General features: G+C 37.9%; 2 protein-coding genes across 2 annotated transcripts; both read right to left on the reverse strand.

Annotated features, from left to right (window-relative positions):
• Window positions 1–18,266: 18,266 nt before the first annotated feature.
• Window positions 18,267–23,610, reverse strand: LOC131147624 (protein PLASTID TRANSCRIPTIONALLY ACTIVE 16, chloroplastic). The gene is made up of 5 exons (XM_058097127.1): window positions 22,164–23,610; window positions 20,763–21,221; window positions 19,324–19,392; window positions 19,135–19,193; window positions 18,267–19,055 (listed from the first exon to the last, which is right to left on the reverse strand). Exons 1-5 carry the CDS (start codon window positions 22,581–22,583, stop codon window positions 18,506–18,508), a joined length of 1,557 nt encoding a protein of 518 aa, XP_057953110.1. The 5' UTR covers window positions 22,584–23,610; the 3' UTR covers window positions 18,267–18,505.
• A 3,133-nt stretch (window positions 23,611–26,743) lies between these two features.
• Window positions 26,744–32,714, reverse strand: LOC131147623 (uncharacterized). Its single transcript, XM_058097126.1, has 13 exons — window positions 32,428–32,714; window positions 32,186–32,275; window positions 31,851–31,973; window positions 31,411–31,578; window positions 31,213–31,299; window positions 30,936–31,075; window positions 29,868–29,906; window positions 29,712–29,765; window positions 28,776–29,531; window positions 28,267–28,500; window positions 28,027–28,176; window positions 27,727–27,918; window positions 26,744–27,623 (listed from the first exon to the last, which is right to left on the reverse strand). Exons 1-13 carry the CDS (start codon window positions 32,446–32,448, stop codon window positions 26,930–26,932), a joined length of 2,748 nt encoding a protein of 915 aa, XP_057953109.1. The 5' UTR covers window positions 32,449–32,714; the 3' UTR covers window positions 26,744–26,929.
• Between the last annotated feature and the right edge of the window lie 39,375 nt (window positions 32,715–72,089).

Here is a 72,089-nt window from a genome sequence, read left to right on the forward strand (position 1 = left end):
TTGTAAGATTATACATATATTTTCGTAAAAACAACTAGCTTAGTTTATCCCCTTACCTGATTCCTGAAAAAGCTCCTAAAACAATCAATCCAACACTCGCTGGGTTCCCCGTTCAACACCCTGAAAATAACATCTCCCAGAACTAAACTTCAGTGTTTCTTCATATATAACATTTCCTATAACTATGGTAAAGCCAAATTCCAAATAAAAAGCTTTATCTTAAATCTGGGATGAATTTCAAGCTCGTCCCACCAACGATCCACTCCAGCAGATATGTAAAGAACTTTCCTAAGAGTATCGTGGAGGCCTCGGATCGTCGATCTGGCGAAGAACAGACCCAGAAATTAAGAGAGGAGGATGGGAAATCGAAGAGGAGAGAGAGAGAAGGGTTTCTGCGCATGAAATTCTGCTGAAAAATTGAGTTTAGTTCTATTTATACACTGGCCTTCGTCGACGAGTCACGTCACCTTATTGACGAGTTCAAGAAGGCAATTCGTCGGTGAACTCTCCCCTCATCGACGAAATTCAAGGAGTGACCGAGTGTGGGGTATCACTTGGAGAGGTGTTGCTCTAGCCTATTAAAGGAGTGACCAAGTGTGGGGTATCACTTAAAGAGGCGTTGCTCTAGCCTATTGAAGCAGTTTGTAAAGTTTACTCTACCCATAAAGGAGTAATATATTGGAATCTTTTCCAAAAACGAGGACATAGGCTGGGGATAAGCCGAACCTCGTAAAAAATGTGGTGTCACTCTCTTTCCCTATTCTCCTTACTTTTCCAGCAAATATTAATTGCGTGGTTGTGTTTTAATTTCTAATCATATACACTACGTGGATTAGATATTTAATAAACTAAAGCTTAATTTTTGTTGGAATTTGTGGAAACCAAAAGGAAGTACGTTGGTTGATCAATTTAATTGTGGAAACCGTATGGGAGTCCGTTGATTGATTCAACACCCAAGACTTATTAACTAAATGTTTATTTAAAGTCTAAATTCTTGGAAAGAGTGTTGAATTTCATATTGAGTATCATATTGAGAAATCAAATCAATTAACCACAGGGCTTACATATATTCACAGGGCTATAAACAAACAAATATTTCAAATTCCTACAAAGGTAAAATTGCTAACGTGCTATAGATTATATTGAGTGATTGATTACTTTAAGTTGATGATTGGTTGAATGATTGTTTAAATTTTGGTTTACTTGGGTTGTTTGTGTTGTGTTGAAGTATTGGTTTGTGGTTTGAATAATTAATTAAGTACTTGTTGTGTATTTGATAAATAAAAAAATTTTGAGAATTCATAAAAGGAATTTAAAAGAAATTTTAATAATCCAATTTAGCCCCCCCCCCCCCCCTTCTTGGGACAACTCCTTAACTTCCAGAAGAAAGATAGGACGATAAGGAAGTGTATCGACTACAGAGAAATAAATAAAGTGACAATTAAGAATAAGTATCCTCTTCCCCGTATTGATGATTTGTTCGATCAACTCCAGGGAACACGGGTTTACTCTAAGATTGATCTTCGATCCGGGTACCATCAAGTGAAGGTCAAGGCAGAGGATGTTCTAAAGATAGTGTTCCGAACTTGGTATGGCCATTATGATTTTTTGGTTATACCATTCGGACTAACGAATAATCATGCTGCATTCATGGACCAAATGAATAGGGTCTTCCATCAGTACCTGGACCTATTTGTAGTGGTTTTCATTGATGATATTCTGGTCTATTCAAAGAGTCCCAAGGAGCACGAGGATCATTTGAGGATAGTTCTTCAGGTGCTAAAAGAAAGGAGGTTGTATTTCGAATTCAAGAAGTGTGAGTTCTAGTTGGAACAAGTTACTTTCCTCGGACACCTGATATCCAGGGGTGGTATTTCTGTGGATCCAAGCAAGATGGAGGTGGTAGTGGTCTAGGTAAAACCGAAGAAAGTTCAAGAGGTCAAGAGTTTATTAGGTCTAGCAGAGTACTATCGGTAGTTTGTGGAAGGATTTTCGAAACTAACGGGTCCTCTGACATGGTTGATGAGGAAGAATGTAAAGTTTGAGTGGAATGATGATTGTGAGAAGGGTTTTCAAGAACTGAAACAATGACTCATCACTGCTCCAGTTTTGACTATTCCATTAGGAAATGATGGTTTCGTGATTTATAGTGATGCGTCACAGAAAGGGTTGGGGTGCGTTCTGATGCAACAGGGAAAAGTTGTGGCATAAGCTTCTCAACAACTTAAGGAGTATGAGAAGAACTACCCACCCATGATTTGGAGTTAGCTGCAGTGGTGTATGCATTAAAAATTTGGAGGTACAATTTGTACAGCAGGAAATGTGAGATCTTTACGAAATATAAGAATTTAAAGTATTTCTTCACACAGAAGGAGTTGAATATGAGACAAAGGAGGTTGTTGGAATTGATTAAAGATAACAATTATACCATTAGTTACCACCCAGGAAAGGCTAATGTGATAGCTGAAGCCTTGAGTCAAAAGTCAGGAAGTGCCTCAGTATCAGCAGTGGTGGCACAATATCATATCAAAATAGACTTGGAAAGACTTGGTGTGGAGCTAGTAGAATGTAATCGTCAAGCATTTATTGCTAATCTGGTACTTCAGCTCACTTTACTGGAGAGGATTAAGATTGCATAGATGTATGATACAAAATTGGTAAAGATTAGGGATAAAATGCAGAGTGGACAAGGAGAAGATTTTAATATTTCAGATGACGGAGCTTTAAGGTTTCGTAGTAGGTTATGTGTACCTGATGATGCTGAAATTAAAAGGACTATTTTGGAAGGGGCGCACCGTTCCCTATATACGGTACATCCAGGAAGTACAAAAATGTATAAAGATTTGTCGGAATCCTTTTGGTGGAGTAATATGAAAAGAGAAATTGCCCAATATGTAGAGCAGTGTTTGACCTATCAGCAGGTGAAGGCTAAGCATCAAAGACCTGTGGGACCATTGCAACCACTTCACATCCCCAAATGGAAGTAGGAGCACATTTATATGGATTTCGTCATAGGGCTACCACTAGCACTTCATGGGCAAGATGTCATCTGGGTAGTTGTTGACCAATTGACAAAGACTACCCATTTTATTCTTGTTAGAGTTAACCACTCCATGAGTAGATTGGCAGAGCTATATATATAGGAGATAGTCCGACTCTATGGAGTTCCAGTGTCCATCGTTTCTGATCGGGACCCATGGTTCATATCTCAATTATGGAAGAGTTTACAGGGAACCTTGGGATCTCAGTTGAAATTTAGTACAACTTTTTATCCTATTGAAAGATATGTTGCGGGTCTGTGTATTGGATTTTAGGGGTAGATGGATTCATTATCTGCCACTGGTGGAGTTTGCTTATAATAATAGCTATCAGACAAGTATTGAAATGGCACCGTATGAAGCATTATATGGATGGAGGTGCCGAACTCCACTATATTGGGATGAAGTGGGTGAAAGACAAATTTTAGGACTGGAGATTGTACAGCGAACTTCTAAGAAAATTAAGCTTATCTAGGAAAGAATCAAAACAGCTCAAAATCGACAAAAAACCTATGCAGATACCCGCTGACAAGTACTGGAATTTGGTGTTGGAGATAACGTATTTTTCAAAATTGCACCAATGAAAGGGAGATGATATTTGGGAAGAAGAGTGAGCTAAACTGTAAGAACTCAGCCCGTAAGATATGGAATAAATAAATAAGAAAAGGGTAAAACAGAAATTTGAGTAGGCTTCTTCGACGAAGCCAGTGTTTTCGTCGACGAAGGCCCTTCTATTGTTCGGTGACGAAATGCAGAGGTTCGTCAATGAGGAGAAGCCAAGAGATTTTGGGAAATCCTGAAATCTCAAGCTCGTCGACGAGGCCACTGCGACGTTGACGAATTTCCTTCGCTGGCTCGTCAACGAAGATGCCGCCTCGTCGACGAGGTTGGCCGGGTCAAAGGCTCTATAAATATCCATTTCCTTTGCTTCTTGGCTAAGTTATAAAAATTCTCTCTCTCTCTCTCTCTCTCTCTCTCTCTCTCTCTCTCTCTCTCTCTAGAACTCAAAGCTCCACTCTCTCTCTCTAGATTTCTTCAACGTTCGTCGTTAGAATCGATGATCCAACGTTACTGCGAGGATCAGGAAAGGAATCTCTACGTGTGCTGTAGAACGGATCTTCATTTTGAGGTCTTCGGGTTTTGACCCAAAAATCGAGGTAAGGCTCAATTTTCATTTCTGTTTCGATAGATATGTAGAGAGTAAAATTGTAAATAATAATCGTACTGTGATTTATAGGTTTTGGGAACTCGGTTCGTTGTTTAGGAGTCGTAGAGTTCGTGTTTAGATTTTCGGGGAAAGGTAAGGGGATTCTTTTTATATTAGTTATTTTTTAAATCAGATTCAGCAGAACTATGGTTCACGATCCTGTGTATGTTTTTGGCTAGTTATTTAGGAAAATCTAACTGGTAAAAATTAAGGCGTTTTCACGTTACAATTTTGGGGAAAAAGGGAGCGTTGGGTTGTATCTCTGGTTTCGTTGGAAAACCATGCATATATTGTTGAGTATATTGTGTTATGGAGATGGTCGTGCCTTGACTTGTTTTAAACTATATTCTAAAAATCATGATTTTGTGATTACCAAATAAGTGTGGAATGAACTATTATATGAATATGCATTGAGTTGTGATATGCTGAAACGAGATATAGGAATGTCTGTTCTAAATTGTTCCAGGTTGTGAAAGAGTGTCCAACTCTATATCCGAGAGCTCTATATCCGAGGGTGTGAAATACCACCTGCTAGTGGCAAGAGTGTCCGGCTCTATATCCGAGGGCATAAAATATCACCTCTTACCAGCTGATCACCAAAGGGTGTGGATCCACCAGATGTATCGGTACGATGCCATGGGAGCCTGGGGCTATGCCATGTGTCGGGGACGCTATGTAATGTTGGTCGGCTTTGTGCTGAAGAGTGTGACTAAACTAGGTTAATTGACCATGTGTGTATTGTGGAAATATTGTAACTGAACTATGTATGTTTTATATCATGATAACACTAATATGCCACACACTGAAATAACCTAAATCTGTCTTACTGAGATGTGTCTCACCCCTATCATACGTATATGTTTTCAAGTCCTTCGAGTAACTGGAACTAGTGTCCTAGTGTTGGGAGCGTGGTGGTCGGTTTATTGCATAGAGTACTTGTGCAAGTACTTGGACTATAACAGGGTTGTCGTTTTGGGTATTGCTAGCACCTTGGGTTATGTTTTGTAATATAGAGTGTAGACTTTGTTTGTAAAGACTCTGTTATGGTACGATGTATATATGGAATGAACTTTTTCGCTGTGTATATGTTGTGTATGTGAATGTGTATAGGGTATACGGAAACCCCACGGGGTCGGACCCTCATTCATTATAGTATCATGTGTGTTTTGTATGATACAGGGACAGGTTAGGTTACTACATCACACCCTAGGTCCCATTGCAGGGTTTGAGGCGTGATAGCTTGGTATCAAAGCTAACCTGGTTGTTAGGTTTTGTAGACTTGGTTAGGCGTCAATGTGTGTACATACTAGAGTATAGGATGTCGTGAATGGGTAGAATAGGTCGAGGGTTGTTTTGTTGCTAAACAGGAACTCGTTGGCGGTGTTTTGTGTTTCTCCTGAGATGATGATTTTAGTAAAAGCACAGCAAACCATTGATTGTTTCGTGTTGGTGTGATAGGACAAACCTAGACCTGTGAGAGTAATAGTTGACATGATTAGTTCTAATGATTGTGCTAACTGTGTACGATATAGGAATTCTAACTGATTCCTATTCTATTTTCATAATGAAGCCCAAGGATAACAACTTGGAAAGCAGTTCCGAGGGAAATGCAAGCGATGAGTCTCCTTCTGCGCCTCGAGGGTTGACGAGGCAGGTTATGCGAGAGATCGGGCGGAGTATTAGGAGACGTGAACGTTCCCCTACTGCTGCGGGGTGTACGATCGAGAGGTTCACACATATGCATCCTTTGACGTTTTCAAGAGGACCCAATTCGATGATAGCGAAGGATTGGGTCAAGAAGACCGAAAGGATTCTGGAGGTCCTACACTGCACAGATAAGTAGAGAGTCCTCTACGCTACCTTCCAGCTATCTGGGGAGGTTGGGCGATGGTGGACTGCGGTGAGTCTGCTAGAGAAGCAGAGAGTCGATCCAATAATGATGACGTGGAGCCACTTCAAGGAAGTGTTCTTTGAGAGATACTTCCCAACCTCCACACGCAATGCTAAGGCGGATGAGTTCTCTATTCTGACACAGGGAGATATGACGGTGCAGGGGTATGCTGCTTGGTATATAAAGCTATCCCGTTTCGTGCCATGCTTGATCTTGAACAAGTATGAGAAGACTCGAAGGTTCTAGAAGGGCCTAAGGAAAGGCATCCGTAGATTAGTAGGTATGCTACAGATCCGTGAGTTTTCGATTTTAGTGGATAAGGCCACTGTGATCGAGACTGACATCCGAGAGGATGAGGTGGATTCGGAACCAAAGAAGAGGCTAGTGCTATCTGGCTCTTGTCAAGGATCATGGAAGAAGAGGAACAATGGCTCGGGCTACCGCCAGAATACCAAGCGTTAGGGTTCTCAGGTGGACCAGTCGCGCGATCGTTGTATCAAGTGTCATAAATGGCATGACGATGAGTGCCAGACATTTGGGGGTAACTGTTACAATTGTGGCAAATCAGGCCACATGGCTCGCAACTGTCGCGCACAAAATAGAGACGCCTGCATCCAGTGTCAGTCGGGGTAGTAATCAGATACCTAGGGGAACCATCTAGGTGAACACAATTCTGGCGAGGGTATATTCTCTTACTCCAACAGATGTTGACCGCGCGGGGAGTGTAGTGATGGGTACCTTGTTATTGCTTTCAAATAGAGTTATTGTTTTATTTGATTTGAGTGCAACCCATTCTTTTGTATCTGTAAGCTTTGTAAAGCTGTGTGGGGTTGAGACTCAAGTTATGAATAAGGGACACCGTATGGGAGTGTAAAGTCCTATAGGAGGATGTTAGGAGGCTCCACTGTGGAAATTCAAGGAAGGCTGCTACCAACGAATCTTGTGGTGTACAATGTGTCTAGTTTTGAAGTCATACTAGGGATGGATTGGTTATCCTCCAGTTATGTTGTGATCGACTGTCGAGGAAAGGTAGTAGTGTTGAGACCTCTTGGGGAGAAGGAGTATGAGTTTGTAGGATCGTGTGTGCATTCAACACCACAAATTCTATCGGCATTACAGGCGAGGAGGTTACTATTGAACAGATTTCAGGGGTACCTAGCCTGCGTGAAAGAACCACCTCGAGATGGGTTGAAGCTCGAGGATATTCGAGTGGTTAACGAGTTCCCAGATGTTTTTCCAAAAGACTTACCCAGTTTACCTCCGGATCGTGAGGTGGAGTTTGCGATAGAGTTGCTACCTAGCAAGGCACTGATCTCTAAAGCTTCATACCTGATGGCTCCAGCAGAACTTCAGGAGTTGAAGGAGTAGTTGCATGAATCACTAGACAAGGGCTTTATCCGACCTAGTGTTTCACCCTAGGAAGCTCCAGTTTTGTTCGTGAAGAAAAAGGATGGGTCGATGCGCATGTGCATTGATTACCATGAGATCAACAAGGTAACTGTGAAGAACCATTACCCGTTGCCTCATATTGATGATCTTTGACCAGTTATAGGGGACGCAGGTCTTTTCAAAGATCGACCTACGGTCAGGGTATCATCACGTGAGGGTTAGATCTGAGGATGTTGCGAAGACTACTTTTCGAACCAAATATGGCCACTACGAGTTCTTAGTCATGCCTTTTGGGTTGACTAATGCTCCGGTAGTGTTCATGGATCTGATGAATAGAGTTTTCCATGAGTATCTGGACTAGTTTGTAGTGATATTTATCGACGACATTCTGGTATACTCAAAGAGTCTGTAAGAGCATGAAAACCATCTGAGGTTGGTGCTACAGATTCTGCGAGAGAAGAAGTTGTATGTCAAGCTAAATAAATGTGGGATCTAGTTGAATCAGGTTGCTTTTTTAGGCCATATGGTGTCTAAGGGCGGTATCTCAATCGATCCTAGCAAAATTGAAGCTGTGGTTGATTGGGTGAAACCGAAAAATGTGCAAGAGGTTCGGAGTTCCTTAGGACTGGCGGGTTATTATCGTCGGTTCGTGGAGGGATTCTCTAAGTTGTCTAAGCCTCTAACATGATTGACTAGAAAGGGTGTGAAGTTTGATTGGACCAATGATTGCGAGCAGCATTTCTAGGAGTTAAAACACTGACTGGTTACTGCTCCGGTCTTAACCATTCCTTCTGGGGATGGTGGTTTTGTGATCTATAACGACGCATCTCTGAAGGGTTTGGGATGTGTGCTTATGCAAAGGGGTAAGGTAATAGCTTATGCTTCTCGACAACTCAAGGAATACGAGAAGAATTACCGTACGCATGATCTAGAATTGGTTGTTGTAGTTTATGCATTGAAGATTTGGTGACACTACCTGTATGGTGTTCAGTGCTAGATTTTCACTTACCACAAAAGCCTCAAGTACTTTTTCACGCAGAAGGAGTTGAACATGAGGCAAAGAAGGTAGCTTGAGCTGATCAAAGACTACGATTGCACCATCAGTTATCACCCAGGGAAAGCTAACATGGCAGCTAATGCGTTGAGTCGAAAATCAAAGCATACGGCAGTATCTACAGTTGTAGCTCAGCATCATATTAGACGGGATCTATAAAGCCTTGGCATAGAGTTAGTGGCCATTAATTATCAGTCTTTCGTTGCTAGCTTGGTGATCCAATCGACTTTGTTTGAGCGTATTAAAGTCGCACAGACTAGTGATGTGAAGTTAGTTGAGACTGTGGAGAAAGTGTAGTAAGGGTTGGCTGCAGATTTTAACACCTCTGAGGGAGGTGTATTGAGGTTTGGAACCAGGTTGTATGTTCCAAACGACGACGAGATCAGAAGGATGATTCTGGAAGAAGCGCATCGTTCTTTGTATATGGTACATCCTAGTAGCACGAAGATATATCAGGATTTGCGCGAGTCCTTCTGGTGGTGTGGTATGAAAAAGGAGATTGCTCGGTTCGTGGAGCAGTTTTTGACATGTCAGCTGGTGAAAACTGAACATCAGAGGCCAACAGGGCCATTACAACCCTTAGCTATTCCGGAGTGGAAAGGGAAGCACATTTCCATGGACTTTGTTACCGGATTGCCGCCAGTGCTTCACGGGCAGAATGTCATTTCGGTAATCATAGACGAGTTGACAAAATCTGCTCACTTTGTACCGATGAAGGTTAGCTACCCTTTGAGTAGACTGGCAAACATGTACATGCATGAGATAGTCAGAATGCACGGGGTACCAGTGTCCATTGTGTCAAATTGAGACCCGAGGTTTACCTTTCGATTCTGGAAGAGCTTGCAGGAAGCACTAGGGATGATGCTTACTTTCAGCACAGCGTGTGATGCCCCGAACCCGATACCATAATTATCATGCACGCAGTGGAATATAAATAAATAACCTCAAATAAATACCAGAGTTCTATATAACAACCCAAAAACGAACACTACAACATCCAGATATCCGTATCCACAACCAGTATTTAAAACATAACCCAGTACAAATATATCTGTATATATATACCAGTATCTCACAATATCCCAAAAAGAAACTACCAAAAACAATCTCAGCCTAGGCCTTCAAACCCGGTCTTCAGAAGAACCTGAAAAGTTGTTAATCCACTAGGGTGAGACACTTCTCGGTAAGAGTGGAATAAATTATAACAGTGTGTGACAAATGAGTTTTAATATTTACATGTCAAAATAAACTGTTTCTCACATAATATCAATAACAACTGAGAAAATGTATCATTAATAACATCCCCGATATCTAATATCATACACACATCCAATATACACAAGTACATAATTTTTATGCAGGCGAAAGTCCTCGAGGATAGGGAAGATTACCCGCCCATACAAGTAGCTTCCCTCTGCTCTAGTACTAAAAACTACCTATCAGAGCACTCACCTTACTCAGTAAGCCCTCAGGTGAAGTATTACCTCGCCGCCAGTACACACATCTTTATTATTTTAAAGGTGAAGGTTTCCGAGAATCGGGATGTCTACCTGCCCATACAAGTAGCATCCCTTTGCACCAATGCCAAGAAACTACCTAGCAAAGCACTCACCTTTCTCAGCAAGCCCCCGGTGGTATAATTACCTCCCCGCATACACACACATGCATTCACAATATGCTATACCATTATTTTTATGCTATAATTAAATTCACATGCGCACAACACATCCACACAGGAATCATGCATCTCATACTTCATCTTCCAATGTCCTCAGTACATGGCCCACACAGAGCAACTGCGTACATGTCAGTACGTGGCCCACACAGGCACCTATGTACTTCTTATCTATAGTGGCTCACATAGGCCCCACTACCCACACAGGGTACATAACATGGGCCACATAGGTGCCACCATCCACACAGGATGCAAAACATGGCCCACACAGGCGCCATTATTCACACAGGATATAATGTGGCCCATACAGGCACCACTCCATCTTCCGCAACATGTGGCCCACACAGGCACCACTATTCACCAATATCCAATCCCCATGACCTACCCATAGTACATCAGTAGAACAAACTCCTCGACCTGCCAATGTCCTACCCCATATAAACGACAATATGACGAGCTCCTCAACCTACCAACGTCATATCATGATTTGTATCTAGGCAATATAACAACCTCCTCATGCCAACGTTATATTGATATGCATACGAATAACCACACCAATTAATTCACACAGACGCATCAATGCATTTCCACATGGGAATCCAACAGATCAATTCATTTCCCACACAGTATCCCAACAGATCAATATATTTCCACACAAGAGTCAAACATAACAATTCATTCATTATGTCATAATCATTCCAAACACCACCACATGCAAACCCAAATACCACAGTAATTCATATTCAATTTATTAGAAAAAATTACTCTCATGTCACACGAATTTAATATCATATGCAATTATTCTAAATATAAACCTTAAACAAAATCATCATTTTCCAGTACTCAAGTTGTTCTATAAAAAATCATATAAATAACTAATAAATTTCATATACTCATAAATAATCAGTTCACCTTAATAAATTACTGATATAATTTTATTCCCCCTTACTTGATTCCCTAAACCACGCCTGTAGGGCTCCCAAAATTACACCTGCGACGCTCACCCGAACCCTGATTCAATCAAATCAACCCCAATAAAATATTATGTTAACCTTTCCTAATTTACATTAATTAAATAACAATTAATTTCTAAATAACTCATTTATCCTAATTTTGGGGCTATTTCTACAACCACCCCATGAGAAATCTGCTCCGCTAGATTTGTAAAGAATCATCCATAGATTCTCGTGGTGGTGTCTGATCGTCAATTTGGCTTAAAATTTAAGAAAAATAGAGGTAAGAATGAGAATTTGCCTTACCCCAAGAGATACGTCCACGTTACTCCTACGAAAAATCCACTTCAGTAGATATGTCGGTGGCAGAGAATGGAGTCTAGTCGTATTTTCGTATTTTCGGATTTTCAATTAGACAAGAATCCGCCGCGAAATCGTAGAGAGAGAAGAAGTGGAGAGCGTGAGCTGAGAGAGTTTTTTTTTTTCTTTTTTCTCTTTTCCTTCCTTTGTTCTGCCGTATGAATAGTTTTTTTTTTCTCTTTCCACTTCCTATGTTCTCCAGGAAGCTTAGCCTTTAAGTTTCCCTTTTTTTTTATTTTCTTTTTTCTTTCTTTCCTTTATCTCTTACTTTACTTTATTATATAATAACTTTATATATATACTTTTATATACATATATATATATAATTTATCCTTATATGGTATACATATATATACCCAAAATCCTAAAATTTCCTAATTTCATAAATTTTATTAATAATAATTAATTAATTATTAATAATACATTTTTTTAATTAATTTTTTTTTTTTTTGTCGTTATACAGCGTTCCACCCCCAGACTGATGGACAGTCGGAGAGAACAACACAAATCTTGGAGGATATGTTACGGGCTTGCGTGTTAGACTTTGATGGTGGATGGATGCAGTTTTCGCCACTAGTAGAGTTTGCCTATAACAATAGCTTTCAGGCTAGTATCGGGATGGCACCGTTCGAGGCTCTGTATGGTTGAAGGTGTTGGTCTCCTCTATATTGGGATGAGGTTGGTGAACGCCAGATTTTAGGACCTAAACTCGAGCAGCAGGCGTCTGAGAAGGTAGGTTTGACCCGGGATAGGATTAAATCGACTTAGAGTTGGCAGAAGAGTTACGCTGATGTTCGCCGCCATGAGTTGGAATTCGAGGTGGGGGATAAGATATTCTTGAGAATCGCTCTGATGAAAGGGGTGATGAGATTCGGGAAGAAGAGCAAGTTGAGCCCAAGGTATATCAGACCATTTGAGGTTCTTGAGTGAGTGGGTCTGGTAGCCTGTAGGATTACACTACCCCCAGCGCTCTCGAGGATCCACGATGTGTTCCACGTATCCATGTTGAGGAGATACGTGTCGAATCGGTTGCATGTTATTAATTATGAGAACTTAGAAATTGGGGATGCTTTAGCATATGAGGATGTACCCGTTCAGATTTTGGACCGTAAAGTTCAGAAGTTGCATACCAAGGAGACCATTAGTGAAGGTATTGTGGTGGAATCACGTGGTTGAGGAAGTTTCTTAGGAGTTAGAGACAAAAATACACCATAAATATCCACAGTTGTTCTGAGTAGTAGTTTGGATAGTAGATTCGGTTGAGTACATGTGAATAATGTTGCTACTGTATTATAATAGGTGTTTAGTCTCAAGGAGTGTGTGTTATTGTGAACTCCCGAGACGGTATATGTATGTAACCACAGTATTCCTCTACCATAAGCGAGGGTATGTATGTATTGTGACGGGGCTGCGTTGTATGTGGTCGCCGACTCTTCCTAGAGTTGGGTATGTGTATTCGGTTGTGTGGATGAGTTCGTAAATGAGAGATTACAAATTTCGAGGATGAAATTTTTGTGACGGGAGGTTGTAAGAACCCGACCCGTGAGATATGGAATAAATAAATAAGAAAAGGGTAAAACAGTAATTTGAGCAGGCTTCGTCGACAAAGCCAGTGTTTTTGTCGACAAAGGCCCTTCTGTTGTTCGGGGACGAAATGCAGAGGTTCATCGATGAGGAGAAGTCGAGAGATTTTGGGAAATCCTGAAATCTCAGACTCGTCGATAAGGCCACTGCGACATCAATGAATTTCCTTCGCTGGCTCGTCGACGAAGACGCCGCCTCGTCGACGAGGTTGGCCGGGTCAAAGGCTCTATAAATATCCATTTCCTTTGCTTCTTGGCTAAGTTATCAAAATTCTCTCTCTCTCTCTCTCTCTCTCTCTCTCTCTCTCTCTCTCTCTCTAAAACTCGAAGCTCCACTCTCTCTCTCTAGATTTCTTCGTCGTTCGTCATTAGAATCGACGATCCGACGTTACTGCAAGGATCAGGGAAGGAATTTCTATGTGTTCTATGGAATAGATATTCATTTTGAGGTCTTTGGGTTTTGACCCAAAAATCGAGATAAAGTTCGATTCTCATTTTCATTTCGGTAGATCTGCAGAGAGTAGGATTGTAAGTAATTATCATACTATGATTTATAGGTTTTGGAAACTCGGTTCGCTGTTTAGGAGCCGTAGAGTTCGTGCTTGGATTTTTGGGGAAAGGTAAGGGGATTCTGTTTATATCGACTATTTTTTAAATCAGATTTGGTAGAACTGTGGTTCACGATCCTATGTATGTTTTTGGCTAGTTATTTGGGGAAATCTAATGGGTAAAAATTACGGGGTTTTCACGTTACAATTTTAGGGAAAAAGGGCGCATCAGGTTACATCTATAGTTTCATTGGAAAATCGTGGACATATTGTTGAGTATATTATGTTATGGAGATGGTCATGCCTTGACTTGTTTTAAACTGTATTTTGAAAATCATGATTTTATGATTACCAAATAAGTGTGGAATGAATTGTTATATGAATATGCATTGAGTTGTGATATGCTGAAATGAGATATAGGAACGTGTGTTCCAAATTGTTTCAAGTTGTGAAAGAGTGTCCGGTTCTATATCCGAGGGTGTGAAATACCACCTGCCAGTGGCAAGAATGTCTAGCTCTATATCCGAGGGCACGAAATATCGCCTCTTACCGACTGATCACCAAAGGGTGTGGATCCACCACATGTACCGGTACAATTTCATGGGAGCCTGGGGCTATGTCATGTGTCAGGGACGCTGTGTAATGCAGACCAGCTTCGTGCCAAAGAGTGTGACGACACTGGGTTGATTGATCATGTGGGTATTGTGGAAATACTAGAACTGAACTGTGTATGTTTTATGTCATGATAACACTCATATGCCATACACCGAAATAACCTGAATCTGTCTTACAGAGACGTGCCTCACCCCTATCATACGTATATGTTTTCAGGTCCTTCGAGTAACCGGAATTAGCGTCCTAGTGTTGGGAGCGTGGTGGTCAGTTTACTGCATAGAGTACTTGTGCAAGTACTTGGACTGTAACAGGATTGTCGTTTTAGGTATTGCTGGCACCCTGGGTTATGTTTTGTAATATGGAGTTTAGACTTTGTTTGTATAGACTCTGGTATGGTACGATGTATGTATGGAATGAACTTTTTCGCTGCGTATATGTCATGTATGTGAATGTATATAGGGTGTACGGAAACCCCACGGGATCGGACCCTCATTCATTATAGTATCATGTGTGTTTTGTATGATACAGGGACAGGTTATGTTATTACATCACACCCTGGGTCTCATTGCCGAGTTCGGGGCGTGACATAAACCCTAGGTATATTGGACCATTTTAGATATTGGAAAGAATCGGTCCAATTGCCTACAGGTTAGCGTTACCCCCAGCATTTTCCAAAATCCATGACATATTTTATGTGTCTATGTTGAAGAAAAATGTCCCAGATCTGTCACATGTAATCAGTTATGAAGCACTGGAGCTTGGTGATACCTTATCCTATGATGAAGTGTCAATTCAGATGTTAGATCATAAAGAATAAGAATTACACACTAAGAAAATCCCACTAGTGAAAGTACTCTGGCGTAATCACGCAGTCAAGGAAGCATCATGGGAACTAGAAGAGGTGATGCGCCAGAGGTACCCACATTTGTTCAGTGAGGCTCAAAGTTAGATAGATAATATAATAGTTCAAGTAAGTATTCATTTATATGTAAGTAGGTTTTGTGCAAGTTAAATAGTTAAATGTAATTAATTGTAAATCTAAATGTGATGGTTTTTAGGTTAAGTGATTTTGGGAGAGTTTTGCTTTAGTTATTGTAATCTCCTAGAGCCGTTTATGTAATCACGGTATTCCTCCGCCATAAGTGAGGGTAATTAATAAAATTTCAATGATTTTCCTCAAATGTTGATACAAGTGATGGAAATCAAATTTCGAGGATGGAATTTTCTATAAGGAGGGGAGGATGTAGAGACCTAAAAAATAGTAATTAATGAAATAATAAAGAAAAGAGGAAATTTGGTTTGGTACAAAGCCAAAACTTCGATGGTTTTGTAAGTTTAGAGAAAACCATCGATGGTTTTGAATTACCGCGGCTAGGTAAGGGTAAAATGGTCGAAACTGGTTTGGTTAAAGACCAAATCGTCAACGGTTTTGTCTAGGGATAGCCATTTATAAATAATCACAAGTTCATTTCATTTAGAAAAATTAAAACCCTCCTCTCTCTCTCTCTCTCTCTCTCTCTCTCTCTCTCTCTCTCTCTCTCTCTCTCTCTCTCTCTCTCTCTCTCTCTCTCTCTCTCTCTTTGATTTCTCTCCCATTTTAAGCCCATTTCGAAGGATAAACGCATTTCGGGATCCTGCATTGATTTTTCGCAGTTTAACCGAAGGACTTTTGTGATTTAGGCTTTCTAAGCACCACTCCAAAACTAGGGTAAGGAAGATGTTTTTAAAATATAATCAGATATTGAGAATGTGTGGGCCTATGAAATGTTAAATAGTTATTATTCTGGGGTTAAGTTGATTAAATTAAGGTATATGGATACAGGGTTTTGTGTGAACGCCGCAGGCACTGTTTTAGGATCTCTACAGGCATATCTCCAGGAAACAGGTAAGGGGAATAGATTATGTCAGGCGTTTTTAGAAATTTAACTGATTAAATTATAATATGTGAATTCTAAGTAATATATGTGTTTTTCCAGAGTTTACAGATTTATGAAAATGGGAACGTCGGAAATGATATATGTATGTTTTGAGAAAATTGGCTTATTGAGTTGAGTAAAACCTTGGAAATGTTTATACCAATATTTTCAATAGAAAAGTTATAATATAGATTATCATTTCAAAATGTGTGGCATAAGTTGAGAATTATGCATAATTAATTGCCAATTGTTAAATTATATTTTTTATATATATATATATATATATATATATATATATATATATATAAAGACAAAGGTATGTTTTTATACAGTATTACAACGTTCTATATACAAAGTATTACAGCGTTCTATATAGAACTACAGTATAACATTTGATAGAGAATTACAGAATGATAGTGTTCTATATAGAACTACAATATGATGCTATTTTACACAAAGTTACAGTATTTTAGTGATTTTATATATATTTATAGTATGACAGTTGATACTAATTTGTGAATGAAATTATGCTAATATATTGTTTTAGAAATCACATTATATGGTTTAAGAACCCTGATTGACCATAGTTAAGCACGGTACCGTATCTTCACAGATACCAGTGCAACCACACTTCTCAAATAGAGTGTTGGTGGTATATAGTCGATTGTGCCATTGAAGTGTAGAGTTATCCCCTAGAGTTTGGACCAGTTGGGTAGGCAAATCGTACTCATAGTTACAGATACAGATATAGTTGACTTAGTCTGGCTAGGCCAACCATGGCTAGGTCCCGCCTTTGAGCCGCACAACTCGAATCATGCGGGGTTAATACATAACGGTGTTTGTTTATCCATCCAGGGCAATTCTTCTATGCATATATGCGTATTTACTTATACAGAGATATTATCTTATACAGAGTATGATGAGAAAGGAAAGTATGTATTTTGAAATATATTTGTATATACGTGTATACAGTTTTACATGATTTCACAGTGAAAGGAAAGGTAAATAAGGGTTGTATATTTGGAACACTAAAACTCATATTACCACACACTAATAATAATCTACTCCTTCTTACTGACAGGTATCTCACCCAAAAATTTAAACATTTCAGGAAATACGAGGAATCAAGATTAGAGTGCTCTAGGACAAGATCTAGATAATATTTTTGGAAGTAAGTGTCAGTGGGTTTTGATATTTAAACAATGATGTTTTGTACACTTTGGGTTGTAAATATGTGTATGGGAAGATACTTATGTGCTGATGGTTGGTATTAGAACTCTAGTATTGTAGTTGGATGTATATATAGATATATATGGTTTTGTTTCACTGCCTGGAGGCAAGAATTGTGTGATATATTTTAGGACTGCTGTACCTAGTGCCACTCTGGGCATCACAGGGTACTATAGGGTATTTTACCCAGAGATTATGTATGGTATATTACACAGGGCGATGCAGGTTGATATGAGTAGATTTATTTTATACTTTTAAAAAAAAATTAGTAAAATTTTTGGATCGTGACATTTGTCTTCAACACTAATTAATATTTCACCATCTACTCATTCTTTAGTTGATTTTTTGTCATCATCCTACCACATTGAAAATGATCATGACCATAACCAGCCTTTAAAAATAATACCTTTGGTCCAAAACCCCTCACCCCGAATTTTTTCTATCTTAAAGGGTAAGAGATATTTACTTCTCTGAAATTTAACAAAAAAGACATAAATTTCTCTTAAAATTTCAAAAATCTTAGAACTTTCTATAATATTTCACAAATCTCACCTAAAATTTACAAAAAATACATAAATTTCTTTTTATATTTGGCAAAAAAAGATAACTTTTTTATGGTTGTAAGTGTTTCAAAAATCAAATAAAAGGAAAAGTCTACAAAATTTTTGGAATCTCAATAAGAAAAGTTTATGCAATTTTTGAAGTCTCAAAACATGTGCTCGTCTTGAGATTTGTATCTTTTACCCTATTTATATATATATATATATATAGAATGGGTTCTTTTCCATTTTGTTTTCCCTCTTTAGGTTTGCAATTCTGTAATCATGACATGTTAATATAATAATTCAGCTGAAATTTACATCAATCTCAAGTTTGAGAGAGAGAGAGAGAGAGAGAGAGAGATCCTTAAAGAGATACTCTTATGTATGATCCAAAGGGTGCTACACATTCCTTGCAAAAGCTCAGCCAAATCTTCTTTCACCAACTATATATAATTCATGACACTTCAAACAACCCATCTGCCCCAATGCCCAAAAAGCATCCCTTCAGTCATCCTCAATGTAGATGGTTTCTTGCTTGAACAGACCTCCCAAAATGCTCCTCTCTTCTGTCTTTGCCTCTGCTCCTCCTTCAGGTCTGGCCTTTGGTTTCAACCCTCCAAACTTTGGGATTGATGGCTTGACAACCGCCTTCTTTGCCGGCAGCGTCCGAGCCTTGGCCTGCCCCCTCACAGTCGCAATCTGCACCTTCGGTTTCTCCCCACCGCCACCGCCACCACCACCGCCCGGTTTCTGAACCGCAGTGGCCAACTGCGAGCTCAGTTTATCCCATGACAGTCCAGAACCCAAGTCCTTTGCCTTGCTCAACAGGTTTTCCACTGAGGCCCCTGCAGCTGCCGCCTTCTCCTGAGCCTCTTCCGCGAGAGTGGCAGCCTGGGCTTCCTGCTCCGAAAGCTTTTTCACCTCCTCTTCGAGCTTCTTCGCTGCCTTGGCTGCCTCCCGAGCTTTCTCGGTGGCTCTTCTCGCTTCCTCCTCTGCTTTTTCCTTTGCCAACGCTTCGGCATAAGCCTTCCTTCTTCCATCCTCAGGAATGGCTCTGTACACACAACGTCAAAATGCGTTCATAGCGTGCTACACTGTCATCACAAGCAATTAAAACCAGAAGTGTGTTTCACCTGAAAAGCTCATCTACAGGCTTTGCTGGGGCTGATGGATCAGTGGAAACTTCCACAACCTGAACAAGAAATTCATTCCCCAATACATGCATTACTATTTCATTTATCAATTTGAATGTGAAATATGAAAATGAAAATGAAAAATCAATAATCAACTAATTAAGCAGAATTTTCTTATCCTCCATGCACCTTATTTTCTGCCACTGCAGTGTTGGAGAATACATCTGCCACCATTGATGCTATCTGTGACTTCGCTACCTAATCAAAATTAGCAAATTTGATAAATATGAGAATTACATACATTTTTATCACTTATAATAATATTCAGGATGAAAAAATTATCAATTAAGCCAATTTTTTTAATGTTACATTTGTTAATTTATATCTTTCATATATCCTTGATAAACATATTCTAATTATGCCTTTTTACGTCCAAAACCGAAATCAAAAGGTGATTTTTTCCCAATATTAAGATATGCTTTCTTATCTTTTCTAGATTGCTTTGAATAAAGACATCAACCTGCAATAAGATTTGTCGGAAAGACACAGATTTCATCTCAAGTTTCAAAATTTCAGACACCTCTATTGAGATTTCAAAACTTTCATCAACCTTCCTCAGATTTGTCAAAAAGACAAAAAAACCAACCTTAAGTTTGATTTGCAGCATGTCTACTACTAAAAATACATTAATTATAACTAATTATGCAAAAAAAAAAAAAAAATTATGCTGCAACCATAAAACAAATAACAATATGAAACTTTTTATAAGTTCGTGACTAAAAATAAACAATGAATAATTACTTTCAAATTTCACCATGAAAATGTCTATTAACCTCCATTGAGGCAAACAAAACTAAGACTTCTCCTAATATTTGACAAGGGAAAACTTTTGATGAGTACAAGTGTCAAAAATCAAAAAGTCAAGTGAGGCTTATAAAATTTTTTAAATCTTAGGTTTGTAAGATTTTTGAGACCTAAAAGTGAGGCACCCGTCTTCATGTCAAGTTTTAAGGGAGGTTAGTGTTTTTTGTCTTAATTTTTTACAATTATTAATTATTTAAATATTAATATTATGATTTGATGACTAATTCTTAATCCTAGTCACCAATTTTTTTTTATTTTTTAAAAAAAATTATTGATTATTGAATGTTTTTTTAATGAGATTTTGTTTTTTGTGTTAAGTTAAAAAGGACTAGAACAATAAACAAATGGGCAAAAGATATTAACCTCCCATGAGTTTTGATAAAAAAATAATAACCTCTCTTAAAGTTTTAAAAATTTTACAAACCTTACTTGATATTTAAAAAAATCCTAAAGACCTTCTTTTAAGATTTATCAAAAAGATACAAACTTGTATTTATATTTTGCAAAAGGGACAAATTTTTTAAGGAATATTTATGTCTTTTTTATAAACATCAAAGAAGGTATGCACTTTAGAAGAGGTTTGTAATAATTTTAAAACATGGAAAAAAGTCTGTATTTTTTTGTCAAATCTCTGTCTTTTGTCCTAAATAAAAACATATTATTTTTGTATAATTTAATAAAATTAAACAATCTAATAATCGAAGTTAAAATAAATAAATTTATTTGGAAAAGGAAAAAAGAAATTATCGCATACATTACATTACTTTGTAGTCGTTCGCAGTATCGACGCGTCCTTCGGCTGACACGACAACATTGTACGATCTTTCCGGGGAGAAATCCTCCGTGAGATTGGTCTTTATGAGGGTATAGCTGACGTCCGTCGCCGCCACTTTCCCCAGGAACTCCGCCACCGTCAGCGGCTGAGACCGCGAGAAGAGGTTGCCGAAGAACGACGAGATGCCATCGAACACGTTGTAGGTCGACGAGGAGGCGGTAGCGTTGCCATCGTAGACGATTGCCACGTGGCCGACGCCGGCGAGCTGAGCCGCTTCGACCACCTGGAGGGCGTCGGAGGTGGTGACCTCAGCCGTGGGGCCATTCTCGGAGGGGCCGATCGTCACCACCACCTTGCCGGCGTTGCCGATCGCCTTTGCGATCGACTCCGCGTCTTGGAAGGTGGATTCGACGGCGTTGAGGCGCTTCGATTCCTCCTTGGATATGATCTGCGGTGTTGATGCAGTCGCGGGTGTAGGATAAGTCAATGCGTAAAAATTTTTTAGCAATGAAATTGATATCTAAAAGAAAACATGCTTTACTCACCCTTTTTTTTTTTTTTTTTACCAATATTATGGATATGAATTATGAAGTCGAATTTGAAATTATAAAAATTTTAAACAATAATATAAAATATGTTAGCTATCGTCAAATTCTACACAGTTTCAAATTTGTTGGCACTTTATGAAACAATTACGAAATAGGTTTTTGAAAAATGATTGTGTTTATATTTATGTTTAAAATAAATATATTATACCTAATTTATCTAAAATATAACCCCTTTTATCGTGATTTTATGTATAATCATATAAAATGAACCATAATTAATTTAATTACACTAATTTTATGTTTGAAAATTTAAAATTTATATTTACAAACTTTTCAGATAAAATGTGATACATAATTATATTAAATCTTGCCAAAACTCTACAAATTCAAGTTTGAAAAGTATTAAATTTGAATCATAAAAGTAAAATTATAAATATTTAAATAGAGTAAATATAAATTATATTAATTTTATCGAATTTCATATGATTTTCAATCTAAAAATCACGTTCTTCACAATTGCCAAAAAATGTGAACTTTAAAGAGGCCAAATTATTTGTTTTGCCCAAATTTTATATCATATTTCCATTCAAATCTATGCAAATTAAAAGTCCAAATTTCGAAGTCCTACCTCCTAAACATATTGTACATAGGGTTTTTTTCAAATTTCAAAAATTTTATGAAATAAAATCAGCATTTGAGTAGAAATTTGTTCTATTTTAATGCCAATTTTCTGAGCTATTACTTCCAAACAGTTTAAATTATCTATGTATAATTACTCGAGTGAATTTCAATAATCCAACGAGTGATCTACACACATATACTATCTAATCTTATTAATTAACCTTGTAACTGGAAGCAAGGCGGGCGAGGTCCTGTGCAGCAGCAAGCTCCGGCACACCAGCCCTAACGCTAAACCCTTCCCGCAGCAGCACCTGCACAACGCGAACCCCTGCCTGCCCCGTCGCCCCGGCCACAAACACTGTGTTGGGATCCTTCCGCCTTTGATTTCCAAACGACAGCCCCGTCGACGGGCTGCCCACCACTGGGATCAGAGCTTTCATGTCGGGAACCTTATCTCCAAAGTTGAAGAAGGCGAAGGGATTGGAATTGGATGCTTCCAAGGAGTCATCGCCACCGCCGGAGGACTTGCCGAGGCGGAGCTGGGAGGAGGTGGCGGGCCTCTTGGCGAAAACCTTGAGAGTGAGCCTTGACTGGGGGGCGGAGGTCAAGAGAAATGAGTGAGAGGTGAGAGTCGGAGCCATGGGGGCAAAGGTGGCTGGCTCAAAATGAATTTTCCTTTGAAACTCTCATGATATATGGGTTATTCGGGCACAGAACAGAACACTTCATGTAATGTGGTTGGAACTTTCTTTTAGCCGGAATGCTATCTGTATGGGAAGGTGAGAGGGGATGGCAAATGGGATTGAGCCACGTAATCACAAGTTATCCACTAGAGAGAAGTTGAACACCAGACGTTTCAATGATACCCTATTTACGGGTTATTCAACTCCCAGACAATGACATCCCCACCCCGAACGAGTCTTTAAATGCATTTGAAACAACCCATCGACTCAGTATATCCTCACCCTTAATCCCCAAGTTATAAAGAGAGATAAAAAAAATTGCCATCCAATAAAATCACTCCAAATAATAAAACCTATCTACAAGGAGCAATTCCAATCTCCAGAGGCCTACGGGCTAGCCCTCCCAGACAACCTTATTTTTTCCCCATAAATGACCCAATAATTTACTCCCCTCATTGGTTCACTGAACATCGAATGGCCTGGCCACATCCTACAGATGATACCTACATGCTTACACACCAACATTGCAACCTCATGGCAACCGCAAATTCAAGGGTTCTATATTTCATTTTCAACACAGCTGAGTATTACATTTGTGCCGTGTTTTATATGCAAAATGAAATGATGTAAAAAAAATGGAAAGAGACTAAATTATTCGTTACAGTATTAAAAAAAAAAATCAAATAATAAATTTGATTCCTCATTTTTTTTTTTTTTTGAAGTTCCGTGTTCCATTCTTATGTACCAAAGGTAGAGTGAAATCGTAGGATGGAAACCAATGCCTGACACAGTAAAAGATGTCCTCAGTGATATTTTACCAATACAGGCTAGCGATAAAATGGTCCACACTAGGTTCATCAGCAAGGACATCACAGGCACAAGCAATTTTCATGAAAATCTCCTCTTCCAGAGGGGGCAATTTTTCATTGGACACAACTAAATATTTTGTACTGTGGCACACGAACAGATTGCAATAGACCTCTCCATGCTCTGCCAACAGCAAATGAAGGCTTATAATGGGTGCAGAAACTTCGCTCACAATGATACCAACAGTTTATTTAAAAATAACCTCTTTACAATAAAATGTCTGCTCAAGTAAATTATGTAATCACCCAAGACAGCAAATCACAAATTAGCTCAAGGAACAAGAAAAATGCAGATACAGATTCCCCTTTTATAATAATGTATAGGACTAGCTTATGAACAAAAAACCTCCCTAAAGATTACATAAATAATGTAACTGGTAAAAACATCCCCTAGTTAACAGTCGCTAAAAAAATGAGGGCGCTACAATGTCCAAAATCAAAACAAAAAGCAAAACAGAAGCAACCAATCCCACTTCACAAAGCTAAAAGGGAACATAAATTATGACGAAATTTGTTTTGATCTCCCATTCCATTCATTCTTTAAAAACCAGACCTGGCTCATCACAGAATACTTTCGGTATACTTTTAAGATTCATCTTTTTTTCCATTAGAACTTTGAATCCGCCAGACCGGTCAAACAGGTATCAAACTTAAAACCACAACATTTGGCCATCCCCCAGAGAGCACAAAACAAAACAAACTTAACTTAAAAGCCCACAACAAGAGCTATAAGCAATCTGCAGTTAATTTTGCTCCTCCCACCACTCTTCTAGATGGAAGATTCATACAAGTTTTTTATTTATTTTTTTTCTTTTTAAATCCCAATAAGAAGTGTTCAGCTAGGAACCTTCCAGCGCCATGTCATGGGAACTGGCAGTACCTGTAATTGTAACACCCTGCAGAAGGGGGGGAAATGCGAATTGGAGAAAACAGAAACACCTGAAATGATTTGAAACAATTGGGTACCAGAATGGCAGAATTGAATGGAAAGCAATATATCACGCACACTGACCGTAAGGACTTCATAAGAGAACAATTTTTGCTTGTTTAGCATGATTCAATAAATGTGAATTCCTCTGTTACTAAGGATTGAGATGGAAGGAAAGGCTGCCCAAATGATGGTAATAAACCTGTAACATCTAATTCATCATTCATCAAAAGGGTCCAATCAGTCTCCAATTCACAAGTTGGATAGTTCACAATGAACATTCAAATTTTTGAGAAAGCAAGTTCTATCCTATTAGTTTGCCAATCACCTTCTTCCCATCCTCATTCCTCACCGATTTTTATAACGTCATTCTATTACAAACTTTGAATACCATCACCTAGTACTTAGACTCAGATCACACATTATCGAGAGAGAGAGAGAGAGAGAGAGAGAGAGAGAGAGAGAGATATTTGAGTAACAAAGAAAGGGATATTTTCTCATCTTGGGATTTCTAATCCTCCTATTTGTACATCCTTCATTCTAGTCAATTAAATTTATATTCTATTCATATTTATATTCTATTCATAATAAAATATTTATATTCTATTCATAATAAAATATTTATATTTTATTCATAATAAAAATCATATAACAATTTGATTGTACTTATTTTTTCTCATCTTGGGATTTTTAATCCTCCTATTTGTACATCCTTCATTCTAGTTAATAAAATTTATACAATATGTCATCATAAAACACGTCGCATAAAAAAAACGCACAACACTTGTCTGCCTGCAACCATTGCTCCTGCTACTAGACAAGTTATTTTATGGATGTAAATATTCTAAATAAATCCTGTTTTTTTAAAACGGCTAATGTACTTTATAAAAATATATTAAATATAAAATCACCCTTGAAGACACTCCAGACCATATCATATTTATAAGAAAAACCTACCCACTCCTGCTCTAGGTATCCTATTAACAAAGCCCACAGCCATATCATTCTTGCCCTACTCCAAAATACCCCTCAGCCTCACTCTCTGAGATGCATTCCAAAAATGAACTACAATTCAAGCATCTATGAACACTGGAGTTAGAGGAAATGCATCAGAGTTCAGGGTGAGATTTATTTACATTAGGAACAACTAAACAGCAAACACATTAGCAGCATAACTGAATAACTTTAATTCCAGGGGAATATTGCATAGAAAGTTTCAAGTTTATTAATGTTTGAGAGCAAAGGCCATATTGGGTTAAGAAACCACTATCATTCAAAAACGTTGCAATTGTACAAGAGAAAACATGCAAGCCAATCATGGCAAATAAGTCAGTGAAGTTCGTGGAAGCTAAATATAACCTTTCGCCCAAAAATCTCCATACCATCCAAATTGGCCTACTACTAAATTAGAATTTTTACATCAAAAAAGAAAACAAAACAAACTATAGAAAGAACAGGGGCAAGCAAAATAGATACATAGATCCCTAAGATGAAACTATTGTTACAACATATATGGAATTAATAGAGCTTTCCTTATATGAAAAAAGATGCTTTGTTAAGAACAGGGAAACTTGTAAAGAATTTTGCAACTGCTAATGAGCAATACTCATCTTTTCACAGAACTAATATATACATACATGATGACGTGATCCAATGGACTTAACTGCTGATGTCAACATCAGGAAAGCAACACTTGGAAGCCTATAGCCATGGAGCTATTTAGAAAAACAAGTCCCAGGAACAACTCTCAAGCTGCCAACCATAGAGGTTAAACCAAAATGCAGTAAGATAGTAGTAACTATTTAACTACTTACACACACAGAAAAGCCCATACGCAGTTAGATGCTATGTTCAAAAAGTGCCTGTTAGAGAATGAAAAACACCTCACCTGATTTGATGTACAAAATTTGGATCTGCACATGGTCTGCTCAACCAAGTCTAGTTGACAATATTTTCATCTATCAATTAACCAGAAAGCTGATTTAGTGTCAACCTCATGCTAATGAAACTACCACAACCTTTAGGCATAATTTTTGCTCAAGGAACTATAACCAGATCATTCGAGCCTAAAAATGTGATTGTATTATTATTACCTGCAACATTAAACTCACATTTCACAACACAGAAGCTCATTACACAGTTTCGAAAGCCTAATGCAACAATAACAGCCAAACAACATTCAAATGAAACAAGCATTAGCCAATCCAAGAGAAGCTTTATGCCGAACTTTTAACCTCTAAAAAAACAAAATCAAGCTCCCAACAAATGGAAAAATTACCAGAAAATCAAGCAGCAAGGTCTGCAAAAAGTTGCACTCAAGAGAATAGCTCACGAAATCGTCATTTATCCATTTCAGCTGCCAGCAGTAAACACAGACTACATTAAAGATCTATCAAATATATGGATACACTCATTTGAAAACATAAATTTCCTAGAAATTTTTGAAAGATACTGCTCAACAAAAATAAAATTGTCAAATAATAGCTAATTGTTCCAAAGCAGCAATTAGTTTAGTGACTGATGCCCTTCTTTGCTCTAAGTGATTCAAGAGCCTTTTTCCGCAACTCAATCTCAAGCCTTTTCTGCTCACTTTCGGTCTCTTCAGCATCACTTGAATGACAGTCCCTCCTCGCAACATGTTCACCATCTGAGCCATATGCATTATTTTGATTTTTCTCAGAGTCCGATGGTGGAAAGACAGTATCCATCGACTTCATTTTCAGCTTCTCGGCACGCCGTTCTTCCCTTTTGCGGCGTCGCTCTTCACGCCGTCGACGCTTCTCTTCTTTCCGTAATCGCTTTTCCTCCCTCCTCCTCCTCTTGGCCTCCTTCCTGTGCTCTATTTCAGAATCATAACTGAAATCATCATCTGATGTCACTTCTTTCCTATCAGACCTCTTATGCTTTCTCTTTTCCTTGCGTTCACTTTTGTACCTATCACTTCCCTCAGAAACAGAGTCAATACTCCTCCGACCAATTTTTTCAGCCGCCTTCACGTTTGCTTTCGGTGAAGTTTCTAATTTGTGATCCCAATTGCTGTCCTTGACATTGTTTGAACGAGAATGGCGCTGGTCATCAGCTTTGTAATGTTCTCTAGAATGCAATAACTGTTGCCTACTGCCTATGGAAGAGTCTTTATATGAGATTGGAGACTCTTGTCGATCAGTAAAATCTGGACGCCCCACCTTTCCTGAAGCCTTCTCACTGCCAGGACAGTTTACAATACATAAGACCTATGATTTTAGATACGCATACAAATGTGCAGTCAGATAAGCAGCACAAAACAAATGGATGAAACAATGCAGACCTCTTTATCTCCTGGTCTTTCTTTCTCGGTTCTTTGTTATCAGGACCACTCTGCTTTTCAGCAGCCCGATGACCAGCTGGCCTTTCAGGAGGGTCCTTCTCCTTGTAAAGTATATTCACGGGGGAATCTTTCTGTTTGCTAACAGCAGGGGATCGTTTTTGTAATGACCTGGATCTAAGATCCTTGTCCTCCCTATAAACAAAGAATTCTGGCATCATTCGGAGAAGCATACAAATAAAGGGTTTCACACGCAAATAACAAATCCAGAGCTATCAAAACAAAATCAGCACCAAAGCATACCTGGTAAAATTAGTTTCCTCCTCTCCACTTGTTTCAGGACTATCATGACGATTTTTCTGTTCTCTAGGCTTGCGTGGAGGACTTAGGCTGCTGTCAGCACTCATCCTTTCCCTTGGTCGCCTGACAGGACTCTTAGGAAGACTGGATGCTCTTTACAAAAAGCCAAAGGTATTTTTTAAGTAGAAAATACAAATTAAAAAGAATTCTCAAATAATATAACTACAGATTTATGATACATACCTCTGATTTTCACTGGGACTCATTTTCCTCGTACGTGGTGGAGATTCTGAAAGGCTTGCAGATCTATCTGGAGAAGATGACAAAGCTGGAACCTTTTTACCAGAATCCCTTTTATCTTTTGGATCTCTTTGTGGTGATCTCATAGAAATTGGAGGTCGACATACAACAGAATCTGGTCCCCTGTCAACCCTCCCTCTCGGAACATGACGGACAGGAGATGATTCATCCCGCATCCTATAATAAAGCTATTATTATAAAGTAAAAAGTATCTCACAAGACCAATCTATCAAAATTCAAGTGTAAATATAACCAAAGGGAATATCATAAATGCAAGAGGAGCCGCCTAGGAGTACACTCGCCACATTATCTTTCAGGATCCACACCACTGGTGCGGATATAACCACTCCCACTCAAGTATCTACCAACTTCATAGGGAGTACTATAAATAAAAGAACCTAAGAGGAGAATGCAAAAATTCAAATATTCAGATAAACGCAAGGAAGAAATACCTGATTCTTTCTCTAATATTTTGCAACGGTGAACTCCTCTGGTGCTTTGGTGATTGCCTCCTAGCTGGTGAAGGGGACCTATACCCAACTGGTGATGGTGAACTCCATCCATAAGGTGAAGAAGGCCTACGTCGGGAAGGAGTTGGTGATCTTCTGCGCACATAAATAGGGGACCTTTGTCTCACAGGAGATGGAGACCTATGGCGTGGAGTTGATGACGATCTCCGCCGGCGGTGGCGACGTACAGGAGAGGGAGATCTACGCCGTATAGGAGAGGGTGATCTGCGCCAAACAGGATATGGAGATCTTCGCCGCATAGGTGATCTACGCCGTACAGGAGAGTAGGACCCACGTCGCAGAGGAGACCTACGTCGCATCGGGGGAGAAACCCTACGTCTAAAGGGAGACGGTGACCTGCGTCTGATGGGAGAAGGTGATCTGCGTTTAATGGGTGATGGCGAACTGCGTTTACTTGGAGAAGGTGACCTGCGTCGTACAGGAGATGGTGATCTGCGTCTTAAAGGAGAACGCAATCTACGTCGTGCAGGGGAAGGTGACCTATAACGTGATCGGGATGTGGACCGTCGCCTGGAATGTGATGATCTCTGTCTTGGGGGGGAGATTGATCCTCGAGGAAAATGCTTTCGACGAGGTGAAAGAGATCGTCTTCGTTCATGGTGGTACACCCTTTCAGAAGAAATGGAGCGTCCTCGTGGTTGAGGTGATCCCGATACACTCCTTGACTTCCGTCTCTCACTGAAAAAAGTAAATTTCGAGTAAGATGCAGTGATTATTATCATTAGACAAAGCTGCAGACACTAACTGATCAGATAGCGGAATCAGAAAGGGTAAAAAATCAGGAAAAAAAAAAATCCAAGTCAAACAAACAAACAAACTAAGAACAACTCTACTATTATAGCTGGCAGAGAGATATACTCCGAATAACTTCTGGAATTGGAAAATGACCCGCTCATTGACCGACGTGCACCTCTATAGAATATAAACAAGATATGGTAAAGTTGTAAATTCTAAAACATCAATCAACGAAAAATTATGTGAAAAATAACAAGACATAATAATCAGGATAAATACCGTGGAGATAAAGGGGAACAATCAGCTGAATTGGGAGATCTGTACAGGATAGACATATCATTAGTCTTCCAAAAGTTGGTAATTATTTCTACAATGACTATCATAACACCTGAAAACACATTACTTTCAAAGAAGCACATTAGAGGACTGAGAAAAGAGTCCCACCAGTTTCACATATGTATTATGTGAGAGACAATGCATGCAATTCTTAATGATTTCAGTTAAATATAACTTGCCGCTGTTTGATAGACACACCTCACTCCACTTAAAGTTTATAGAAGCACCACATTTTAAGACAATTAAGGAATATTACAAGTGTGGAAGTTAATCTTAGCATGTAGGTAAATTTAGTTGTTTCTCTTCAAATACTTACTAATGCTTCTCAAAAATTTGAGTATATGGAAGTTAATCTTTGTGAGAAGCAGCTAAACTTGAGTTGCTTCATTTCAAATACTCAATATTGTTTCTCTAATGAAAATTTTGCGCCTCGGTTTACAAAATGCTGTGTTTGTTTTTACCTCTTTTCCAAATCAAGAGATAATGAAAGGAGCCTACAATCTTGTTCAAAGAAAGGAACAAAATATAAGAAAATATAATCCACCATGTATTCTCAAGATTAAGATTTTTGAGGTCTATATGGACATCTCACAAAAAATGAATGACTACGTTGCATTTTACATGGTTGAGTAACAATCTGCGATAACAAATGGAACAATTTCAGAAACAGTTGTCATCCTCACAACTGAAAGCAATAGAAAAACCAAAATATGAAATTCCACGAAAACCAAAATTTTGACCCCATACCATAGGGATTATTAATTTATCAGTAGAACTCAATTAATGATTCTATCAGCTTTATACCTTCAAATACTAACAGCAATATAAATACATCAATCATCCAAACGTCAATGTACATCAGAGTTCAAGTTATAGGTAGATAATATGCCAAATGGAAATCTACATGGAAGCAAAATAATTTGGGTTTGAAGTAGGGAAAGGCAGACAGTACCACAGGAAGCAAATGCACATAAAATAATGCAGTGGAAATATAATATTTTCCACCCTGACCTGTTCCTTCCTCTGAACCCGTTCCTCTCTGCAGTATCTTTCTCATCTTCAGAATGGGCACCGGAATTCCTTGGTTTAATGTGCTTTGAAACTGGTTCCAATTCGGCATTAGTCACCTTTGAGCTATCAACACCACCGTCCTACAGTAGTTTGAGGTAAAGGACATGAACCCAAATAATTGCAGAAGCAAGCTGAATGCCATGACAAACATGAACGGAAGTTAAAACCAAAAACCCAGCTTGCAATAACCTAACTCTGGCATAAAAAAATTAATTACCATCTTCTTCAATTTCTCTTCCATGAGTTCTCTACTTTCCTTCTCTCTCTTCTTTTGAATTTCATTTGCTATCCGATCTGACTCTGCCTGAAGTAACCCATCATAAAACCATCAATAAGGGGCAGCAGCAAGCAGCATGGCTACAAAATACAAGCAACAACATTAAACAATCAAAAAATAAATAAATAAATAATAAACCTTCTTCTTCCTAGTTTCCTCCTCTTTAGCATCCAAGAATTGTTGAGGTACACCACTTGCATTCTTCTGGGCACTAAGGAGTAGCGCCCACAGCTCTTTCATAAACTTCCCAGTATTTTTCTCCATGAATCCAGTTAACGATATTTGAACTTGTTTGCCATTCACATCCTGCAACGGACAAACCAAATGAAGTTTAAACAATAATAGTAACTATATGTAAAAATAAACTTCTATAAAAGGGAAAAGAAAACAAAAATCATGTGTCTGACACACTCTTTACAGTAAATCATAATAATGGATAAGAATGAAGGTCTTGCATCCACTAATAACTAAAAATGACAATAAAGAACAGCAAACTTAGTGCTTACAAATCATCAATAGAAAATCAAAACAATAGAACACCCCTCCCCGTCTTTAAATATTTCAAAGAATTAAATTACCTTTCCATCTAAAAGTCCATAAATGAAGTTGATTAGAACTTCGTCTTCAAACCCGAGCAACTCGGTCACCCTAGTAGCAATCCATGGCCTGATAACATCCATCTTCACTTTCGTCATGTCCACCTAGCATAATCAAGTCATTTTGGCATGAGAACTTAACAAACAACAACGAGAGATCAATTCAATCGAATTTAAACCAATTCCAACATCTACCCTAAACTTCAATTGCTCCAATAAAAAAATTCAAGCTCCATATTTATCAACGCATGGACCAAAAATTTAAAAACAAAAAATACACATAATAACTTCATTTCAACTGAACCAATAAGACACACCAGGTGATCCAATTCAGGAGCAAACTTCTGCGATTTCATCAGCTTCGCCTGTTTGTTCGAGAATCGAGTGTCTTGCTCCGCCGACGTACCCTAAATTAACAACAACAAAAAAAAAGTAGAACCAGCAATTTATCAACTCCTATAAGAAGATCTGGAGGGCATATATAACAAGTAGTTTCGGATCTGAGAAAAAAACAGTGCTTAATAGGAACCAATTTAGTGATTTGTGTTCAGAAAATTACCCGGAAAAACCCGCCGGACATCTTCTAGGGCTTGCGTTGAAGCTTGCGGAGTGTTTTCTTGCGACGGATAGTGATGGATTCTTGGAGTGAATGAGAGAAGAAGGAGAGGAATTAAGGAGAGTTGTTGAAGTTCAGGCCATAATCGACAAAAGAGAGGGATTCTAATGGATCGTGTGAGCTGGGTTGGAGGAAGTCACAGTGTGCTGCCCGTAGGGGCATTTTGTGCCCTAGATTTGGAAGTGTAATTACGAATTTAGCCATGGTATGAAAAGCATCAAAGTGGGAACAAAGGCTGAGATGAGTTTTTTCCCCTTTTATTATTAATTTAAAATAAAATATTAAATAATATTCTGTTTGGAAAAAAAAAATTTAGTATAATGTATACGTAATTTCGCAACTTGGTACTGCGAGATTTAAACGTGTAGAGTTTCTGGTGGTGACACATAGTAAGGTGGGCAAAGCAAATCTTGCAGGACCAAACTGTGGGATTTTCTTTGGAGATGACTCATGAGTTGATGCGTGGCAAATCTCGCAGCTTGGTCTTGCGAGATTTGTTTCGCCCATTCAGATGCCCTTTCTCTTTCAATTAAATCTCGTAACTTGATGCTGTGAGATACATCATATATATATACTTTAAATTAAAATTGCATTATACTTAATTAAAAAAATAAAGTATTCTAATTCGAAGTTAATAACTCAAAATGTGTTTTAATTTATAATTTTAAAAAAATTATAAAATATTTTTTCATCTAATTGAATGAATTGTTAATCTAATTTAATGTTCAAACATATAGAACTAAGCAAAATTCATATGCATGAAATTTTTTAGCTTCTTCTTATTTAACAATTATCATGCTTTAGATATTTTTTTCTTTACTTATAATGCTTCTTAAAATAATATAAACGAATTAAATGTTATTCATTGCAATAGTCAAATTTAAAAATTTTATTTTTTATGAGAATGCACATATATATTGTAGATAACAAATTTTATTCGGAGATCTAAGGTCTTGGGTTAGCCATATTCTCTCCATCACTTTTTGTGTATATTTCACATCTCACTCCGTCATACATATTTTACACGCGAAAGTGCGAAAATATCTTATAAACAAGAGTTCATAAAAGTCCATTTATACAAATAATTTCAAACCGTAAATACATTTGAATTGCATCACATTATAAAGATTGGTAACTTAAGATAAATATAAGTAGGCATCATAGAACATATGATGTTGCAAATATTTATTTATTTTTTTGTATAAATTTCAACATGAAATAAACAAGAAACAACTTTTTAAATTTCATAATAAAAACATAGTGTTTATGTTGGATAAAATCATACAAGTTTTTTTTGTTTTTTTCAAAGTTTACATTTCTTAAATGTCATTCTTGATAATATTATATGAAGTGTGCACAAGATACATGAAGGTACAAATGAGATGAAAATAATCAATGATATACAAATGAAATAAAAATAATTAATATTATACAAATGAAATAAAAATAATCAATGATATACAGATGAAATGAAAATAATGTTATACTACTCGGTGCCGCAGCAAGGTCATCTTCGGGGTTGTGGTGGCTGTCGTTTACGTCAGCCCTCTCCCTACTGGTCATCTACATCTGGTGTCCTGTCTCATCATCCTATATATGGATCATCTCCGCCAAGAAGTACTACATAATCATCACTTATGTGAAGCGCACGTGGAGAGAACAAATATGATGTCTCTAGACGAGAACGAGGCGGCATAGCGGGTGCATTGACCTCCTCCCCACCGAAAATGTCGTCCAATAAAAATGACATCGATGGGGTGGCAGTAGAGTCATATGGGGTGTCATCCGGTCTACTAGACGGTCTCGTAGTATCAGCTGCATTGGAAGGCGCATACGGTGCTGACGGGCCAAACACGTACTCCGCCTGTACAACCAGTGGCGAGGAAATAGGACACACTAGACGACTAGAGGAGGCATGTCGTCCTCCTCATACTAGAGCTGGTCGACCTCCTCGTGCTGGTACATCAGTTCGAGCAGCTAAGATCCGTCGGTCATCCTCGTGAACAAGGTCCAATGCAGCACTCATCAATTGGTGGATGGTGGGATCTGGCGAGATCTAATCTGCCTTATGTAGTATGTCAGCCTACAGGATACAAAAAAATTTGGTTAACTCATGTAGATCGTAACGTACACATAACAAAAGGAAGTGTGGGTTAAAGTCTTCTTACGAGGCTCAAATATATAGCAGCGGTCCTATCGACGAAACAACGTGTGATGGACCTATACCAGGTAAAGTATGGGTCATTCGAACACATCGGACCATCGTCCGCCACTCCGGGTACGATGTACTCTCTTTGATGCTCCCACGCAGTCACGAATATCGCGCATGTAGTCGCCCAGTCCGTGACCCCTCGACCGCGCCTATCCATTCCATGGAGGTCATCCCCAACTACATCTACCCCCGATGTCAGAAAGCGGTCGGGAATGCCTTGTCGATAGCCAAATTGCCGCATGACTCGGTCAGGAAGATACCACTTGATAATATAAAAGCATATAAGTGGCACTCGGGCTACCCAGAGGTCACTCCCGACTGTATAATGGGGAGATAGGTTGGCTAAAATCCCAGCTGTGTAGGGCCTCCATAGGAACTACACTTAAACATAAGTAAAAGTTAAGTGAACTATACGTAAGTGAAAGAGAGAAAGAGAGTACTATGTGCTACACTTTAATTGGACTATAGCTCATGCTCCCGGTGCATGTCCAACTCGAACCTGTACCACGACAATGTGTGTAGCACAACCGACGACACCCTCAAGTCGTCCCTCCATCTGTATAAAATGAAATATAAGTTTACAAAATGTAACGACTAGTACTACGAATTAGTATTCGTAGTACTTATAGAATGAATGAGGAGGGATAAATGATGTTGGTACTAACCGGTATGCGAGTGGGAGTGGGTCAACCGGACGACCGTCCTGGCCCCTCTGAATAAGTAAGAAACCTCGTCACGTAGGAGTTAAGGACAAAAATCTCTCCTAGGACCAAACTTGTAGTAGGCGAAGTGGGCCAGCAATTTGTGTCTTCGAGTAGTGAGCGACGCGGCACATGTAATAACCCGAGGAATTTTTCAGCTCCTCGTCGACGAACACAGGAGATTCATCGACGAGGGTATAAGAGGAGCTCATCGACGAGGACAGGATTTGTCGACGAGAAAATACCGAGCAAGGGTTTGAGGGATTCTGAATTTCATCAACGAGGAGAGAGTTCATCGACGAGTCTTCTTCATGACCTCGTCGACGAGTCTTCTTCATGACCTCGTCGACGAGGTGACGTGGCTCGTCGACGAAGGCCAATGTATATGTAGGGGTAAAATTCATTTTTAGCCGAAAACCTACACAAATACTTCTCCTTCTCTCTCCTCTACGCCCCTCCTCCCTTCTTTCTAAGATCTCGGGCCGATTTTCTGCTAGTTCGACTATCTGAAGCCACCATGACGCTTCTGGGAAAGTTATCTGCAAGTCTGCTGGAGCATATCGTCGGTGGGGTTAAGTTGGAAACCATCCCAAATCCAAGGTAAGGTTTTCTACTCAGTATTTGCCTATTTGACAGTTGTAGAAAGCGTAGTATGTGTAGTAATACTGAACTTTAGTTATAGGAAATGTCATTTTTAGGGTGTTGAACGGGGAACCCTGCGGGTGCGGAGTTGTTTGTTTTAAGGGCTTTTCAGGACTCAGGTAAGGGGATAAACAAAGCTAGATGTTTTTATGAAAATTATAAGTATGATTTTATAGCATTTGATTTTAAAGAAATATATATATGCATTATGTTGGGGAATACTGTTGAAAACGATACTATGTTCTGATTATGCAAAATACCCATTTTGTGTGGCATGAGTAGAAATTATTATGAAATATTGTTTTCTGGGAATATGATAAAGATATGGATTTTTATAATGGAAAACCGGCTTACAAGCTGAGATTTTATATGTTTGCCGGCTACGGGCCGTGCTATGAATATGATTTTTCGGCGTATGGGTCGAGCTATGTATATGATTTGCCGGTGTACGGGACAAGCTATGTGTATGATTTGCCAGCGTACGAGCCGAGCTATGTATATGATTTGCCAGCATACGGGCGGTGCTATGGATATGATTTGCTGGCGTACGGGTCAAGCTATGGATATGATTTTCCTACGTACGGGTCGAGCTATGGATATGATTTGCCGGCGTACAGGTCGAGTTATAGTAAAATATGAAATACTGGCGTACGGACCGATGATATTCATGATATACGTATATATGCAAAACGACATGATGATATTCTTTTGGCAATTAATAGTATAAAATATCCATGTATCACAGTTTCATTATATGTTATATGCTATCAGAACCTGGTTGACTTGGTTTAGGCTAGCACTTACATAGTATCGATGCTATGTGTTCATGATTTATCATGATATTTGTGTTAACGCCGTTGTATGGAGTGGTGTGAGATTAGATGGTCGATGTGGTTTTAAGAAGTGTGTGAGCGCCTCTAGTGTATGGACCGGGTCTGGCAAACCCATCGGACTTACAGAGTGTACTCTTGACTTGGCAGTGGTCAACCAACCATTGTCGGGTCCTGCCTTCGGGCCACACAACCTAGTCATGTGGGGATAATACATGACAACAGTCAGCTAACCTACTAGGATTGTTTTCATATTATGTTATACGAGATGAATTATATTTATAAAAATCATGTATGTTCTACAATGATTTGAAAATATATGTTTCCCAAATATGATACAGACAGTTATACTAATATGTTTATGTATGATTTTATATAGAACACGAAAATACGCATGTCGTCACACAATAGTGTTAGTTTATTTCCCTTACCGAGAGGTGTCTCACCCAAAATTTCATAAACATTTCAGGAGCCCTGATAGGAGAGCAGGTAAAGCTCCGCTGACTTAGTATTGTTGATCTACCCTCTCTGAAGGGTAAGTTTTGGTAGGGACGGTTGGATTTTGTGGAATGTCCTTAGAATTTTCTTTTGGGATGTATATACTTAAATATAGTGGATGTGATGACTCTAGTATTATGATGGATGGTTTTGTATTTATGATATTATGATTGTTTGTTTCCTACTGCTTAGGCTTCCATCATGTGCTCTGATGTATCACTAGTACCTACGGGTCTAGGTAGATTATGATCTTCTAGATATATGTTATATTAGTATTATGGAAAAAAAAATCTATGAAAATTAAGCAGGTTGTCACAGCACATCTCCCTGTAAAGCCACGACAAAGTAGCGTACCCCCAATTGTACGAGCATATCGCTCCCAGGTCCACAAGGAGTGGAAGGAGCATCATATGCACATAGCTGCCTAAAACGTCACAAAATAGCACCCCACATATCAAATGCAACAAGTGGGCTCGTGCATGGTACGCTATAGTCTGTGCATCTGCATCTGCCGAGAGCTGATGAAACACATCCCCCTCGAGGAACCGCATACGGATGCATGCACCAATCAACTTGCTGTCAGGTGGTACGACTCCTAACAAATGCTCGCACAAAGTATGCAGGGTGAGTCATCCTTGACAGTCTATAGGTCCCTCTACTGGCCCGACAATACGACTAGTGACGGGGCGCCCATCAATTGGCAGCCCAAACAAAACAGCGACATCCTGGAGTGTGACGGTCGCCTCCCCATGAGGTAGGTGGAACATGTGTGTCTCGGGTCTCCATCGCTCCACCAAAGCTATCACGAGATGCTAATCCAATTGGATATGGGCAATCCGATAAATACCATAAAACCCTACATCGTGTATCCAGCGGACGATGCGGTCGTCTGCCTCCAACCATCGCTCCGCAAAATGCATGCCCCCTCAGCATAATAAGAGGTCGACGTGCCCATCGGCCCACACTCGGCTAGCTCGGTGATCATCGCCCATCGTCAAGACGCTCCGATCAGACGACACTAGATCGATCCTGTAAAATGCACCATCACAATACAATAAATATATACAAAAGAAGAAGTGTACTAAAAGTCCTATAAGTGCCTACGAAGTCAATGTGATTGTCCAACTGCATCCTTAGGTTGGGTCCTTCTCAAACACGTTGTGCGGTTATGTCCTTCTTGATGACATATGCTGCACATGCTCCTCTTCCTACCTTCCTTTACATCCATCTCATTGTGTATATGGGAGCTCATTGTGTATATGGGAGCTCCTAGGCCGACCTTTATGTCGAGAATATGCAAGATTTGCATGTATAGTCGGCAACGAGGATGTTGGCCAGTACGCCTCGTGCATAATCGGATGAAAATCCGCAACATATGTCGCATAGTGCTCGGCAGTGCTCTAACATGATTCAACGTATTGCACAGCGTTCAGTCGTGTCTCTGCACATGCAGCAAGAAGGTGGGAGCATGAAAAGTGTAACGCTTACCACTTCCCACATAAGCATTCGTGTCTACCTTGAATACTCAAAGTTTGGACGTTGTTTCCTTTATGGGCCCCAACTGCACAGTTGTGATGCTAAAACTACCCCTAGACCGGTTGAACATCGTGACTCGATGTCCGATCGCCTTCAAATTTCTTCTTTCCATCGCTAGCAATATATGGGGAGTGAATGCATTTCCTCCCAATATTGCATTACGAGCACCTTCTCGTCGGCTATTAAAATAATGTGCAACGTGATAAAGTGTCAGTTGCACAAGGACCATGATTGGGAGGCTACGAACACCTTTCAAGATGGCGTTGAAACATTCCACCAAGTTAGTGGTTATGTTCCCATACCTTCTTCCACTGTTGTGACACTGAATCCACATATGAAGAGGGAACTGATCAAAAAACGACTTCGCTGGTTCCCCACCCTCATCGAATATCCTCTCCATCCACATGTTAAATTCTTACTTGATGCTCCCTTCCTGCTCACTCAGTCATACGCTTAAGATTGACACTATGTACTTTCGTGCTAAAGTTGATAACCACGTGTCGAAGGCAGAATCAGTGGTGGGCACGTGGTGGTTGCCAATTGGGATTGCGTTGCACTGCAACGAGAATTCTTGGATGCCGATCTAATATATGGCAAACTTCGTCCTTATCAGTAATAGAACGATGACAACACAGAAACTAATTTCATGTGTCCAGACTTTCCTCTTGAACAATAGCAAATGCAAGGGAAAATATTTGCCTATTTGCATCCGGGCACGTCGCAATTAGGAGTTTACCTTTGTACTTATCATACAAGTATGTCCCATCCACATATATAACGGGAGGGCAGTGACGAAAACCCTAAATAGATGTTGCGAACGACCAAAATACAGATACAAATGTTGCGATGTGCTCGCTACCTGGAATAGTAGTCCACCTCCACTTGACAACAATACCAGGATTGTACGCGCACATCACTTCCATCCACTTAGGCAAAGTTTGATAAGACATCTTCCAATTGCCGAATACTGGGGCAATTGCCTTCTGTTTGGCCAACCAAACCTTCTTATACAAGATCGAATAGCCAAAGTGACGATCTATGAACTCTTTCAATGTAGCGATTGATGTCGATGCATCACCCCTGATCATATTCACAATCTCCCTAGCAATGAGAGATGACGTGATTTGGTTATGGTCCTACGAGAGAAGCTCGTTCAAACACATGTGCGGACCACCATATTGGGTGATTTCGAATAATTAGTGTTTCATCCGATACATTGCACGCACTCTCCATCCGCAATCAGAGTCCTTACACCTAACAACCCATAACAGTGGGGTAAACTGCACGACATGGAACTCATGATGCGTTCGAGCGTGGTATATTCGCACTGCCGCTATTCAACCCGAATAACATCCCCTTACTCAACTCATACGATTCATCCCAACGAGTCACCCGTATAAGAAGGTCCTCATCACGTGACAAATCTGCAGCATCTACATCAATTAGACCGTACATAGGAGGTTCGTCCATAAATTGGGCGTTATATGTGGCATCATTTGTTTCACGGGGGGGTGGGTTGACATCATCCGGGAACTTATTAATCCCTTCACCTGTTTCTTGCTCATACGTGTCATCTTGTAAATTAACATCATTCGTAATGTTCATCCCCTCATCTAACGTGTTGTTTGCAATGGCGAACAACAATCCTGGACATTCTGCTGGAACTTCTTCGCAAACTACATGATCATCCGTGTGAAGAACATGTCTTTCGTATGTTTGCAGCTTGAACGACGATCCCGTACATTCGTTCAAATCCACAACAGGCATCCCACCAACATTTATACTTGTGTATGGTTCAATACCTTCTTCTGCAGTCATATCATAATGACGTGTCTGTTGGGTGCCTTCCTCCGCTTCAACCACATGCTCGACAGACGCCCTTGTCTGCTTATCGTCGGTGACACCCATGTGAGGAATCGTATCAACATATAATTGCACAGTTAAATATGTCGTACCTACGCAGTGTGCATCTAACACAATGAGCAGACCGTAATCATCAGTTACAGGAATAACCTCATAGAGGAATGTACCATTATACCCTCGCATAGGGTATCTTGCGGTCACCCGCAATGCATATTGATCTAGATCAATATGCAAATATTGATATATCATCGAGTACAATTTGCTTAATTTACACTTACAACCAATTCGAATTGGTTGAACCGGCGTAGTACTATAACTAACACCCTCTACTCCGGTAATAATTCCCCCTCCCCCTCTCCATATACAACAATATTGTCACCGGAACATTACTCGAGCTTCTTGCCATTTAGAGATCGACCCTCAACTTGAATAAGAAGTTTGTTCTATTGTTTGTCAAAATAAAATAAACTAATTACATATGTATATATTTATACTTATGTCTATCCTATATATTAATACAATTATGGTAGGGTAAATTATTTTGTCATGTACATATGATTGTTCTTCTAAAGTGAATTTTGAAATATAATAACTAAGTAAAATAATTACAATAATATGTTTATAATAATGACCTATAGGGCTGAGTTGCTTTACATCCTCTAAGATTTCAAAAATCTCACATTCCTTTTTTAAAATTTCAAATTTTTTACAAACTTTTTTTAACATTTGATTTTTGATACTTATATCCCTAAAATTTTTTATCTTTTTACTAAATAGAATGAGAGGAAATCTTTAAAATCTTATGAAAGGTTCTTAAATTTTTTAAATCTCATAAGAGATTTTTGTCTTTTTGCTGAACTTTAAGAGAGGTCAATTTTGTTTTATCATAAATTTTATTAAATAATTTAAATAAAAATGCATTAATAAGTTTTAATGATATTTGTTTGAGAAAAAAATATATTCAATATAAATTTATTAAAGAGCAAATTTGGTGTCATGCATGTAATTAAATTCTTATAATCTATTAATATTTTAATACACAAAAATACAATCATGCACATGCATAATAAACAACATATGCAATGTAGGGATTCATACACTAATTTAAATGTCTTTATTTAATATTTTTTATGATTATGAGTAAAATATAGTAATTTAATCTTAATTAGCTTTAATATTTAAATTTTAATTATTGTTCATTTACTGGAAACCCTACACATTATATTTTATTTTTATAAAAAAACTAACACGGAGGCAAACTCAATAAATTTGGATGACCTAAAAATTTAATTGCTGAAATAAACTAACATGGAGGCAGACTCATATATATATATATATATATATATATATATATATATATATATACAACATGAGATATGGATTATATTCAATTTCTTTTTGTGTACTCTTTAAATTTGGATGAACTGAAAGCTAAAAGCCAAAAGCCAAAGAACCAAGAAGAAAAAAAAATTGGAAAAAAACAAATAAAATGAAACCTAACCTTGGGGTTTCCGAATGCAGCCTTCAACAAAAAAAATTGAAACTATGCTAAACCAAGCAAATCTTCGAATGTTTGTTAAATAAGAACTCAATGAAACAAAGTTTATTTTACGGTAAGAAAAAATACGTACCCCATTTTCGAGTTTTTATAGCTTTCGTTTGAACGATCACCTGCACTCGCCCACTCCCTGAACAGTCACTTGCAGCACTCCTGAACGGTCACCTGTCATCCTTCTCTCTGCTCTCTCTGCAAGTGGAGTTGCAGACCTTCTGCTTTATTTTTACGAGTGAAAGGAATGGAAAAAGACCAGATCAAGAAAATATTGTCGGATGGTCCTGCGAGATTTGTCACGCATCATACGCCGTCTCATTTCTCACGCAAATCTCACAGGACCACCCTTCGAGATTTTTTGCCACGGGTCAACTAACTCTATGCAAAACTCTTTAAATCTCGCAGCCTGGTCCTGCAAGATTTGTTAAATCTCATGGCATCAAGCTGCGAGAATATGTAAGCATTAATATGAGAAATTTTTTCCCAAACAGAGTATTATTTAATATTTTATTTTAAATTAATAATAAAATGGGAAAAAACTCCTGAGATCAGCCTTGGGGCAGGCTTTACTCTACTCCTCCACGAGTTTTTTAGAAAATATTTAAATTAAAATAAAATAAATTTAATTATAGGGTAACTAGTAAAATAAATATAGAAATAAATCCAACCGACTTTTTAATAGTCGGTTCCAGTCAAAACTAACTATTGAAAAGTTGATTTCCATTTGAAGTCTGTCACGTCCAAGCCAAAAGTCAGTTCTTATGCAAAAATATATATATATCGAGTAGTTGTCTTGAAGGGTTGACATCACTTCTACTGCCTCCAACAGAAAGAGGCAATCCGTCCATGAAAGACAAAAGCCAATCGACGTCCAGAACAATGAAAGGGGCTACCCAAGTCAAGCCGCAGTCCCAAATGAAAGAATGATTACAAGATAGACAATGAAAAAGGCAAAGGCTTTTTTCAAACTTGTTGAACTGCAGCCGCAAATAGCAGAATTTTTGTTAAAAGTCGTCGGCCTGCCTCTTTAATCGGAGACGTCACTTATACACCTTCGGACACGGGATTCCCTTATACACCTCCCATTTCCGTTTATACGCCTCTTTCTTCAACCAGTTGTATCTTAATCTTAAGATGCTTCAAATGGGGATGATATATATATATGCATAAGAACTGACTTTTGGCTTGGATGTTACGGACTTCAAATGGAAATCGTTGACTGGAACTGACTATTAAAAAGTCAGTTGGATTTATTGTTGTATTTATTTTACCAATTACCCTATAATTATATTTATTTTATTTTAATTTAAATATTTTTTAAAAAAACTCGTGGAAGAGTAGAGTAAAGCTCGTCCCAAGGTTGGGGTCAAATCCCTGCTCCTTGCCCCTACCCCCGTTAGCGAATTGTTATGTCCAAGTCATAGTCAACTTTCTAAAAGTCAGTTCTCATGCAAAAAAGTTTTCCCAATCCCCTTTTCTTTTCCTCTTGCACATCCTCCCTCCTCATTCCTTCTTCCTTCTTCCTTCTTCTTTCTTCAGGCTCGCTCTACCAAAGTTGCATCCTCCCTCCCCCCTTTGCTCCTCTAACGGCTCTCCTCCAATGGCTTTCTTTCAATGGTCATTGAGCATGTTGTCAATGAATGTTTTCACTGAAAGAAAGGAGGATCACCGGTATAAATACTCATCTTCAAATCAGGTAATCCTAAAAAAATTCTCCGCTCTATACATTTGAAGTTGAAATTTTCTCTACTTTTGTATTTTACTATTGTAATAGAATTGAACATTCAAAGTTTGTGTTTTGATTTCTTGCATTGGTTTCATTGTGACATTAACCTACTTTTATGATTATGGTGCATTTATATTAATATATTTTTGTGAGATTAGGATTTATGTATGTGAAATACGATTTGTTTGATATTTTTGTGATTTTAATCATAATATTTATTATTGTGTTGTAATTTTGCATCATTTTAGTACACGTGAAATTATTTTTTTCAATTTTTTTAATATATTATTGTTAAAATAATAATTTTAACTAACTTGAAAATAATTATTTGTTGAAATGTTGTTAAAAAGAATGTTGATTTGAAGCAAATAGGAATAAATATTTGTTGATAAATTTTTACTAAGATATTTGTTTCGTATAGAAGTTATTATTTGTTCAAAAGTTTTCAATAACACCAACATTTTGTTAAAAAAATCAATTTCTATTAATTTTTTTTAGAAAAAAATAATAATTTTAGGAAAAAGTAATTTTTAAGTTGCAGTTAAAATTTATTTTTGTAAGAAAATAATAATTACATTAATTTAGTTAATTTAGAAAAATAAGAATTTGATTTGGAATTAGTTGTTAAGTAAAATATATTGAGTTGAAAAACTAGTTGTTATGTGGGAATAATATTTTATTTTTTCAAATTGAAATAATATCTAAGTTATCATTAATTTTTAGTTTTTCTGAGAAAAAAAATATTTACATTAGTTTAATTGAAAATTTAAAGACCTTATTTTGTTTTTAGATTATAGAGTTAAAATTGTTGATATTAGTTATGTAAAACATAATTAATATTATTAGTATTATATTAAATGGTGACTTAGTTATTAGTTATGGCAGTTTTGTTTTAATGATAGTTATTTACAGTTTATAATTTCATAATAGTATTAGTGAGCAATATTTACATTTGGTTAAATTAAATATCAAGTAATTTGAATATATTAGAAGTAAAAGTATTTATTTTGGCACTTAGTAATTAATCATAAAACTTAGTTATAGCATTAGTTAATTAGTGGTTATAAATTGAAAAGTGACTGAGATTTAGAAGAAAAGAATCTATAGTGGTAATTATTAAAGCAGGAATTTATTTATCAATAGGATTAGGGGTGAGCATTCATTTGATGCAGTGAATTCAGTTAATTAACAGAATTAACCAAAAAATTTCGGTTAAAAAATCTCATTAACCAAACTCAAAACCAACCAAACCGAATTTCGATGAACCAATTTTAATCGATTTAATATTTTAACATATATAAAATATATATTTTTAATATACATAAGTTTAACAAATATAATATATAAAAAATAAATACAATTTTTAGTATATATATAATATATAAATTATTTTAATATATAATATATTAACCCAACTAAAAAATTGAATCGAAAATCGAAATTCAACGAAAATGAAAATCAACCTGAACCAAATAAAATTTTAACTGAATTGAACTAATCGAATTTGCTCGGTTAATTCGGTTTTAACCGAATTATGCTCATCCCCAAATAGGATAGTAATTAATCAACAAATAAGGATTTCAAAAAAGAAGAATCTATTGCATAGAATTGAGAAGTGGCTGAAATTTGGTATTGAAAATTTAGAATGACGTCAAGTTCATCAACTAATTAACCAAACTAACCGAAATTTCAAATTTAACCGAACTCAAAATCGACCGAACCAAATTTCGATTAAATCCGTTAACCGATTTAATATTTTAATATATATAAAATATTTTTTTTAATATATACAAACTATAAATAATATATAAAATATATATAATTTTAATATATATTATAATAAATGAATAAAATTTTAGTATATATATAATATATAAAATATTTTAATGTATAATGTATTAAACGAACCCAAAAATCAAACCAAAATTCAATAAAAATGAAAATCAAACCAAACCAAATAAATTTTTAACTAAATCGAACTGATCGAATTTGTTTGGTTAATTCGGTTAATTTGGTTTTAACCAAATTATGCTCACCCCTAAATAGGATAGTAATCAACAAATAAGGATTTCGAAAAGAAGAATCTATTGCGTAAAATTGAGAAGTGACTAAGATTTGGTATTGAAAATTTAGAATGGCGTCAAGTTTGTCAACTAACCAAATTATGATTTTATTATACATTGATGGTTAGATTATACATAGGTCGACCAGTATTGAGTACAATACTGGGTCAATGAAGGCGATTTGAGTTAGAAGGAGCATGAAGTTAAAAAGTATTAAACGAAAAATATATGAAGGATTAGACATCAGTTAGAACGATTATATATTAGAATTAAGATTGAGATATTTGCAACAAGAGGGTGGTGGAAGTGTGGTGTATGTCGATGTGTTGATAAAGGATGATTCATATATGCTAATTGCATTAGACCTGCAAAGTTCTTATTTTGATATACACAGTCAAAATTTTTGTTAAACACTTCCTTCAATGTAAGAGTATGGGTGGAACTTCAACTGTGCAGAGGGAGATATTTTTTCATCATCAATCATATAATAAATATGATACTATTGAGATGAATAGGCTACGCGATCACCTTTCACAAGTGATGGCAGCTTGGACTTGAATGACATTCCTAATATATCATTTCATGCAGAATTTTTGTCAATGGATTTTGCACGGAACGAGACAAATTTGCACAAATTCAATGTCAGACCCAAATTTCACGATGAACCACGACCATTAACTAAGTATAGGCGTGACCAAAGTTCAGGTGCAACTTTGTCCATACCAGACTTTGAAACGGTTCCATCAATTGTAATAAATGAGAGGGAGGCATACATGGTCAAGCCAATGCGACCTGCCATTAAATGTGATCTTGAATTAAAGGAAGAAGATGATTTAGAGTGGAATTTTGATTAGGCAGAAGGCGGGGTAAATGAGGTGGGTGGACTGAATGATTAAAGGGTTAAGCATGAAAAAGTTGTCATGCCTTATGAGAACACAACTGGAGGTGAAAAACGGGTATGCGATGTGTCGCCATTAGCGTACATGATTGACATCGAAGCTAGTGATATAAAAAACCAATTTAAGAGTTCCCTTAAGGGTATTTGATGGAATGGTGCTTTTAGAATATTGGAAGGGTATGATTTTTGTCACAAAGTATGATTTAATACACCTTGTGTGCGTGCAACGTGAGTAAACACACCACAGCTTCAACGTGGTGCAATTAAGCCCAATAGCATAGGATTATTAGGTGCAATACAAACAAGAGTTGCGCTTGGAGGTTGCGTTATTATCGACGTAGGAAGCATGAACTGTTTGAAATTACGCAATATAGAGACCCTCATAAATGCATTAATGAAGTTCTTTCACGGGACCACCCATAGTTGAAGTCATCCTTAGTTGTGGATGAAATAATAGAAATAATAAAAAACGATGTTAGTGCTTCAATTGTAACTTTACAGGCACACATGAGGTTTAAGTATTAATATCATGTATCATATAGAAAGGTATGACTTGGGAAGCAACTGGAAGTTGCAAGGATTTTTGGAGATTGGGCTGATGGTCCTCCCTGCTCCTTAGAGCTTCGTACAATCTCAGTCATAACCTACTGCACTACACTACGCAGAACTGTGTTTGAATCACTGCCACCCGCACTAGAGGGATCTGCACCATCATCACCACTGGCGTGGGCGCTGCTACCCCCAGGGTTCATCATGAAAAGAAAATGAACATAGTCTAAGGAGCCTATTTGCGTAACATAACTATCATATTTATCTAACTGGAATCTCATATCATCAATTAACCTAACGTCCTTATTCTCAATTTAAGATTCAGTCTAGCAATTGAGAAACACAACCCGATAATAGTTTACTATGACAAGTAAATCCTGCAACTGATTCTTCAGTTCTACTAGCTCTGTTGACGTCATTCGATACGGTACTTTAGAGATCGGCGTTGTACCTGGAAGTAGATCAGTGGAAAAATCTACCTCATAATCATATGGCAGACCTGGTAACTCATCTGGAAACACATCTGTAAATTCTTTCACTACTGGCGTATTAGTAAGCTTCATTTCATTCTCTGACATTTCCTTCACAAAAGCCACAAATCCCCGACAACCACCCAACAATAGTATCCTTGCCTGAACAGCTGAAACTATCTGGGGTGAAGATTGCACTTGTGACCCTGTAAATCTGAATTCTGGTTTTCCTAGAGGTCTGAATATCACTTCTCTCGCACGACAGTCTATAATGGCAGAGTTAGCTGCTAGCCAATCCATATCGAAAATGATATCAAACCCATGCATGTCCAGCACTATTAAATCAACAGATAATATTTTCCCCTAAATATCAACTGAATAACCCCGGAGCACCCTACTACACCTCAGTGTTGTCCCAGTCGGTGTAGATACCAACAATTCAATATCTAACAACTGTGTTTCTGCCCCACATAGTCTAGTGCATCCCGAAGACACAAACGAGTGTGTGGCTCCTGAATCAAACAATGCAACAACTTTAAAAGAAAGTTATTGCATACATGTCACCACGTCACCAGCTGTCTCAGCATCACCCGACGTTAAAGCGAACACTTTGCCTGGAGCCGTATTCCTCTGCTGGCCCCCACGTGGCACCTAATAACCACCCCGGTATGGTCTGGGAACAAGAGCTGCATCTGGTGGTGTAGAGCAGTCTTGCACCATATGTCCCGGCCTACCACAGTGATGACAAACAGCTCCGCTTGCTTGACACTCTCCCCAGTGTCTCCTCCCACAAGTTTGACAAACAGGAGGACCTTGCACTGCCTGCACCTCGCATCCTCTAGTCTCTTGCCTCCTTCCTCTACCATGGTTCCCTCTACTCCACTGATTCTGTCGAAGACCCTGCTGGTAGCCTGTAGATGCATATCTCTTCCTCTATCCCTGCTCCTCTGCATCCAAATGCTCACCAACCTCTACTAAGGCTGCTCTATCGACTAATTCAACAAAATCCTAGATCCGTAGCACCACCACCTGCTTAAATATGCTTTGCCTCAAGCCTCTTTCAAGCTGTCTCGCTTTTTTCACCTCATCAGGGACAATATACGGAGCTAAACGAGAGTGCTCAATAAAACGCGTCGCATACTGTTGTACTGATAAATGTACTTGCTTCAGACTCAAGAACTCCTCCACTTTAGCCACCCTAACAGTAGATGGAAAATATCTATCGAAGAACAATTCCTTAAACCGATCCCAAGTCATGACTATTGGCGTAGTCCTCTGCTACTCCAAAAGCCTCACAGCAGCCCAACACCTCTCAGCCTCTCTTGTCAGTCTATAAGTGGCGAAGAGGGCCCTCTGTTCTTCGGTACACTACAACACGGCCAAGACTTTCTCGGTCTCCTGCATCCAATTTTCAGCGGCTACAGGATCGACTCCTCTTAAGAATGCCGGAGGATTCATCTTAATAAACTTTTCTATAGTACACCCACGGTCTGCAAATGGACTTCCCTGCTCTCTGGAATTCCTAGCGATCTCAACTATAACCTGCTGAGCCACACTGCGTAGTACTGCGTCGAGTCAATCCCACCTGTACCTAAGGGCCTTGCCCCATCACTGCTGCTTGCATGGGCACTATCTCCTCCTAGATCCATCCTAAAAAACAATGAATGCAACTCAGTAATCCTATCCTTATAATTTACTCACTTAACTTAGCCTCTTATCTTAACACTCTCAGCTTATTTCTAACCCTAGTCCTACATTCTAGGAACATAACCTGACAATAGTTTACTGTGGTTTTCTTGAAATCTTCACCCTAGGAAAAACACATAAACCACCACGAAAGTTCTACCTCTAGACTGTAGAACAACGCCTTAAATCATTTTCCTATACTCTGGTATCGTTTTTGCTATACTCTAAAGTCTACAGAACCTAGCAACCTAAGCTCTGATGCCAAACTGTAACGACCTGCTTAATTTTCATATATATTTTTTTTCCTTTTATAAAAAAACCAATATAGTAGATCCAGCAGATCATAATTAACCTAAACCCGTGGGTACCAGGGATACATTAGAAAATAGTACAACCTAAGCTGTAGGAAACATAAAATCATACACATCGTGTAATACCATGTACCCAACATCACTCATCACAATACTAGAGTTACTACATCCATTGTATTTATATATACACAATACACAACCCAAAAGATGTCCTAGGGTCACTTCTCAAAAATCCATTTGACCCTAACTGTGACAACACGAATAAAAATGGTATTTAAAATAATAAAGAGGAAGGGAAATTATCAGAGGCCTCGTCGACGAACACAGGGGATTCATCAAAGAGGGCATAAGAGGACCTTGTCGACAAAGCCAAGTTTCGTCGATGAGAAAATACCAAAAGAGGTTTTGGAGTAGTCTGAATTTCGTTGACGAGGAGTAGGTTTCGTCGACGAAATTATTAAAGGACTTGTTGACGAGATGACGTGGCTCATCGATGAATCCAGTCTTATAAATATCAAAAACCCGGATTAAACGTCAAAATTAAGGAAAAATTTCACTCTCTCTCTCTCTCTCTCTCTCTCTCCCCTATGGTTTCTCTCTCTTCTCTCTTCGATTCCGACTCCGTCACTCACCGGATTGACGATCTGAAGCCACCACAACGCTCTTGGAGAAGTTCTCTGCATATATGTCAGAGCGGATCGTAGGTGGAACTCTGTTGAAATTCATCCCTGAATTGAGGTAAGGCTTTTTAAGCCAAATTTGGTCTTACGATAGTTATAGGAAATGATATACACGTGAAAATATTGAAGTTTAGTACTGGGAGTTTTCATTTTCAAGGTATTGAGCAGGAAATACTATGAGTCTTAGACCAGGATATTTTGGGGGGCTTTCTTAGTAGTCAGGTAAGGGAATAAATTAAAGCAGTTATTTTCATGCAAATTATTATTATGTATGAGTAAATTTACTTTTAGAAAAGCATGTATTATATCTGTATATTACGAATGAATTGTACATTTGGGAAAATACTGCTAATATATTGAAATGAATATGTATGTATGAGATGTCAAAAAACTATGATTTTAGAATACAATGTATGGTTTTATACAGCAAATGTGTGGCATGAATATTATTTTACAAGAAAAAATATCATGATATGACAATGATATGAATGAAGTATGTTTTGAGAAATTATGAAAGAATACAGTACATTATGATGTTGAAAAAACATGATAAATTGATTATTTTCAGAATGATATACATATCTGGAATGATTTCGGCGCGAGGCCGTATTTATGAGACGATCGGCAGGAGGTCGTATTTATGAAATGTTCGACGCGAGGCCGTATTTATGAAATTATGAAAGATGCTATATTATTATGTATTATATGTTATCAGAACTCGGATGTTAGTTTAGTTCAGTTTAGAAGCATGGTATCGTAGCTTATAGATCATATATCTATAATCAGATTGGTGCTAACCACCCTATGAGGGGGTGGGAGATGGATAGTCGATGTGACTTTTAGTAGAGTGTGGACGTCCACCTAACAGTTCGGACCAGGGTGTGGCAGGCCCATCGTACTTACAGACATTTTTGACTCGGCAGTGGTCAGCCAGTCATTGTCGGGTCCTGCCTTCGGGCTGCACAACTCGTCATGGGGGGTAATACATGACATCGGCTAGCCATTCATCCTGGGTATGTTTTAAGTATTATCAGTTATAATAGATGTTTTATGTACGATATGATTTATTAGAAAATATGAAAGCATATGATTATTCAGTACGATATGATGAATGTTACAAAAATATGAAATGTACAGTATATGTATAATTGCTTTAAATATTCATATTGTCACACAACTGTATTTAGTTTATTTTCCCTTACTGAGATGTGTCTCACCCCCGAACCTAATTAATTTTTTAGGAGATCCTGAGAGACCGACAGGTCGTGGCCGCCATTGAGCTTATTGAGTTACCTCACTAGGAGGGTAAGTCTTTGATCTAGGATTAGGAGATTTTTGTTGTATGATCCTAGAGTTATTTTGATGTTTTGGAAGTTGTGTATAAATACAGTATTTTGATGATATAGTAAACTCTAGTATTATGTTTTATGGTTGGATGATTGAGATTTTATACTTACTGCTGCTTAGGTTTCCGCTGTGATTGACAGGTATCTCCGTTACCCATGGGTTCGGGTTGATGTTGTTATTATTTATGTTTGTTATGTGGAAATTAAGCTGGTCGTTACACTAACAAAGTACTTACCCTTTAGAAATGGCAGATCAGCAATAACTACCTCAGCGGAGCTTTATCCGCTCTCCTATCAGGGGCTCCTGAAATGATCATATAATTTGGGGTAAGACACCTCTCAGTAAAAGAAATAAACTAATACTAGTGTGTGGCAATGTAGTGATTCAAATAAAAATAAAATAAAATTAAAATTAAAAAAAATAATAAATAAATAAATAAATAAAAATTAAATTTAAAATTAAATTAAATAACTAACTAAATTAAGCAATTAATTAAATAATGAAAATCATTAATTAATTTATATAATAAAACATATTAATATATATTTATATAATATAATATATTATTATAATAAATAAATAAGTAAAGATCCTAAAGCTTATCATTTGGTTTCAAAACAAACTTCACGCCTCCCCTGAGAGTGCTTCTGCGCTAACGCTCCTTCTGTCTTCGTCTCTCCCCCTCTTTCAATTTTTCGATGGATTTGCGGTGGATCGAGAAACGGAAGGTGTCGTTGGATTCCTAATTCCGCTGCCGACATTTCTACTAGAGCGAATTTGTCGTGAGAGTGGCTTAGGCACTATTCCTAGGGTAAGGTAATTTTTTTCTAATTTCTCAATTTTTCTTTAAATCTGTCATTAAATTGACGATCGGGCACCAACACGTGGTCCTAGTCGCGATTGTCGTCATTTTGACGTGGAGAAATTTTCAATTGGGGTTTTCTAAGCCCCACTCCAAAGCGAGAATGGGATTTGAAAAATTTGGTAAATCGGTTATATTTGCGGGTATAACTATTTATTTGGAAATTATGGTCCTAGAAAATATTTAAATAATATTTTATTTATGAATAATTTAATGGAACTAGGGTTTTTGAACAAGGGTTCGGGTGAGCGCTGCAGACATCTTTTCGGGGTCCCTGTTGTCGTAGTGTAAGAAATCAGGTAAGGGAAAAAATATATATTAAATCAGAATTTTTATGAATTTAATGAAAAATAAATTGTGTTATATGTACGTGTATATGTTTCAGTATGAGTTTAAAATGCCAACTGTTTAAATTATGTTTTTTCGAGTTTATGGTTGTTTATTAGATACGTATATGCGAAAATGAACTGATGAAAGTGGAAAAATATTTTCAGAATAATTATGTAAGAAATGAAAGGTATTTTCAGTATATAAGCATTAAATGTTGGTTGACTTATTTTACAGGTAGTGTATGAATTTTATTACTAAATTGTGTGGCATGAGTAAATAAGAATGCTGTGTGAAAATATATATTAAATTTATGAGATGTAGGTTAAGTAAGCAATACATTGAGAATGAAATATGATATGAACTATGCTGCTTGTGTGTGTTAATGCAACCATGTAAACAGCTAAAATATGTTGGGTAAAATAGCTGAAAGATGTTGGGTAAATGTATGACAGCTGAAAAATATTAGGTAAAACAGCTAAAAGATGCTGGGTAAATGTATAACAACTGAAAAATTGCTAGGTAAAACAGTTGAAAGATGTTGGGTCAATGTATAACAGCTGAAAAATGTTGGGTAAAACAGTTGAAAGATGTTGGGTAAGATAGCTGAAAGATGAAGAGTATGGAATGTAATGAAATGAAAATGGAAATGAATGAAATAGAAATGAAATGTGAAATGTGAATAATGTAAAATGGGAAAGAATCACGTAAAGCAAAATGAAATGAAAAGTAAAAGGTGAAAACATGAACAGTTGAGAGATGCAGAATAATAACAAACAAAATAATGTATTATGATATTATCAGTATTTATACTAGTAGAACATGTTACATTTGGGCAAGGCAAACTCTTCACCCGAGGGCTTGCTGAGAAAGGCGAGTGTCCTTGTAATGACCCGGAAAATACTGATATTTAAATATTAAAGAGAGAGGAAAATGGAAACATGTATAGAAGGGGAGCCGCGTTCGTCGACGACATTGCATTTTGGAAATAATAATAATAATAATAATTTTAAGAAATTGTCAGGACTCGTCGACGAATACAGGGGTTCATCGAAGAGCGCATAAGGAAATTTGTCGACGAAGGCAAGATTTTGTCGACGAGAAACTATCGAGCGAGGAATGGGCTACTCTGAATATCGTCGACAAATACAGGGTTTCGTCGACGAATTTAATGAAGGACTCGTCGACGAGATGACATGTCTCGTTGACGAATCTGGCCCTATAAATAAGGAAAAATCGGATTTTTATCTCATTTCAGCGCCCCTCCCTCTCTCCTACGACTCTCTTTCCTTCTTTCTTCGTTTCTGGGCCTGTTTTTCGTCGGATCGAAGATCTGAGGCAACCACGACACTCCTGGCAAAGTTCTTTGCAAGTCTGCCGGAGTTGATCATTGGAAAAGTTGGGTTGGATTTCGTCCCAATCTTAGGGTAAGACATTTTATTCAATATTTGCCTTTCCCTCAATTATGAGAAATGTTGTAGGTAAGAAAATACTGATATTTTGTTCTGAAAAATTTTGTTTTCAGGATGTTGAGTTAGGAACCCTGCAGGTGTAGAGCCAGAGTTTTATAGGGGCTTTTCAGAGTTAAGGTAAGGGAAATATGCTATGCTAGGATTTTTCATAATACTATCAGAGATTTCATAGACACATATTTATACCAATTTATTATACAATATTTACAGAATATGAGTTTAAATGCTTGTGTGGCTTGAGTAGATTTTCATGTGATGAAGGAATTTATATAGCTTTTATAAAGTATCATACTATACTGAATACACAGAATATAAAGATATAGATTTATATTCACAGAGAGTATACAGAGAAATGTACATGCATATACAGCTTTTATATGGAAAGTTTCATGAAACAGATAAATATATATATATATATATATACATACATATACATGCATAAAGTTTTACTCAGATCAATATTTATATTACAGTTTTATACAGAATAGTATATACAGAGTTATAGCATGCCATGTTTCCTATTACCATAACATACAGAGTATATAGACAGAGTATACAGACAGAGATATAGAGGTAGCATCAAGATGCTACAGATACATTATACAGAGATTACAGTATTTACAGTTTAGAAAGATAGAGTTATTGTAATTTTGGAAACATGATGAAAACAGTAAAAAAGTATATATACATATATATATTTATATAGTATCAGATCCATGAGGAAAGATTACAGATAGATACAGATAAAGATTATAGAGCAAGTACCGTTTCTAAACACAGATAGAGTGCAACCACATATCTCAGATAGTGTGTGGGTGCCGTCAGCCTTGCTCGGAGAGTATGTAGCTCCCCAGTTTGCTAGGTGGAGGGGGTCGATTTGACGAGATAGTAGCCAATCCCGAGCTTAGGAGTGGATGCAGTTTGGCCGGACTGAGGTAGTGTAGAGTATATTGACTTATCTGGAGGGTCGACCAATTGAAGTCCCGCCTATGGGCCGCACAACCCTGTCATGAGGGGTCAAATCATGACGTACAGAGTCGCAGGGATAAAGCACAGATATGTATATGTATACAGTTTTATAGTATATGATGAGTATAGTATGATATTATCAGTATGAAAAGTAGAAAATACAGATGATACAATATATTTTAAATTGTGAAAGAAAGATATGCTTTACAGATTATTTATTGCATTACAGTTCAGTTACTATTTAAAAGTACTCTTAACTTAGTTGCCACACACTAGTAATAGCATATTTCCACTTACTGAGCGTCGATTCACCCCTTTACTTTAACATTTTTCAGGTGAGTCCGTTAGGCGAGCAGATCAGGCTCGCGGATAGAGAGTATTTTGGATTACCCTAGTTATAGGGTGAGTTTTTGACAGAGTTGTGTATATTTTTGGGTAGATGACGTTGGAGTATTTTTTTTGTATGACTATAGTTTGTATATACTGGATTCTGCTATTGTATAATATATATGTAAATGGTTATATGATATGTGTTCCCGCTATTTAGGTATGGATATAGATACACAGATATATATATATATATATAAAATAATGGTAAGAATTTTGAGGACGTTACATTTTGGTATCAGAGCCTAGGTTGCTAGGTTCTATAGACTCTAGAGTGCAGCGGAAAATAATACCGAAATATAGGAAAATATTTGAGGTTTTATTCTGTGATCTGGATACAGGATTTCGTGATTGTTTCTGTGTTTTTCCTAGGGTGACGATTTGAGGAAAACCATAGTAAACTGTCAACGAGTCATTTGTTTGGGTTGCAGGAGTGGATTTTGGGGTTAGGAGTAAGAGGGATAGTTAATAGAGGATTTGGAGTTTTAGTTAAATAAGTTGGGTCTGTAGGAAGATAGAATTTTGAAACGGTGTCTATGTGTTTGCAGGATGGACCTAGGAGGCAATACCACTCACACCAGTGGGGATGATGGAGCGGGTCCTTCTGGCGCAGCAGGTGGGGATTCAGATGTTGTGCTACGTAGTGTGGCCCAGCAGGTCATGGCTGAGATAGCACGGAGTTTTAGAGAGCAGGGAGGTCCATCTTCAGCTCAGGGATGTACTATATAGAAATTTATGAAGATGAATCCGCCAGCTTTCTCTAGAGCGACTAATCCTGCAATTGTGGAGAACTGGGTGTAGGAGATAGAGAAAATTCTGACAGTACTCCATTGCACTGATGAGCAGAGAGTTTTATATGCTACATACAGGCTGGCGGGGGAGGCCAAGAGATGGTGGGCAGCCACCAGGTTGTTGGAGGAGCAGAGGGCTATACCAGTGCAGATGACCTGGGCCCGATTCAGGGACATGTTCTTTGATAGATATTATCCTGCTTCAGTTAGAGATGCTCGGGTACAGGAGTTCCTGAGTCTTTCCTAGGGGTCGTTAACTGTCCCACAGTATGCGGCGAGATTTATTGAGCTCTCTCGCTTTTGTCCCTATGTTGTTCCCGATGAAGCAAAGAAGGCTAGAATGTTTGAGAGAAACTTGAGACGTGATATTTACCGGCAAGTGGCAATACTGAGGATTTAGGATTTTACAGAACTGGTTGAAAGAGCCACTATAGCGGTGGAGAGTTTATCTAGAGAGACAGAGACACAGAGTCATAGGAAGAGGACTGCGCCCTCGAGTTTTCAGGCGGGTCCCAGCTGAGGCCCTTGGAGAGGAGGTAGATCTGGCGGAGGCTAGAGACAGATGGTAGAACACAGGGGATTTCAGGGCAGTCAGCCTCCTGCCATTTGTAGCAGATGTGGACGGAGACACCCAGGTGAATGTCGATTTGAGGAGAATGTTTGCTACTGCTGCGGGAGACCCGGTCATATGGGTCAATCATGTTAGATGCCGTCGAATTATGCATAGGCTTCCAGACCATTTCGAGGTGGATATCAGGCACCCTACGGTGGTCAGCAGAGGAACACAGCACCGGCGAGGGTCTATGCGTTGACACCGGGAGACACTGAGATGGCTGGAGACGTGGTCACAGGTACTCTTACTGTTTTACCATATAGAATGATTGTTTTGTTTGATACAGGTACTACCCACTCTTTTATATCGGTGGGATATGTGAAAATAGCTGGAATAGAGACACAACCATTAGATATTGAATTGTCTGTGGGTACGCCGATGGGATCTATGATTAGATGCAGGAGGGTACTCCGGAATTTTCCAGTAAGTATTCAGGAGAGAGTGCTTTTAGCCGATCTTGTGGTCCTAGATATGCAAGGATTTGATGTGATACTGGGTATGGATTGGTTGGCCATTTATCATGCTAGTATAGATTGTCATCAGAAAGAAGTAATTTTCAAACCCTCAGATGAGTCAGATTTAGATTTGCAGGTTCACGTGTACGTGCCTCACCACAGCTAGTGTCGGCTATTCAGGTGAGGAGACTGCTGCAAGATGGTTGCCAGGGGTATGTAGCATACATAAAAGAATTGAGAAAAGAAGTTTGGGGACAAACTGACATACTAGTAGTGCGGGAATTCCCGGATGTATTTCTAGAAGAATTACCTGGTTTACCACAGGATCATAAGATTGAGTTCACTATAGACTTGTTGCCGGGATCTACACCAGTATCTAAAGCACCGTACCATATGGCTCCAGTCGAGTTGAAAGAATTGAAGGATCAACTACAGGAAATGCTGGATAAAGGTTTCATCAGGCCCAGTGTGTCACCTTGGAGTGCACCAGTTCTGTTCGTGAAAAAGAAAGATGGAACCATGAGATTATGCATTGATTATAGGGAGATAAATAAATTAACAGGGAAGAATAAATATCCTCTCCCTAGGATCGATGATTTATTTGATCAGATCTAGGGGACCCAGGTTTACTCTAAGATTGATCTGCGGTCAGGTTACCACCAGGTGAAAGTTAAAGTAGAGGACATTTCGAAGACCGCATTTCATACCAGGTATGGGCATTACGAGTTTTTTATGATGCCATTTGGGTTGACTAATGCACCAGCTGTTTTCATGGATTTGATGAATCGGGTGTTCCACCAGTATTTGGACCAGTTCGTGGTTATGTTTATTGATGATATACTGGTCTACTCGAGGATTTTTAAGGACCACGAACATCATTTGAGACTGGTGTTGCAGATATTGAGAGAAATGAAATTATATGCGAAATTCAAGAAATGTGAATTCTGGTTAAGGCAGATTACTTTTCTCAGCCATGTAATTTCAGAAGCAAGAGTATCAGTTGATTCGAGTAAAATAGAGGCAGTGGTGAATTGGGAGAGGCCGGCAAATGTTTAGGAAGTCAGGAGTTTTCTGGAGTTAACAGGATATTATCGGCGTTTTGTGGATGGTTTTTCTAGGCTTTCAGGTCCATTAACACGACTTACGAGGAAAAATATAAAATTTGAATGGACTGATGACTGTGAGTAGAGTTTTCAAAAGTTAAAGCAGCGGTTAGTTTCAGCTCCAGTACTGGCTATTCCATTAGAGGAGGACGGTTTTGTAATATATAGTGATGCCTCTTTGAAAGGGCTTGGATGCGTGTTGATGCAGCACGGTAGGGTCATTACCTATGCGTCCAAACAGTTTAAAGAATATGAGAAGAATTATCCTATCCATGATTTAGAGCTTGCCGCAGTGGTGTATGCTCTCAAGATCTGGAGACATTATTTATATGGTGGAAAGTGCAAGATTTTCACGGATTATAAGAGTTTGAAATATTTCTTCACTCAAAAAGAGTTGAATATGCGGCAAAGAAGGTGACTAGAACTTATTAAAGACTATGATTGCACGATTAGTTACCACCTAGGAAAGGCAAATGTAGTGGCTGATGCTCTGAGCAAGAAATTAGGGGGATCCATACTGGCAGCTATGGAGATTCAGCATTCGATTCTGGTGGATTTGGAAAGACCCAGTATAGAATTAGTGGAGGAGAGTCCTCAGGCAGTTATTTCCAATTTAGTGGTTCGGGCTATACTTTATGAGAAGATTAAAGCAGCTCAGGGTGATAACGTAGAGTTGGTAGCGGTCATGGCTATAGTATGTGATAGTCAGAGTGAGAAGTTCAGCTTATTAGATGATGGAGCTCTACGATTTCGTACTAGGTTATTTGTTCCTGCAGATACTGAGATCAGGAGAACTATACTTGAGGTGTAACACCCCAACCCCGAGGGGTCTGGGATATTAACTTTTTACCATTGATTTACAGTGGAAGCAAATAAACTCAATTATTATTAAACCAGAGCACTAATTATCCATATTACAATCATTTATTTCAAAAGAAGAAAAATTACATAAGCATAAATATCTGGCATCAGACTAATATTTCTAAAAAAAAATCTTTATTTTTCTATCCCCACTCGCATGCTTGCTAAACCCGATTTCCAACATGCTCTTCAGAGTTATCTGAAATAAAAATATGATTGGAGTGAGACGACGCTCAGTAAGTAAATAAGATTATTATTAGTGTGTGGCAAAAATAAGCTCTTTAAAAATTTCATAAAACAATATTTAACATTATAACTTCAAAACTGTCTCTAGAATAAATATAAATTTAAAAATTTCTACATAAAACTTTTACTATCAACTATAACAGTAAAATTTTATAATCATATACTATAACTGTTAAATTAAACTTTTAACTTTAAAACTGTATAAATATTTAATGATAAATATACATATACTTTTCCTTATACGTTTTCTTTAAATCATCATGCAAGTACTAAAATGATCATTTTCATGTAAACTTATACTTTTCCTTCAAATCATCAGTAACTTTGTACACGTAATTAAATATGTATAAACTTATATTGTAAAAAAACCACCCTTAGGCCTGTTTGCCGTAAGTCATGTTTACCCCCATGACTGGGTTGTGCGGTCCGAATACTGGACTTAGCTGGCTGGCCGACAAAACTAAATCAACGTACGTAAACTTTAAGTGAGATTTTCCTTATTAAGTCCTGGTCCGGAACCAGGTGTGCACTCAGGAGAAGTCCACTAACATAAATAACCACTCTGTAAACAGTGTGGGTGCACTCTGATCCGTTTAAACATTAAGCTGCAGTACCGAGCATCTGTAACTTTGAACTTTCGTTGCCATAAGGGGTTTTAAAATTATCTTATTATAATTTATGCAATTTAAAATAATATCGTAAAAATCTCATCTTTACTCATATTTTCATAAAAAAAAATGTAACGTAGAAATAAACTCATGCCACACAATTTTTGTGTTAAAAATATATATAATTTTATTTTTTAAATAGAAAGAAATGCTGAAAATTTACCCAAGGGGATTAGAATATTTCTTAACCCAAAAATAGATACAAGTATATTAAAGATAGAACTGGTATAATTAAATATGCGTAAAAATAAACTCATGGAAATTTTGTGGAACTAATTAACATAATTGAAATTTACTTATAAATAAACTCAGGTATAAATTTTAAATAAAAAAAACTAACATAATCAAAATTTACTTACCTTCTTCCTTAGGAATACTGTAACTATCTCTAAGAAATGAGATCGGAAAGAGTGGATGATTGAGAACTTACTCAAAAATTCTCTCTCCACCACAATTTCTTTCACTCACTAATTCTTCTCTTCCTTGGAAAATTGTTGTGAAAAATGAAGGTTGAGAGCTCCCTATTTATAGGAAAATTTTGGGGAAGAAATGAAATTTATAAAAGTGTGGGGAGATGGGTGAAATTATAATTTTTTTTTTAAAATTAAAGAATGGGCAAGGGATGGGCAAGGTATGGGTTGAGTATGGGATGGGGATGGAGGTTATGTGGGGGTGCTTGCCACTATTCCCATTAAATAAATTTTTAATTAATTACTTACCTAATTAATCAATTAGTTAATTAATTATTTTATTATTTCATTATTTTTCTTAATCATTATTATCATTATTATTATCATTGTTATTACTTTTAAACTATTTTTAGTATTTCTTTATTTTTATTTTTTTTGAATAAGAATTAAATTTGAATTTTGAAAACTCATGTGGGCCCCACATGGTCTTGTGGGCCGCACACCACTTCAAGACCCAAATGGATCCTACGTAATTCCAATAATTCTCATACGATTTTATGAGCCCTACACAGTTTCGAGACTCGTGTAAACCTCCACACGGTTTCGGGACTCATGTGGGCCCCACACAGTCTTGTGGGCCCCGCATAAGATACCTATACTATTATTATTTTATCATATATTTCTACAAATTATATCAGTCAAAACATTATTTTATGTACTTATTTACGTATATAAATAGTGTCTTGTGGTTCCGGGACTCATGTGGACCCCACATAGTCTTGTGGATCCCACATATGATACCAATATTATTATTATCTTATTATGTATTTTTACAAATTATGTCTGTCAAAACACTATTTTATGTATATATACTTATTTACGTGTACAAACAGTGTCTATCCTGTTTATCCTATGAAATTCCATTTTGACCAGGCCGACCTCCAGGGAGCGACTGAGCTGTAATGGTCTCTGAGCACTCGCTTAGACAAGGTCTTTCTTAGACATCAAACATGGAATCAAGGATCCTATAGAAAAAAAACACTTCTGTATTGATATTAACTTAATGACCATTTTTATTATTTAATTATTATTGTGCTTTAATTGTATATATATTTTTTGGTCATCACATAAGGAGGCTCACAGATCCTTATACATGATCCATCTTGGTAGTACTAAAATGTATAAGGACCTACGAGAATATTTTCGGTGGAGCGGAATGAAGAGGGAGATAGCCGAATTTGTTCAGCAATGCTTGACGTGTCAGCAGGTTAAAGCTGAGCACCAGAGACCAGCAGGACAGTTGCAGCCATTGTTCATTCCAGAATGGAAATAGGATCACGTTTCAAGCGACTTCATTACAGGGTTACCACCACAACGACAGGGACTGAATGCGATTTGGGTGGTTGTAGATTGTTTGACAAAAACCGCTCATTTCATCCCTATTAAAATCAGCTATTCCGTGGATAGGTTGGCAGAGATATATGTTTAAGAGATAGTTCGTGTTCATGGAGTACCAGTATCCATAGTCTCTGACCGAGATCCTCGTTTTACTTCACAATTTTGGAAAAGTTTTCAGGAGGCTATGCGTACGCAGTTAGCTTTTAGCACTGCTTTTCATCCCCAAATAGATGGCCAGACTGAGAGGACAATTTAGACATTGGAAGATATGCTTCGTGCTTGTGTGCTTGATTTTGGAGACAGTTGGATTCAGTTCATGCAGTTAGTTGAGTTTTCTTATAATAATAGCTATCAGGCTAGCATCGGCATGACTCCCTATGAGGCATTATATGGTAGGAGATGTTGTTCTCCTCTTTTCTAGGATGAAGTAGGTGAAAGGCAAGTTTTGGGTCCCGAGATAATACAACAGGCATCCGACAAAGTCCGATTAATTAGAGAAAGAATCAGTACAACACAAAGTCGGCAGAAAAGTTATGTAGACACTCGCCGCCAAGAGTTGGAATTTGATGTGGGAGATTGAGTATTTTTGAAGATAGCTCCTCTGAAAAGAGTTATGAGGTTTGGAAAGAAGGGCAAGTTGAGCCCTAGGTATATTGGCCCTTTTGAGATACTTGAGAGAATAGGGTTAGTTGCCTACAAGCTAGCTTTGCCACCAGCTTTGGCTCGTATTCATGACGTGTTTCATGTTGCCATGTTAAGGAAATACGTCACAAACCCATCCCACATCATCAGCTATGCAGAGATAGAGCTTCAGGATTCATTGGCATATGAAGAAGTACCAGTGCAAATTTTGGACAGGAAGGTTCAGACTTTACATACTAAAGAAATACAATTAGTTAAAGTTTTGTGGAGGAATAACGTTATAGAGGAAGCTTTTTGGGAGCTCGAGGAGCAGATTAGACAGAGATACCCGCAGTCGTTCCAAGAGATATAAAGGTACTCAGGTAAAGTATAATAGTTAGATAGGTTTCTTTTGCAGGTACATATATTGATTTTAGTTAGTAGATGGTTTTGGTTTTATATGTGAAATGTTCCCAGAACGTAAATGTAACCACGGTATTCCTCCGCCACAAGTGAGGGTAGGTAATAAAATAAGTAGACCATTTTCCTCTACAAGATGACGGAGTGTATAGATAGGGATACAACTAGTAAATTTCAAGGACGAAATTTTATAAGGAGGGGAGAATGTAACGACCCAGAAAATACTAATATTTAAATATTAAAGAGAGAGGAAAATGGAAACATGAATAGAAGGGGGGTCGCGTTCGTCGACGACATCGCATTTTGGAGATAATAATAATAATAATAATTTTAAGAAATTGCCAGGACTCGTCGACGAATATAGGGTTTCGTCGACGAAGGTCTTCAGGACCTCGTCGACGAAGGCAAGATTTCATCGACGAGAAACTACAGAGTAAGGAATGGGCTACTCTGAATTTCGTCAACGAATACAAGGTTTCGTCGATGAATTTAATGAAGGACTCATCGATGAATCTGGCCCTATAAATAAGGAAAAATTGGATTTTTATCTCATTTCAGCGCCCCTCTCTCTCTCCTACGACTCTCTCTCCTTCCCTCTTCGTTTCTCGGCCTGTTTTTCGCCAGATCGAAGATCTGAGGCTACCATGACACTCCTGGCAAAGTTCTTTGCAAGTCTGCCGGAGCTGATCGTTGCAAAAGTTGGGTTTGATTTCGTCCTAATCTTAGGGTTAGGCATTTTATTCAATATTTGCCTTTCCCTCAGTTATGAGAAATGTTGTAGGTAAAAAAATACTGATATTTTGTTCTGGAAAATTTTGTTTTCAGGATGTTGAGTTAGGAACCCTGCGAGTATAGAGCCAAAGTTTTATAAGGGTTTTTCAGAGTTAAGATAAGGGAAATATGCTATGCTAGGATTTTTCATAATGCTATTAAAGATTTCATAGACACATATTTATACTAGTTTATTATAGAGTATTTACAAAATATGAGTTTAAATGCTTGTGTGGCCTGAGTAGATTTTCGTGTGATGAAGGAATTTATATAGCTTTTATAAAGTATCATACTATATACTGAATACACAGATATAAATAGTATATACAGTTTATATAGTTTTTCCAATATATGAGATTACACAGAACATAAAGATATAGATTTATATTCACAGAGAGTATACAGAGAAATGTACATGCATTTACAGCTTTTATATGGATAGTTTCATGAAACAAATATATATATATATATATATATATATATATACATATACATGCATACAGTTTTACTCAGATCAATATTTATATTACAGTTTTATACAGAATAGTATATACAGAGTTATAGCATGCCATGTTTCCTATTACCATAACATACAGAGTATATAGACAAAGTATATAGACAGAGATATAGAGGTAGCATCAAGATGCTACAGATACAGTATACAGAGATTACAGTATTTACAGTACAGAAAGATAGAGTTATGGTAATTTTGGAAATATGATGAAAATAGTAAAAGAGTATATATATATATAGTATTAGATCCCTGAGGAAAGATTACAGAGCACGATACCGTTGCTAGATACAGATAGAGTGCAACCACATTTCTCAGATAGTGTGTGGGTACCGTCAACCGTGCTCGGAGAGTATGCAGCTCCCCAGTTCGCTGGGTGGAGGGGGCCTATTTACCGAGGTAGTAGCCAGTCCTGAGCTTAGGAGTGGATGCAGTTTGGCTGGACTGAGGTAGTGTAGAGTATACTGACTTATCTGGAGGGCCGACCAGACAAAGTCCCACCTACGGGCCGCACAACCCTGTCATGAGGGGTCAAATCATGACGTACAGAGTCGCAGGGATAAAGCACAGATATGTATATGTATACAGTTTTATAGTATATGATGAGTATAGTATGATATTATCAGTATATAAAGTAGAAAATACAGACGATACAGTATATTTTAAATTGTGAAAGAAAGATATGCTTTACAGATTATTTATTGCATTACAGTTCAGTTACTATTTAAAAGTACTCTTAACTTAGTTGTCACACACTAGTAATAGCATATTTCACCTTACTGAGCTTCAACTCACCCTTTTATTTGAACATTTTTCAGGTGAGCCCGTTAGGCGAGCTGATCAGGCTCGCGGATAGAGAATATTTTGGATTACCTTGGTTATAGGGTGAGTTTTTGACATAATTGTGTATATTTTTGGGTAGATGATGCTGGAGGAGTATTTTTTTTGTATGGCTATAGTTTGTATATACTGGATTCAGGTATTGTATAGTATATATGTAAATGGTTATATGATATGTGTTCCCGCTGTTTAGGTATGGATGTAGATACATAGATATATATATAAATAAAATAAAATAATGGTAAGCATTTTGAGGACATTACAGTCCTGGTTGTATCAGGTGTAGCAGTAGGCTGCATAACGTATTAGGGTAGAGGGAAACTACTTGTATGGGCGGGTAGATTTCCCTATTCTTAGGAGCTTTCGCCGGTAAACTTTTGTATGAACTGTGTGAGTACGAGATCAATTTAATACTTGAGGTCTTACTGAGTAAGGTGAGTGCCCTGATATGCTTTAATTGTGACCTTCGGGTTGCCAAATGTATCAGAGCAGAGAGGTGCTACTTGTATGGGCGGGTAATCACCCTTATCCTTGGGTAATCTCGTGGGTTAAATCTTTTGCATGTGATTGATTTGGTCCAGAAAATGATTTCGGAAATTATGTTAAAGATCTGCAAATGTTAAATTTTATGTTGATTATAAACTCAGGTTGGCCACACACTGTTTTAATATATTGTTTCTTCCCTTACTGAGATGTGTCTCACCCGAATATGAACTAATCTTTTTCAAGACCTCCACGAGATCAAGCTTAGAGAGCTCGAGCTGTGATAGCACTTTTGAGGAAAATGATATAATTTTGATAATATTTTGGGATGTAAATATTTTATGTTTTATGTTTTATATTTTAAGTCTTATGAGTAATGGATTGTTGTGAAACATACTGGTATTTGGGGAATATGTTTTGGAGATATCTATATATGTGAATATAAGTGGATGTATGATTTATGTTAGAATGTAGATAGATTTAGAAAACCTTGGCATTATATTTGTTGAGATTATAGTTATGTTTTTCGCTGCATAAATGATATCAGAATATGGATTATCAGGTAACTGAGTAGATTAGTAGCACTCCGGGCCCACGTAGGGGGTCGGGGCGTTACGGATGGTATCAGAGTAAAGGGGTAGTTACCCCCGATCCTCGAGAACTCTCGCTTATGAATGATTGTGGCTAAGTAAGACTCTCTGCCCGGGGGCATGCTAAATTTAGGGACGGTAATACGCCTCCATCTTAGTGAGTGCTCTGATAGGTACCCGTTGTTGCCACGGGCGCAAGGCCCATAAGGAAAGTGACAATGCCCGAAAGGGGGGTCATTACAAGTGGTATCAGAACAATGTCCAGCCAGAAGTGTGATTAATTTCACATCGCCTGGATATGGAAATGTTAGAGTGTTATATTAGAGATAATTTATACCAAAGTATAGGAAACAATTAGGATAAAGATGCTAGATGGATAGGTTAGGTAAGGTATTGAGAAGTAGGTTTGGTGTAAGGAAGTATAGGATTTTGTTTTGTAGTTTAGGGGCGGAAATATGTCGACGATTTCCTGTGATTTTTTTGAAGTAGTCGACGGCCTCTGAAAAGCCACAGTAAACCTTAGATGATTTCGTTTCTGAGCTGTGAGACTAGTCCTTATGTGGAGAACTTGGATGTATATTGGATTTAAATTATATATTTGTATTGTTGAGGTTATGATATGAAATTCTTATCTCTTTCTTGCCCTATTTTCAGGATGGATCCTCGAGATGAGGATGTAGAGGCAGAAGGAAGAGATGATTCAAAGACTTCCAGTGAGGAGGAAATTGATACCTCGGTGATGTTGAGAGGTATAGCCTGGCAAGTCAGGGTAGAAATGAGAAAGGATTCCAGAGAACAAAACTACCCAACTGTAGATAAAGGGCGGTAGCATCAAGGAATTTATGAGGTTGAACCCTCCTACTTTTGAAGGGGGACCTAATCCGGTGATTGTAGAGAGTTGGGTTCAATAGATAGAAGAGATATTGGAGGTACTTGACTGCACGGACGAGCAGAAGGTTTGTTATGCTGCATTCAAGATGACTGGAGAGGGGAAGCGCTTGTGGCTTTCTGTGAAGCTGCTAGAGGATCAGAGGGTGGTAAAGATATCTCTTACTTGGTAGAGATTCAAGGAACTGTTCTTTGACAGGTATTTTCCTTCATTTGTTAGAGAGGAAAATATTGAAGAATTTACTAATCTGACACAAGGGAATATGACGGTCGGCGAATATGCGGCCAAGTTTGTTGAATTGTCACGTTTTGCTCCGTTTCTGATCCCGAATGAAGTAAGGAAGGCCATAAAATTGAAAAAGGTCTGAGGCGCAGAATTTATGAGCTAGTGGTGGGGTTTCAGGTTCAGAACTTTTTAGATTTAGTTGATAAGGTTTCGGTGTTGGAAAAGAGCATCCAGGGCAGTATAGAGCCTGTAGAGCAAAAGAAGAGGCCTGCATCACCTAGTTTCCAGGCTGAGGTCAGTCAAGGGTTAGGGAAGAAAGGAAAAGATGCAGTGGGTCCCGGTTATCAGGGTAATTAGTCTTACCCTGTGTGTCAGACATGTAGTAAGAGACATAGGGGAGAATGCTGGTTTTGAACTCCTACCTGTTTCAGGTGCGGTAAACCGGAGCATATCAAGAAAAATTGTCAGGAACCGTTACCTGTTGTGCTTGCACAGAATTAGGATTGAGGAAAACAGCCAATACCACTTGGCTAGGTGGTCTAGCACGAGTTTACTCGTTGATCCAACCTGAGCTAGAGAATGTCAAGAGGGCAGGTATGAATTTATTTTTAAGATAATGATGATCATATTTAATTTTAGATGATACAACAGTTTATTTGGTGATATATACTAAACTGCATGAGTTGATAAATTTTAGTGATGTGAAAAAATGATTAGTTAGTAAAGTTTCGAGGACGAAATTTCTTAAGGAGGGGAGAATGTAGTGATTCAAAAAATAAATAAAAATAAAATAAAAACACACATATGCAGCGGAAATAAAATACAAAATCCTCAAATTACATTACCAGAGTTCTAGCTATTTTTATACACAAATATATCCATTTTCACATAATTAAATCCCATAAAACTAAATAAAAATAAAATCTCTATCTACACACTACCTACATAAAATTTACACCACTTGCCTCACTCCTCTAGCCTGCTAGACCCGATCTCTAGGATTCCCTAAAAAGATAGTTTGTAAAGTAAGGGTGAGGCACAGCTCAGTAAGGGAAAGACTAAGTTAATATCAGTGTGTGGCCAGCATGCATTTAGTGTACAAAAAAAATAACTAGTTCACTAAGCAGATAAACACATTTATGAAAACACACAATTAGCCAAGGATAGAGAAGATTACCCGCCCATACAAGTAGCTTCCCTATGCTCTAGTACCATTACTACTACCGGGGCACTCACATTTCTTAATAAGCCCTCAAAGTTATCTTATTAATTAACCGTATTCATATAAATTAACAGATATGCATATAAGACACTCCCTGTGACAAACATGCCATTTACTTCCCCATGGCACGGGTTGTGCGGCCTGAAGGCTGGACTATTGTCCTGGGGGATCCACCCAGACAGTAGCCATTTATACTCTCCGCTAACATACTCTGCGGGTACACGCAGCTCCAACTGCTGGTTTGATTGCCCTTACCCAGGGGGGTGCATTCACCTCACGTAGGCAAATTGGACAAGGCCACCCTACACCTCTCAGCATAGGTGTGAGCGCACACGACCACATAACAAATCTCTAGCAACGGTACCGTGCTCACAATACACTGGTCCCCAAGGTTCCTAAAGTATATCATGCAAGATAATAGAAAATATCATTTAAAACATGATTTCACATATATTTCTTGTTATTTCAAAAACCCGGCCCCCGACCAAAAATACAATCCGGCATATAGCCATTAATTAAAACTCGGCCCTCGGCCGTCAAATAATAATTCTAGCCCTTGGGCAATCAAACAATACCCGACCACTAGCCGTTTGTTCAAACTTCTGCATTTCATAAACAGTTCCAGTATTTTCACAAGCATTTCCAATATTTTTCACAATAATTTCAGTATTTCTCAAATAATTCAGTATTTAAAAATCTCAAATCTAGATATACAATAATCCATACAAATTAAATCATCTGCCACACATTTTTCCATATTTTAACATATCCATATAAATAAACAAACTTTTCACCATTCATTTTATTCAAAAATATTATACCATATATCCTAGGTTTGTAAAATCCATTTCGAACGGTTGGTTTTCAAAATAGCCTTTAAATTCCCAAATAAATAAATAAATTTATTTATATAAACATAACAATTAAATTGATTTAATTTTCATAAAATTACTAACTTAACTTAATCCCTTTACCTGATTCCTAAAAAGCCCGATAAAACCTCAGCCTACGCCCCACGGTGTTCAAAACCCCTGAGCCTTGAAATTCAAATTTCACCATATTATTCGTCACAATCGTTAGAGTAACTCTCTCTAAAATTCTCATAGGTTTTGAATACCCTAAATAGCCTAATAAAAGCCTAAATTATCAAACTTACCCCCGATTTAGGATTGGTACCTGAGAGCTCCAATTCGAAAACTCGCTCCGACTAGATTATATAGAATCTCCCCATGAGTCTCCTGACAATTTCCATTCATTAATGGGGCTTATAGTTTAAGAAAAATTGAGGTAAGTTTGAGATTTGGCCTTACCCAAGGAGATATGCCTACGCTGCTCCCACGACAAATCCGCTCCAGTAGAAGTGTCGGTGGTGGCGAGCAAAGCCCAATGGTATTTTTGAATTTTTGATCGATCGAATATCGGAGACGAGATAGAGGAGAGTGGGAGAGAGGAGCGGAGGAGCTGAAGGAGGGGGGGGTTACTTCCGCCTGAAGGATTCTAAATCCTTGAGGATATATCCTATATATATATATTTATATCATTATAATATAATAATAATATTATTATTATATTAATTAATTAATTATTAATTATTAATTTTAATTTAATTTTAATTTTTAAATTTTTTTTTCATTTTTTTTTTAGGATCACTACATTCTCCTCTCCTTACAAAATTTTTGTCCTCGAAATTTGTTAACTATTACCAATTATCTCCTTAATTCATGATCCTTGTCAACAAAAGAGTCGGTAGCCACCCACATAGCGGCCTCGTCCCATGTTTATTAACTACCCTCACTTATGACGGAGGAATACTGTAGTTATGATACTACCTTTGGAAAATTACAATAATCATAACAAAGTTTCCCAAAGACTATCCATAATTAAAACTATACACAACTAACCACACAACTTACTTTAATCCCTCTATATATAACCATACCCTTACCCGTCTAGCACTAGCCCTCACTGAACAGCTGCAGGTACTTTTGGAGTATTTCCGTTTCTAACTCCCAAGAAGCCTCCTCAACTGTATGATTTCACCATAGCACCTTTACTAACGGTATATCCTTAGTACGTAGTTCCTGTATTTTCCGATCCAAAATCTGAACTGGTACCTCGTCGTATGCCAGAGTATCCCCGATCTCCAACAATTCATAACTGATCACATGCGAGGGGTCTAGAACATACTTCCTCAACATGAACATGTGAAACACGTCGTGTATCTTGGTCAGCGCTGGTGGTAGTGCTATCCTGTACGCCGTCGAACCAATCCTCTCTAGAATCTCGAACGATCTAATGTATCTAGGGCTCAAACTGCCCTTCTTTCCATACCTCATCACCCTCTCCATTGGAGCAATCCTCAAGAATATCATATCACCTACTTCAAATTCTAACTCCCGTCAACGAGTATCCGCATAACTCCTCTGCCGACTCTGGATTGCTTTAATCATTTCCCTAATAAGTTCAACCTTTGCAAAGGCCTGCTGAACAAGTTTTGGCCCGAAAATCTGCCGCTTGCCTACTTCATCCCAGTACAACAGAGATATGCACCAACAACCATACAAAGCCTCATATGGTGCCATTCTAATGTTGTCCTAGTGACTGTTATTGTATGCAAACTCAACCAACGGCAGATATCGGATCCAACCGCCCCCTAAATTTAACACATATGCCCGTAACATATCCTCGAGAATCTGAATGGTTCATTCAGACTATCCATCTGTCATAAGGTGAAATGCAGTACTAAAAGTGAGTTGAGAACCCAACGCTCCCTAGAAACTCTATCAGAAACGGGAAGTGAATCACGGATCCCGATCTGAAACAATGGACACGGGCACACCATGTATTCTAACTATCTGAGTTCTGCCAGCATATCCATGGAATAACTGGTTCTAGCCGGAATGAAAT

The sequence above is a fragment of the Malania oleifera genome, chromosome 2, assembly GCF_029873635.1.
Source record: "Malania oleifera isolate guangnan ecotype guangnan chromosome 2, ASM2987363v1, whole genome shotgun sequence".
Lineage (NCBI taxonomy): Eukaryota > Viridiplantae > Streptophyta > Magnoliopsida > Santalales > Ximeniaceae > Malania > Malania oleifera.

What these genes read in the sequence shown, in the direction of transcription:
- LOC131147624 (XM_058097127.1), bottom strand. Translation starts at nt 22,583, where the DNA reads ATGGCTCCGACTCTCACCTCTCACTCATTTCTCTTGACCTCCGCCCCC. An exon ending in ATACTGCGAACGACTACAAA is followed by an intron (nt 19,393 to 20,762) that starts GTAATGTAATGT and finishes AATTTTGATTAG; the next exon opens with GTAGCGAAGTCACAGATAGC. An exon ending in CCTGTAGATGAGCTTTTCAG is followed by an intron (nt 19,056 to 19,134) that starts GTGAAACACACT and finishes TTGTGTGTACAG; the next exon opens with AGCCATTCCTGAGGATGGAA.
- LOC131147623 (XM_058097126.1), bottom strand. Translation starts at nt 32,448, where the DNA reads ATGTCCGGCGGGTTTTTCCGG. An exon ending in ATGGACTTTTAGATGGAAAG is followed by an intron (nt 31,579 to 31,850) that starts GTAATTTAATTC and finishes TGTCCGTTGCAG; the next exon opens with GATGTGAATGGCAAACAAGT. An exon ending in AGGAAACTAGGAAGAAGAAG is followed by an intron (nt 31,300 to 31,410) that starts GTTTATTATTTA and finishes GGGTTACTTCAG; the next exon opens with GCAGAGTCAGATCGGATAGC.